The 58,666-nt window shown below is 48.4% G+C and overlaps 4 protein-coding genes and 1 non-coding gene across 7 annotated transcripts; 4 read left to right on the forward strand and 1 right to left on the reverse strand.

Annotated features, from left to right (window-relative positions):
- Window positions 1-4,284: 4,284 nt before the first annotated feature.
- On the forward strand, window positions 4,285-5,622 carry SPN (sialophorin). Its single transcript, XM_068966981.1, has one exon. The coding sequence runs from the start codon at window positions 4,285-4,287 to the stop codon at window positions 5,620-5,622; it is 1,338 nt and encodes a 445-aa protein (XP_068823082.1).
- Window positions 5,623-10,987: 5,365 nt separating this feature from the next.
- Window positions 10,988-26,149, forward strand: QPRT (quinolinate phosphoribosyltransferase). Of its 3 annotated transcripts, none has more exons than XM_068967152.1 (4): window positions 10,988-11,044; window positions 23,659-24,194; window positions 24,926-25,057; window positions 25,885-26,149. In XM_068967152.1, the coding sequence occupies exons 1-4, from the start codon at window positions 11,032-11,034 to the stop codon at window positions 25,897-25,899; spliced, it is 696 nt and encodes a 231-aa protein (XP_068823253.1). In that variant the 5' UTR covers window positions 10,988-11,031; the 3' UTR covers window positions 25,900-26,149. The 3 variants fall into 3 exon arrangements, with proteins under 3 accessions (XP_068823253.1, XP_068823252.1, XP_068823251.1); XM_068967151.1 differs by lacking the exon at window positions 25,885-26,149 and adding an exon at window positions 25,131-25,876; XM_068967150.1 differs by lacking the exon at window positions 25,885-26,149 and having other exon boundaries at window positions 24,926-25,876.
- A 12,290-nt stretch (window positions 26,150-38,439) lies between these two features.
- C3H16orf54 (chromosome 3 C16orf54 homolog) lies at window positions 38,440-39,790 on the reverse strand. Its single transcript, XM_068966953.1, has 2 exons — window positions 39,710-39,790; window positions 38,440-39,096 (listed from the first exon to the last, which is right to left on the reverse strand). The coding sequence occupies exons 1-2, from the start codon at window positions 39,734-39,736 to the stop codon at window positions 38,440-38,442; spliced, it is 684 nt and encodes a 227-aa protein (XP_068823054.1). The 5' UTR covers window positions 39,737-39,790.
- Window positions 39,791-47,902: 8,112 nt separating this feature from the next.
- Window positions 47,903-48,006, forward strand: LOC138077271 (U6 spliceosomal RNA). The gene has a single exon (XR_011144731.1). It is a non-coding gene; the product is annotated as a U6 spliceosomal RNA (small nuclear RNA).
- An 8,415-nt stretch (window positions 48,007-56,421) lies between these two features.
- On the forward strand, window positions 56,422-57,859 carry ZG16 (zymogen granule protein 16). The gene is made up of 3 exons (XM_068969611.1): window positions 56,422-56,476; window positions 56,660-56,792; window positions 57,544-57,859. The coding sequence occupies exons 1-3, from the start codon at window positions 56,422-56,424 to the stop codon at window positions 57,857-57,859; spliced, it is 504 nt and encodes a 167-aa protein (XP_068825712.1).
- Window positions 57,860-58,666: the final 807 nt, after the last annotated feature.

Consider the following 58,666-nt stretch of genomic DNA (forward strand, 5'->3'; position numbering starts at 1 on the left):
GGATCCTTCTCAGTGCATCATATCTGGAGCCTCTTGTTGGGTTTGTACTATCACTGGTGATGTGAACTTTGACTGCTCTGGTAAGATAGTGTCTGTTAGTTTTCTCCACTGTAAAGTTGCCACTTTCCTTTAATGAATACATAGTTGTGGACTATAAATACATAGCTTTAACACTATAAACATACCCTATGTGCATGCCACACCTCCCTGCTCCAATTTCACCCAGTGGTTTTAAACATTCATTCTTATCTGAATCCATTATTATTATGTTGGTTGTAAATTGGTCTTTTTTGTCTTTATTATCAGTATTTTTAATATCTACTTATTTGGCCACACCAGGTCTTGGTTGTGGCAAGCGGAATTTTTTTTAGTTTCAATGTACAAATTCTTAGTTGTGCCCTGTGGTATCTTAGTTCCCTCACCAGGGGTTGAACCCGTGCCCCCTGCAGTGGGAGCTGGGAGGCTTAACCACTGGACTGCCAAGGTCCCTCTTGTCTTTTTGATACTAGTCATTCTGACAGGTGCGAGGTGATCACCTCATTGCTGTTTTGATTTGCATTTTCTTGATGATTAGTGATGTTGAACATTTTTTCATGTGTCTGTTGGCCACCTGTATGTCTTCTTTGAAAAAATGCCTATTTGAGCCCTCTGCCCATTTCTATTCTTTTTGACTTTTCTTTTTCCTCTGCCCATTTTTAAATCAGGCTTTTTTGTTGTTGTTATTGAGTTGCATGAGTTCCTTATGTATTTTGGATATTAACTCCTTATCAGATGCATGATTTGCAAATATTTTCTCCTATTCTGTAGGTTGTCTTTTCATTTTGTTGATGGTTTCCTTTGTGGAGAAGCTTTCTAGTTTGATGTAGTCCCATTTATTTTTGCTTTTAATGTCAAATCTAAAAAGTCATTGTCAACACCAATGTCAAGGAGATTATCATCTATATTTTCTTCTAGGAGTTTTATGGTTTTAAGTCTTACATTCAAGTCTTTAAATTATTTTGAGTTTGCTTTTGCATATGGTGTGAGAAAGTAGTCCAGTTTGTTTCTTTTGTAAGTAGTATAGTTTTCCCAACACCATTTAATGAGGAGGCTGTCTTTTCCCTATAGCATATTCTTGACTCATTTGTCATAGGTTAATTGACAGATTAATTAATCAATTAAGTGTGAGTTTGTTTCTGGGCTCTCTATTCTGTTTCATTGATCTATGTGTCTGTTTTTATGCCAATGCCATACTGTTTTGATTACTGTAGCATGAGATATAGCTTGAAATCAGGGAACAAGATAGTTCTTTGGGTTCATCTTATACTTTCCAGGCTCCAGCCCTGGGATCAGCCATTTTCCAAGGAGCCTGGTGGAAGAGGCAATCCCCTGCAGCCCAGAGCATACTTGCATACTCTTGCTATGTGTGCATACGTCCGTGCATGCTCAGTCTCTAAGTTGTGTCCCCCTCTTTGTGACCCTATGGCCTGTAGCCCACCAGGCTCTTCTGCCCATGGAATTCTCCAGGCAAGAATACTGGAAGGGGTTGCCATTTCCTTCTCCAGGGGATCTTCCTGACCCAGGGATTGAACCCTCATCTGTATTGGCAGGTACATTCTTTTATCACTGAGCCACCTGTTAAGCCCATACTCTTGCTGATATGCCAACAATACATGATCCTGGCCGTTCTACATCCAGGCAGTTTCTCAAGGTTGTGTTGACAGTGAGTAACGCTGAGGGATGAAGTAATGTCTCCCTTCAGGACAAAGGGCAAGTTTGCTTACCACCTACTCAAAAAGAAGGAAATTCTACAAGCTCAGAGTTCCTCAGCTGTGGGGCAAGTCTCTCCGTGTTCACTGCTGTGCGAATCGGAGTGGTGGGGGGGTGAGGGGTGCGGGGGGGGGGGCAGGGGGGGCGGCGCGAGGGGAGGGACGGGGTAAGCGGAACTGAAGCAGACGCAGCGCATCTGCTGTTTGCTGAGTGATGAGTGGTGGGTTTCTGTGTCTCTGACTTAGGAGTCTCATGTCTTTGTCAGACTAATTCGTTAGCTTGTGAGTTAGGTACAGTCCCAGGCCCTGATACTGGCCTGTTTTGGTCACATGTCATGTACATGTATTAGTACTTGTACAACATAAATATCCCTGGAGGAGGAAATGGCAGCCCACTCCAGTATTCTTGCCTGGGAAATCCCATGGATGGAGGAGCCTCGCGGGCTACAGTCCATGTGGTCATAAAGAGTTGGACACGACTGAGTGATTGAGCACAACATAAATACCAGTTTTGATTTTTTAAAAAAAGAAAGGTAAAAAAAAGAAAAAAAATCATATATACATGCCAAAAGTCAAAGCTCTCAAATTAAAGGAAAGTGAAAAAACAGCAACCACCCAAAGAAGAAAATAGAGAACTCTGCTCATTCCTAAGCAACAAAATTTGTTAATCCCCTCTGTAGATATCTTTTCAGTGTCTTCCATGTAGATTCCCACATTTTTATTAGTCTTTTGCAAAAATAAGATCATAGCATAATGGGAGGGGGCTCAAGAGTGAGGGGATATATGTATACTTAATAGCTGATTCATGTTGTTGTACAGCAGAATGCAACGTGACATTGTAAAGCAATTATCCTCCAATTAAAATGAAAAAAAGGAGGGCGCTTTCCTGGTGGCTCAGTGGTAAAGAATCCACTTGCCAGTGCAGGAGGCACAGGTTCGATCCCTGATCTGGGAAGATCCCACATGCTGTGGACCAACTAAAGCCCATACACCACAACTATTCAGCCTGTGCTCTAGAGCCCCAGAGGTGTAGCTACTGAGCCCACGTGTGGCAACAACTAAAGCCCGCGTGCCCTAGAGCCCATGCTCCGCAACAAGAGAAGCCACCGTAGTGAGAAGCTCAAGTACCACCCCCTGGAGAGTAGCCCCCGCTCGCTGCAACGAGAAAAAAGCCTGTGTAGCAACAAAGACCCAGCACAGGTAAAAGTGATTAAATAAATACAAAGTTTCAAAAATTAACAAAATAAGATCATAGCATGCTGCTGCTGCTGCTAAGTCACTTCAGTCGTGTCCAACTCTGTGCGACCCCAGAGCCAGCAGCCCACCAGGCTCCCCTGTCCTTGGGATTCTCCAGGCAAGAACACTGGAATGGGTTGCCATTTCCTTCTCCAATGCAGGAAAGTGAAAAGTGAAAGTGAAGTCGCTCAGTCGTGTCCGACTCCTAGTGACCCCATGGACTGCATATTCAGTGCTCAATAACCACTTTGATTTAGTCAGGCAGTCCATGCCTGGGGCTGTTGTGGTAACCACCCCCAGCTTCTTGAGAAGTCCAGAGCCCACCAGGAATTTCACACAGCCTGCAAAGGCTCTCACTGCCCCCACCTGGAGTCAAGGGCTTCCTCTTGCCCTGGTATTTCCTGGGAGCTCCTGGGGCAGAAGACGTGCTAGCCTTGGGGGCGCACCTAACAGCCTGGGGACCACAAAGGCAAAGGAAACCGCCTTCCCCTCCCATCTCCTCCTCCACACCCCTTTGTTTTCAAGCACCCATCTCCACCAGCTCTGCTGTGACCCCTATACCTGTTCCAGAGTCACCAACTTGCCATCCCATTTTCCAGTGAAGATCTAGGAATCCCCATTCCAGAACCCGCCCACCATCCTCACCTGCTGCAGCTGAGACCCCAGAGCCCCTGTCATCACCTGGGACCCTCAAAAAGTGAGTGATGCCTCTCTCATCACAGGGCAATGTAGGAGCGGGAGGGTGGGGCAGGATGCTGGAGTGGGTGGAGCCAGGGCCACTTCCTTTCCCCTTGGGGCCCCTGACCGCCAGTCTTGCCCCAGCTTCAGGAGGAGTTGGAGCAGCCTGGTCGCAGCCCTGTGCCCTTTTCAAGTGAGCTGGTAAGCAGTGGGACGTGGTGGGGCAGAGGCCTCGGTGGACCTGGGAATGTGCCTCTGGCTTGAGAAGACCTTGCCAGATAATGGGAAAAAAGGACGAGGAGCCATCGGAGCTGCATGCGGTCAGGGCAGGGCAGGATGGGATGGCAATGGCTAGAGCGCGCCGAGGGGTCCTGAGGGATAGAGTTGATGGGGGTGCAGCCAGTATCTTGTTATTTCTGACGCTAGTGAAAGCAAGGGTGGAAAAAGCCGTTGAACCGGCAGTTGGCAGGGAAGTGGGCAGGAGGGGAGGGCCTGGCTCGGTCCTCCCCTACCCGCAGATCCTAATGTGCTCTACTTCTCCAACTTCCCCACCCTCAGGTCCCAACTCCTGCTCATGCCTTTTGCTTTGGAAATGATCCTGCTTCTCCTCCTCTTCGGGAGCATGAGGGCGGAAAACCTGACTGAAGTGTCCCCAAGCAGCTCTCCTTCGTGGATATCTAAACCCACAACAGACTTTCTTTCTTCTTCGGTCTCTGGGAAGCTAACATTCAACTCAGTGGCAACCAGTCTTACAACAAACAAGGCCTCTAAGATGAGTGATAACCTTGAGCACCAGACCTTCCCGCCTTCCTATATACCCAATGTGGTGTCCTCTCTTGAAACTTCCCCTGCTGCAAGCAGGGACAGTCCTGTATCTGAGTCAACAATCTCCCAGGAAGATTCAACCGAGAAGTCAACAATGCCCATGAAAATCTCTGATACCCCCAGCATACCTGGTGTCTCAGTAATGAAACCTACAGGACTCCCTACTATGACTGGTGAAACCATGGCAACTAGCCCTCTGGAGACCTCCAGTGGGACCAGTGGAACCCCTGTCACCATGGCAACTAGCCCTCTGGAGACCTCCAATGGGACCAGTGGAACCCCTGTCACCATGGCAACTAGCCCTCTGGAGACCTCCAGTGAGACCAGCAAAGTCCTATTAACTATGGCAACTAGCTCTCTGGAGATCTCTGGTGGGACCAGCAGACCTCCTGTCACCATGGCAACAAGCTCTCTGGAGACCTCCAGTGGGACCAGGGAACCCCTTGTCACCACGGCAACTAGCTCTCTGAAGACCATCAGTATGACCAGTGGATCCCCTGTCATCATGAAAACTGGTCCTCCTAAGACCTCCAAGGGGTCCAGTGGACTCCTGGTCACCATGCCAGCTACCTCTCTCAAGACTCCCATGGGGACCAGTGGCCCCACTAGCCATGGCGTAACAACATCCAGCTCAAATACCTCCACAAACGTAACCAGGAGGGACACACTAATTCCAGCTCAGGGGACAAACGGCACCCTGCTGGTGGTTGTGCTCGTGGCCCTGCTGGTGGTCGTTGTCCTCGTGGCATCAGTCCTGTTGTGGTTCCGGCGGCAGAAGCGCAAGACGGGAGTCCTGACACTGAGCAGAAGTGGAAAACGCAACGGGGTGGTAGACGCCTGGGCTGGGGTCGCCCGGGTGTCTGATGAGGAGGCCATGACAGCGACAGAGGGAGCGTCTGGGGGGAACAATGACTCTGATGGCCCCCACAGGGAGGGGTCTGGCCAGCGACCCACACTCACCACTTTCTTTGGTAGACGGAAGTCTCGCCAGGGCTCCATGGCGCTGGAGGAGCTAAAGGCAGGGGCAGCCTCCAGCTTAAAGGGGGAAGAGGAGCCGCTGGTGTGCAAAGAGGATGAGGGTGCAGAGGCCCCTACTTCTAATGGGCCAGAAGTGAGAGAGGTGAAGACCCCTTAATGCTCAAGAATCTCAAGGCTAGAGTTTAGAACCATTCCTGCTTTTATCACCTTCCCTCCCATCATCACCAAGAGGTTGATATCCAGCCTCCTCATCCGTCACCCAGCATTTTCACCCAGCGCTCTTTGGATTTTAATACAGCATCTTCACCCTCAATCTTCATTCAGCTTCTTAACCCTGGCTCTTCTAGCCAGCATCCACCCCCAGCATCTACCCCCAGCACCTAGACTGGGGCCTACACCCACTGAACACTTGCAGATGGAACGAATGAAACTTCCTCATCAACCGCTACTTCTCCCCATCACATTTTCTCCACATTTTGGTCCTTGAAACTAGCTGCCGAGTCTCTGGAAATGCCAAACTTCCTGGATTGATGATTTCTCAGCTGATTCCCCACAAATATCAGGGAAGAAGGAATTGGCAACCCAGCAACCTCCCACTTCAGGATTACTCTGGAAAGTACATAATGGCCCCATGGATTGGGACATTTGTAGTGGATTAGCCCATAACTGCCTGTAACTCTGGGTGCCAGTGGTCTGTGCCAGGCTGGCCCAGAGCATGGGCTGGGTGGTGTCACCTCGGGGTGCTTTCAGTGTATCTGTGACAGCCCCAGGCCCCTAGACTGGCCCATGGTCCCAACTGCCACACTCCCCCCAACTCTGGATGGAGGTGGCCAGAGGCTTCGGTTGTTTCTCCTCCCAAGAGCAGAGGTGAGAAGTTTCTGGGCAGGTGTAGTTCTTAGAAGTCTTGGCGTCTGCGTGGGTCCACTCATGCATGCGGTTTGTGTGCAGGAGGCAAGGACTTGGTGATGTTGTGAACGACAGTGGGGAGCAGTATAGACGGTGTGAGGGAGGGGCAGGAAAGGCTGCGGAGGCTGGGGAGATGCCACCCTAAAGAGGTGCTGAGAACATAGGCGCCCTTGTCTTTGCTCAGATGGGTGGGGATGGAAAATTTAGTTCTGTCTGGCCTGGCGTGAGAGAAAGACTGCATGTGTGACTGAGCGTCGTTCTTCAACTCAGCCTCAAAGTACCCCGTAACCTCTACCCCTATCCCCACTTCCCCCCCCACCCCTCCAGCCACACCCTCCCCCACTTGCCACCCCCCACTCTTTCATCCATCATCCCCTCCGCTCCCCCCACCACCCCTCCAGTGGGCACACTGAGGCCCAGGACTCACTGATGTTGTTACCCGTTTAATGTGTTTGTGAGAGAGGGAGCTGTGACAGGTCCCAGAACCAGGAGCATCCCTGTGGCTCTGGGATGGAGAAAAGGGGACCAGACCCAGCTGCACTATCTCTGAGACCAGCCCAGGCCAGTGCCCTGGGCACCACGTGGACCCGGAGGCTGTTGGTATTTCCCCAGAACAAAGAGGACTTGCAAAGAGGAAGTTGTTAAGAGGAGCAGTGACCAAGAGCAGACGTACTGACCTACAAAAGGAGAGGCCAAGGGACACCATGGTAGTGTGACTGCCAGGTGGTTTGGATCGGAGGGGATGTGGGAGACAGGGAAAGAGCTGGGTCAGACAGTTCATGGGAGGGTGGGGGAGAGATGGGGAGAGAAGTGGTGGAAAGTGGCTAGGGACCCACCCAGAATTGTGCCACCCACACCTGGGGAAGCGGGGGTGGAAATCTAGTCTTCCCCACACATGTCTGGGTGCCCTTTTTTTTTTTTTTTTTGGCCATGCTGTGCAAGCAGGAGGGATCTTAGTTCCGCAACCAGGTACGGAACCCGTACCCTTTGTCAAAATAAATAAATAAAAAATAAAATATTTAAAATACTAATTTTGTCCTGATGGTAAAATAACAGTTTTCCTCTTTTGCAAAATTGCCAGCATTTTCTAGTATCTTAAATAACAGAATACTTCACACACCCAACCATATATGGTATTTAATTCTTCATCTTATATTTTAAAACGCATGTTCCTATTTTATTTTCAAAAGTGCACATTATAATCAGTTATAAATACAGCTTTGTCATCCAGTGCAAATTCTAGGTGGAAGAGGATTTTGGTCTTGAAAAATCTAGTCATGTAATTTACTTCTCCAGTCAGGAAAAGGGTCTCAAAACATGGTTCAAAGTATATCTCGTTTCTAAAAGTGGATATTTACACTTCATTTTCCTCTGCATCCATAAGTCTGCTCCTGTTTGGGATGTTTGGGGTCCAGCCATTAGCCATCAGAAAACTCAGACTATTCTGGAGATCATCTGTGTATCCCCAGCAATGAGCTGCCAGTGGGTGTCTTCAGGACAGCTAGCCAGACCATGGCCAGACCTGGGGTGCTTAGCAAACCTGCCTGCCCAGCTCATGTCTTCAGGACAGCTAGCCAGACCATGGCCCAGACCCCCAGTGCTGCCAGCCACGGAGAGGGCCACATACTCACTCCTACATTTGCGCATGCTCCGCCTGAAGCCCGCCCACTCCCCATCTTGCCCACCCCACACGCATCTTGACTTCCCTCCAACCTCCTCTTAACCATCAAGATGTTGCTCAAATGTCACTGCCTTTGCGAAGCCACCCTCGCTGCCTCCATGCCCAGCAGAGGGTTTCTCCTCCACTCCGACAGTGCCTCATGTGACAGTAAGAACAACTGGGCTGTCATCATGCGAAGGTGTCCCCTGTTCCTGTCGTCTTTATGACTCCAGATTCCAGAGCCTGGCATGCTTACCTAATGTGTGTTTACTGAATGGAGGAGTACATGAATGAAAGAATGAGCAAACGATGTTTTTCACGTAAGCCATGGCAGGATCAGATGTCTTTTGACTTTGTTTTTTGCAGGTACAAAGTTAATTATTAGAGATAGCACAACAAGTGGGAGAGCACGTAGAGAAACAGTTTGTTTAGTTAACACAGAAGCAAGGCAGAGATGCTCACGCAGAGAGGAAGGGTGGGGGCATCCCCCCTGTGAGGAGGAGCCAGATCAGTTTTTTGACTGAAACTGGCATCCAGGAGCATGGCTTGAAGGCAGTGCGACCGGAGATGGGAGCATTAGCCTAGTTCAAGTTAGACAGGGTGGGAGTCTGGTCTAAGGCAAAAGAAGAGGTCAGGCTTGAAATATATTTATCCAGAGAATAAGATTTGTGGAACTAATTGACTATTGAGATGATGAGAGGAAGAATGAGGTTAGACTCCAAGGTTTCTGTCTTGGGAGATGAAGATGCTGACATAATTATGTGAAAATGCAGAGAGATGAGCAGTTTGGGGAGAAAACATGAGTATTTCTGTACTTATGTATTTATTTATATTTTGCCTGCTCTGCACAGCTTGCAGGACATCAATTCCCCAACCAGGGGAATTGAACTGCAGGCCACAGCAGTGAAAATGCTGAATCCTAACCAGTAGTGACCAGGGAACTCTCCATGAGTTTGTTTTTAGAACTGTCAGGAGGGATGTTAGAAGTAGAGACCTGAAATTTTGGAGGGATCAGAGCTGGAGAAATAAAGAGTCCTCTGAGTTTGCATAGCAATTTAAATAATGGCACTGATGGATAAATGCATAAACTGTATCATTCATCGTGTAGAATGAGAAAAGGAAGAGCTGTGGAGAGAATCTTCTTGTGTTAGGGCAAGCTAACCGCTATTAATAAGCAACTGCCAAATCTCAGGGGTAGAACTCAAAAGAAGCTTTTTCTCGCTTATCCAACAATTTAGTGTTGGTATTTGGAGGGCAACCTTCCACGAGCTCACTCAGGGACCCAGGCTCCTTCTATCTTACGGCTCTGCCATTCCTAGGGAGGATCATGGGAAGGCTGGAAGTGGCCTGTATCACTTTTGTTCACATTCCACCGGACAGAATTCAGTCACATGGTGGTCTCTTTTCGCGGGGGCTGGGAAATGTAGTTTAGCTGTGTACTCAGGAGGGAAGGGGCTTCCCAGGTGGCGGGAGTGGTAAAGAATCTGCCTGCCATTGCAGGAAGAGACATGGGTTCAATCCCTGGGTCAGGAAGATTCCCCTAGAAGAGGGCACGGCAACCCACTCCAGTATTCTTGCCTGGAGAATCCCATGGACAGAGGAGCCTGGTGGGCTACAGTCCATAGGGTCGCAAAGTTGGACACGACTGAAACGACTTAGCATGTATGCTCACCAGGAGGGAAAGAGGAACAGTCCTCGCCACACTGAGGGGACACTACAATTTGAGGAAGAAGGATCTGCAGGAGGCAGAAGAGAGCCTTGAGGAAAGAAACCAAGAGAAAATGATGTCTAGGGGGAAGAAAGGGAGAAATGGTTCGGAGAAGGGCTGTCAGGAGCTAGCCTGGACTAGAGAGAGGCAAGCAAGGATGGAGGCGCAACAATGGAGCTCGAGCTTGAGCTCTTTCAGTTTTGTGCCGCAGGACCCTTGCTTGCCTCACGTGAGTCCAGTCCCTGCTGGGGTTGAGTGCTGCAGAGGCAGAAATCCGAGAAGGCTGGGAAGAGGCCAGGGTCTAGCAATCAGTCAATGGTCCCAGCAACTTTAGCAGGTGGTTCCGATGAAGAAATGGAATCTCCAGCACTTCTGGAACAGGAACTTGCCTGAAGTCCCAGTACCATAATTGGCAGTTTCCTGGTTTTCTTGTTCAGAAGCCCGGCTCTAATCTGTTCGGGGACCTGAAAGTACTTTGGGAAGAAGGAAGGGAAGGGAAGTGGCTATTTGCTGAGTTTCTACTCTGTGTCACCCGTGGAGTTTTTCACTTGAGTCTCAGCTGAAACCATGAGGATGGTATTGCCCCCATTTTACAGCTAAGGAAATGGAGGAACAGAAAAAGGTAAAGAGGTATCTGAGATCAAAAAGGGTGGACGTAGGATCTCCCCAGTGCACCATCAGAAAGGCTCTCCCGGGGCTTCCCGGGTGGCTCAGTGGTATTAATAAAGAACCCACCTGCCAATGCAGGAGACACGGGTTTGATCCTGGATCTGGGAAGATCCCACACGGGGAGGAGCAACTAAGCCCGTGTACCACAACAACTGAGCCCACGTGCCCTAGAGCCCGAGCTCCGCAACAGGAGAAGCCACCGCAACGAGAAGCCCCTGCAGTGAAGCTAGAGACTAGACCCCGCCCACCGCAACTTGAGCAAAGCCAGTGAGCAACGAAGACCCAGCGCGGCCAAAACTAAATAATAAAATTATTATTATTTTTTTTTATAAAAATGCTCTCCAACCCTCGGAGGGAGCACAGCCCTGGGGCAGGGCTGGGGAGGCTGGTGACTGGCAAGAATAGGAACCTTCCGCTCAAAGAGGAGAGGACTTCTGAGCTATTGTGGCTGAGTGTCCTGGAGGCAGGAGGGAGCCCCAGACAGGGGCAGGGCTCTGGTGGGGTGACAGGGCTGGTCAGACTGGCCCCACCCACCTCCCTCCAGCAGCCCCACCCCCAGCTTCCGGCCTCTCCAAACATTGGATCCAGCAGTGGACACACCAGTCGGCCAGCTCCAAGCTCTCATGGACCCTGAAGGTAAAGAAGCCTCCCAGACCTCTCTCCCCTATGTCCCTGCACCACCTTCTGCCCCTCTTCCACCCATCCCCGCATCCCATCTCGCCTCCATCCCCAGCCTTCCTCCTCCGAGATCGAGTCTCCGCTAGACCAGCTACTCTTTTACCTACCCCTGTCTCCCTCCAGTCTCTCTGACCCCAAGCACTCTTTTCTGCCCTCCAAAGGCCTCATCTCACTCTAGTTTCTCTCTCCACCACGGGTCCTCAGTTGAGCTCTGGGGAAGAAAGGGGCTTGACCTCTGGGAAATTCGGGGATGGCCTAGAAGTGGCCACATCTTTGGGGGTGCTGAAGGTGCAGGGTAGTGGGAGGCTGGAGCAGCTCCGGACTTTGTCCCTCGCTAACAACTCTGGAGGAGTGAGGCAAAGTCCTGTCCCATGCACCGCGAGGGCGGGGGAGGGGGCCTGAGTCCTGTGAGTCCTGGGATTCTAACGCATGTGAGGAGTGATGCCCAGAGGAGGCTGGATGCAGGATGGCACAGGCCAGGCTTTGGAGTCAAAAAGCCTCCTGTTCGAATCCAAGCTCCACTAGGAATGGGCTGTGTGACCTTGAGCCAGTCAGTTGAGGTCTCAGGGCCCCATTTCCTTGTATCTGCAAAATGATAATACTATTAATAGTTTCCTGCTCCTCAGGTTGGGGGTGGGGGCAGGGAGTGACAGGAACATGGAGGGCTCCCTGCAGCTTCACAGTCCTCTCCTCAGGCTTCCCCTTCCCCAGCTCTGGCCTCCCTCTCCTGGTCCAACGCTTCTTCAGGGCCCACACCTGGCCCCTCTGGCTTGGCCGTGGAACCAGCTCTTGGGGGGTCAAGACCAGTTCTTAGTTTAGAAATTATCTCAGAGGACTTCCCTGGTGGTACAGTGGATAGGAATCCGCCTGCCAATGCAGGGAACACGGGATCAATCCCTGATCTGGGAAGATCCCACAGGCCGCGGACTCCTAAACTCTGTGTGCCCGGAGCTACTGAGCCTGCGCGCTGCAACTACTGAAGCCCGTGGGCCTAGAGCCTGTGCTCCCGACAAGAGAAGCTGCCACAATGAGAAGCCTGTGCGCTGTCACCAAGAGTAGCCCCCCCGCTCACTGCAACTATAGAAAGCTGGTGTGCAGCAACAAAGACCCAGCGCAACCAAAATTAAGTAAATAAACAAATTATTATTTTTTTTTTTAAAGAAATGATCTCAGAGTTAGAGCTGGGGTTCAGGTCCCATCCCTGCCACCAGCCAGTTGTGTGACCTTGCACAAGATCCTTAGCCTCGCTGTGCCTCGGTTTCCTCATTGGGTCATGTGAAAACAGTGCCTACCCTCGGGTTGTGGTGAGGATTAAATGAGATAATACACATCAGGCGCCTGGTACAGAGATCACTCAGTGCAGTTACACTGGTGATGGTGTTGGGTCCTCACAGTCGTCTCTCCAGCTCCGAGGCCACCCCAGGTTCCAGTTCCATTTTGGGGAAATGTGCTTGGTGTGTCAACTCAAACTCCTCTGGTGCCACCAGCTCCATTTCTGTTCATGTCTCGCCAGCTTCCCACTCAGACCGGAAACCTCAGGTCACCTTTGACAGCTCCCTCTCCCTTGAACCCCAATATCCAGACAGTTGCTGTGTGCTATGGATCTACTGCCACGTCTTTCTGGTCCCGCCTCCCTCTGGGGGAGCCTTCCTCTGAGTGGCGGCCTTCACGCATGAGGTGACACTGATGTTTAACCCAGCCAGAAGGGTTGGTGCTGGGATCACTGACCGGGAGTTCAGCCAGGAAGGAGTAGTGAGATCAGTGGGGTGAGGCAAAGGCTGGGGACGCAGAGGAGAGGAGGGGCGAGGACAGAGTTGGGCTAAAAGCAGATGGCAGGCTGGGACTTCCCTGGCGGTCCAGGGGCCAAGACTCTGTGCTCCCAATGCAGGGGACCTTGGTTCAATCCCTGGTCAGGGAACAAGATCCTGCATACTGCAACTAAAGATCCTGCACACTGCAGTGACCAAGACCCGGCACAGCCAAATTTTATTTTATCTATTTATTTTTTTAAATATGAATTTATTTATTTTAATTGGAGGTTAATTACTTTACAATATTGTATTGGTTTTGCCATACATCAACATGAATCCGCCACAGGTATACACGTGTTCCCCATCCTGAACCCCGCTCCCTTCTCCCTTCAAATTTTAAAAGAAGAAGGAGAAGCAGGTGGTAGGCTGGTGGCCAAAGTGTGAGCAGGGGGCGGAATCCCAGGTCTGGGGGTGTGGAATGCAGGAGGCAGTCCCTGTAAACAGAGGTTCTCCCTTTACCCTTTATCTTGGTTCGCTGCTTCCTTGCCTTGGAGAAGGAAATGGCAACCCACTCCAGTGTTCTTGCCTGGAGAATCCCAGGGACGGCGGAGCCTGGTGGGCTGCCGTCTATGGGGTCACACAGAGTCGGACATGACTGAAGTGACTTAGCAGTAGCAGCAGCTGCTTCCTTGCCTAGGCTGTTGCAATAGCTTTGCAACTTATATCTTTCAGGGCTTCCCAGGTGGCTCAGACAGTAAAGAATCTGCCTGCAATGTGGGAGACCTGGGTTCAGTCCCTGGGTTGGGAAGATCTCCTGGAGGAGGGCGTGACAACCCTCTCCAGTATTCTTGCCTGGAGAGCTCCATGGACAGAGGAATCTGGCGGGCTACAGTCCATGCAGTTGCAAAGAGTTGGACACAACTGGAGAGACTAAGCACATTACATCTTTCAAGAACCCTAGGCATGAGACTTCCCAGGTGGTCCAGTGGCTAAGACTCTAGGCTCCCAATGTAGGGGGCCTAGTTTGATTCCTGGTCAGGAAACTAGATTCCACACACCACAGCTAAATATCCCACACGCCAAAACTAAAAAGATCTCACTTGTCACAGTGAAGATCAAAGATCCTGGGAGGGGTGGGGCAGGGGGAGGCTGCAACTAAGACCTGGCACAGCATTTATTTAAATAAATAAATAAATATTTTTAAAAATCTTAAAAAAAAAGAATCCTAGGTACAACTTGCACATGAAAACTTAAAAGTGCATTTTTCATCATGTGACTTCAGATCAAAAGTTTGATGAATTTGCCATTGCCTGTTAAGTGAGACCCTAACTGTTTCCTGTTATTCAGGGCCTGCTCAGTCTGGCCCCTTCCTCCCACTCAGCCCTCTCTCTCACCATGTGCACCTTCAGCTCCATAAGCCTCAGGCCTTCCTCTGCCCATCCAGCCCCAGCCTTCTCTTACTGCTCTCTCTTTAACAGCAGGTCTCCTCTCCTTGTCTGAAGCCCTGTAGATTGTTTTACCACTTGTGTGACAGGCAATCCCCTTTGGCTCTCTTTGGAGGTCATTTCGCCTCTCTAGGGAGAGAAAGGGAAAAGAAAACTTTTTATCTGGAAGCCAGGGTGCTAACCAGCCTCTGTCTCCATCTGGTGTTTGCCAAATGGATCAACAAATAAGTAGATGGGAGAACAAAGCTGCCAGAGTCAGACCCCTGGGTTCAAAGACACCAGCTGAGTGGGTGTTGGCTCAGGCCCTTAACATGAGCCGCCCATTTCCTCCTTATTGTTACCCTGTGCTTTTTTTCATGAAATTGACTCTCAGAGAGGTTAGGAAATTGCCTTAGGTCACCCACCATGTAGGTGATGGAGCCGGGATTTGAATCAGGCATTTCCGACCAACCCCTCCCCTGCCCCCCATCCAGGCTATTCCTACTGCACCAGGAGACAGAACGCTGGACCCCTGGATTGGCTTGTAGAATTCTGTGAATAGTGATATAATAAATATATAATAATTAAAAAATAATTGAGTGAATTATATGATAAGGTGGGATAAGTGAGGGGACTCTGGGTCAGCCTGCCTAGACTTATCCTGCCTTCACACACTTCGGACCTGTGTGAACTTTGGGCAAATTACTTTCTTATTCAGTGCCTCAGTTTCCTTATTTGTAAAAGGGGGATAATAATAGTACCTACCTTATGAGTGTTGTTGGGAGGATTAAATGTATTAATATGTAGAAAATGCTTGGGACAGGGCTAGGGAAGGACAATATGTGTTAGCGGTTATTCTTATTATACACGATGTCACTTCAGATTCTATTATAGACAAGTAGTAGCAGGCACCAGAGTTTTAAGAAAAACCTATAAATGCAAAACCTTTAAAACTGACATCTATTTAAATTTTTTTTTCCAGTCAGTTGGGGAAAACCATCATCACTTGCTTTTAGCTGGAACATTTTGTCAGCCTCATATAAGTCACTGTTGTTCCAAGCACAAGCCATATGGTTACACACGGTTACACCCGGTCATACATCAAATTAAGAACAGAAACTTGTGGTATTTGTCTTACATGCATTTGTAGAACCTGCCTTTGTGCCAGTTCATCAAAAGCATGATCAAGTACTTATTACATGATTGGAGGAAAGATGCAGGGATGGGAGCTCTGATTCTAGCCCATTCGCTCTTGGTACCAAGTCACTGGCCAGTTAGGGCAACATAGAAAAATCAGTTAATAGGGATTCTCTGGTGGTCCAGTGGTTAAGAATCCACCTTGGAATGCATGGGTTGCTGGTTTGATCCCTGGTCGGGAAACTAAGATTCCACATCCGTTGGAGCAACTAGGCCCATTTGCCACAACTACTGAGCCAAGCATTCCAGAGTCAAGCATTCCATTCCAAACCATTAGAGAGGTTTGTGTACTACAACAGAAGATGGCAAGTGCTGCCGTAATTAAGACCCGGCGCAATTAAGACCTGATGCAGCCAAATAAAGAACGGGGAACATTTTTTAAAAAATCAGTCAACAATCCAGAATCCAGATGAGAATAGCAAAAGTGCCAGTGGTGGGAGGAGGGAGGAGGAATCTTCAAATATTCTGCCAGAGTCTTCAGTTTACCTGCATCTTTTTACATTATTTGTAAAGAAATAAATGCAGGAAATTTCCCCAGATGCTTTGTGTGTGTGCATGCTCAGTCGGTTCAGTCATGTCTGCCTCTTTGTGACCCCATGGATTGTAGCCTACCAGGCTTCTCTTTCCATGAGATTTCCCAGGCAAGAATACTCAAGTGGGTTGCCATTTCCTCCTCCAGGAGATCTTCCTGACTTAGGGATCGAACCCTCATCTCTTCGTCCAGCAAGAGGCAGGCGGATTCTTTACATCTAGCGCCACCTGGGAAGCCCAACTTCCCCCACCCCACCCCCGTCCAGATGCTTCAGATTCCCTCAAAAACAGAGATGCCAGTTTTTCAAATCCTTTCCCCCTGCAGTGGAAGTACAGAGTCTTAACACTGTACTATTAGGGGAGTCCCAGAGATGCCAATATTTTTAAAAATTCTGGAATAACCAGTGAAGAAAGTATTGCCTTGAGAGATCAAGGTGACACCTCACGGGGTCACACTATAATCTCTGAAGTTCAGGTGTCTTGAGAGACTATTTACATAGAAAAACAGCGAGGATAAAAACGGGACCGACAGGGCTTACAGCTGTTTCCTCAGTGCTGCGACTTCTGCTCAGGCAGCTGCAAAAACAGCCTGCTTCTCTTGTGCAGTTCCTTTCAGCTTCAGCAGCTAATTAGGAGAGCCTTATTTTCAAAGCTCCCCACAGGAATTTCTGTGGTTCGAAATGCACAAGAGAGTTGGGGCTTAAAGAAATCCAGATGTACTTATTTGTTTTTCAGGAACATTCTGCATTTACAATAGCTGATCTTGCCTAAGAGAGCCAGACAGGAAGCCCTGCTGGAGGAGGCAGTGTGGTTCTAAAGCTAAAACTACCTTCTTTGGACAGGGAAGACCAGGGTCCACGCTGGTCATTTCCTTTTCTTATCTTCTAATTTTTTTTTTGTTTGTTTGTTTTGTTTTGCTGTAATGCATGGCCTACGAGATCTTAGTTCCCCAACCAGGGATTGAAACCAGGCCCTCTGCAGTGAAAGCACAGAGTCCTAACCAGTGGGCCACCAGGAAAGTCCTATTTTCTAGCTCTGTTCTTTAGGTAATTTCCCTTTGCATTTCTGAACCTAGGTTCTCTGTCTTAGTAACCTCTATCATGAAGAAGGGCAGTAGGTAGGATTTGTGACTTTGTGTATATATACATATATAGACTTCCCAGGTAGCTTAGCTGGTTAAAGAATCTGCCTGCAATGCAGGAGACCTCGGTTTGATTCTGGGTCGGGAAGTTCCCCTGGAGAAACAATAAGCTACCCACTCCAGTGGCCTGGAGAATCCCCACGGACAGAGGAACCTGGCAAGCTACAGTCCATGGGGTTGCAAAGATCGCGACTAAGCACAGCACACTACACATATATATAGCAAGTGCCAGGCATCTGGCGCTCACCAAGGTATAGTAGTCACACAGGTTCTCGTCCTGTGGTTCGGAAGCTCTCAATTCTGTTATGAATTAGAATTAAGTTACCACATTCCAGACCAGTTACATTAGAATCTCTGGGGGTGGGGCCAAAACATTATATACATTTGGCACAGCTCTCTGGATAATTCCATTGTATAGCCAAGGTTGAGAATCACTGCTCTATTCATCCTCCCCCAAAATTTCTTTGACCTTATCCTAAGCGAAGGTCCTCTCTCTCCTTTCCATTTTTATGTTTTACTTTTTCATTATAGAGAAACTTCAAATGTACACAAGGTAGATAGAAAAGTATGATGAATTCTCACATACTCATCATCCAGCTTCAACAACCACCAACTTTTGGCCAATCCAGTCCCATCCATACTCCCCCACCCTTTTCTTTTGGCAGTGCCACTCCACATGTAGGCTCTTAGTTCCTTGACCAGGGATTGAACCTGTTCCCCTTGCAGGGAAAGGATGGAGTCTTAACCACTGGACTGCCAGGGAAGTCCCCATTCCCTTTAATTTCTAACTTCCAAGACTATCTTAAAGGAAACCCAGGTCTCAAATATTTCCATACATAAATATCTCAATATTTTGTTATTTTTAAACTGTTTTTAAAATATAATTTTTTTTTGTATCACGACCATAACCCACTTCAAAAAATATTTCCTTAATGTTACCAAATACCCAGTCAGTGTTCGAATTTTTAACTGTTTTGTAAATGTTCTAATTTGATTTCCATTTGTTTGGTTGAAGTAGGATCCAAATAAGATCTATTGTGATTGGTTAGTGTGGGTTTAGATTCTTTTAATCTTTGGTTTTCCTTACAATGTATGGGTGGTGCTAGAGGTAAAGAACACTCTGGCCAATGCAGGAGACTGTAAGGGACTCAGGTTGGATCCTGGGGTTGGGAAAATCCTCTGGGGGAGGGTATGGTACCCCACTCCAGTATTCTTGCCTAGAGAATCCCATGGACACAGAAGCCTGGTGAGCTATAGCCCATAGGGCGCCAAAGAGACAGACCCAACTGAAATGACTTAGCACACATGCACAGAGAAGAAACTGGGCTATATTCTAGAGAGTTTCCTATGGTCTGAGTTTGGCTGGCTGTATCCCAGTGGTATGGTTTAACATATTCTCCTGTCTTCCAGTTTTCTTGTGAATTGGTGGTTGCGTTAGAAGTGTGATCTGATTCTGGTTGAGCTGTTTTGCCAAGAATATTCCACAGGTTGGGGAGTGTTCTGTCCGGAGTGCCCAGTATCTGGTTGACTTTCCTCTTGATGTTGGCTTTTGATCCAGTCCTTGGATCCACCAGGTTACTAAGGTTGCAAAATGATTCCTGCCTTTTGGCAGAGTATTGGTGCTTGTTTTTATTTAAGTAAGCAATTCAACGCTTTTTGGTAAATTTACCAAGTTATGCCACCATCACCAGACCATATCACCCCAGTAAGATCCCATGTTTAATTTTTGGCCCCAGACAATCACTCATCTGATGTCTTGTCTCTCTCCATTCACCTTTTCTGGATGTTTCATATAAACCAAGGTATACAACAGGTGGTTTTGTGTGAGCACTTGTTCTTAACCTTTCTGTGCATCTGAATCCCATGGGGAGCATTTCCAAAACTTGGGTTCATGGGAACCGCCCTGGAAAGATTTTGATTCGATTGATCTGGGATGGACCTGAGCAGCAGAGTCCGGAAAGCTCCCAGGGGCTTCCGAAGTGCAGCCCAGGGGGAGGGCCCTCCTTTCTCAACTTCCCTCCCCGGCCCCTTCTTTCCCGTGACCATGTGGCTTCTGCCTCAGAAACGATCTTCCATCTGCCCCAACCCCTACCCCCACCCCGCCCCGGCTCCTCCATTGGTTTCTGCCCAGTTCAGGGCTTCCTCACTTTCTGTCCGGCCAGTTGCCGCAGCCTCCTTTTGCCTCCCAACCCGTCTCCAGTTGATGGCTGAAGTGACCTTTCTAGAACTAAGTCATAATCATACCATTCCCTCTTTTAAAATTCTATGATGACCCCCAGGATTTGTCCAAAGTTCTCCGCTAATTGGTTTAGCCCCCTTTTCACTCTGACCTCAAGCTTGAGACATTTCTCCCATGAATCCTCTACAGCCCTCCCTTACCTCCTTTATCTTCTTGCTTCTGAACCTCGAGCACTTGCTCTTTTGTGTCTTGCCCTCCCTCCTCCCCACCCTCTCACCCCTGCCTGGCAAACATGACTCATCCTTTAAGACCACTAAGACTCCCCGCTTCCTCAGGGACGGTTAGTCATTTCTTCCTTTTCGCTCTGGGTAAATGCTTCATTCATCCCATCAGCAAACACACCTGCTGTATGCCAGCGTTCCTGCTGTTGTTCAGTCACTCAGTCGTGTCTGACTCTGCAACCCCATGGACTACAGCACGCCAGGCTTCCCCGTCCTTCAGCATCTCCCGGAGCTTGCTCAAATTGATGTCCATTGAGTCAGTGATGCCATCCAACCACCTCATCCTCTTGCCCCCTTCTCCCGCCTTCAATCTTTCCCAGCCATCAGAGTCTTTTCCAGTGAGTCAGCTCTTTGCATCCTGTGGCCAAAGTATTAGAGCTTCAGCATCAGTGCTTCCAGTGAATATTCAGGGTTGAATTTCCTTTGTGTTCTTGAGGATGTTAGAAATATAAACTCCCTGAATTTTCATAACAAGTCTATGGGGTTATCAGTGTTATTCCTATTACAGTTGGTACACAGAAGGTCCCCTGAAAGGTAGAGCCACCTGCCCAGGATCACTTAGTTAAATGTAATAGAAGAATATTGGAACCCATACTGAGTGGTCCTGGAGTCTGGGCTCTGATTCCTTCCACTGTGCCACCTCTCTGCTCAGATAAGTATCATCAAACACTTAATTTCAAACTAAACAATATAAGGGGACTTCCCTGGTGGTCCAGTGGTTAAGACTAGGCTCTGCCGATGGGGTGCAAGTTTGATCCCCGGTGGGGGAATTAAGATCCCACATGCCTTTCGCATGACCGAAAGATAAAAATAATGTGAAACTGGACTTCCCTGACGGTCCAGTGGTTAAGAATCTGCCTGCCAATGCAGGAAACACGATGAGTTTGATCTCCAGTCCAGGAAGATTCCACATTCCTTGGGGGCAATGAAGTCCTCGGGCCACAACTATTGAAGCCCACCGCCCTGGAGCTCATACTCCGCACCCAGAGAAGCCACTGCAATGAGAAGCCTCTAGGCACAACTAGAGAAAAGCCTTTGCAGCAACGAAAACCCAGTGCAGCCAAAAGTAAATAATTTTTAAATAATATGAAATTGTCAATATGCAAGCCGCACACTTGTTTGGGTCAGCGTGCCAGGCACTTGGGCTATAGCAGAAAAATCAGTGGACCTCTTGGCCCCGGGGAGAAAACACCAGCAGAAGATGACATTGACGGATGAACAAGGAGCTGCGTGAGCACGTGACCTGGTTTAGGGGGTCTGTGAGAGCCCCCGGCCAAGGAAGTGATGTCTAAGGGAAGATCTGAAGAGGACTGAGAGGTGAAGGAGGCGTCTGGGGTGAGGGTGAGGAAAAGGACTTCAGGGGGCAGGAACAACCTTAGAATACCATAGGCGAAGGCCTGAAAGCTAAGAGAAAGAGCTGCCCATTCTGCCACCCAGCAGTTAGTACCTGGCACAGAGCTAGCGCTCAGCAAGGATTTGTCCAAAGAATAAATGAAAAATGGAAAGAAGTCAAGAGAGCTGGCACTGATACAATGAAAGTGAGGCTTTGAGCGGGAGAGCGATCCACTTAAATTTCCGTTTTTACGGTTTGATTTTGAAAGTCAGGTTTAATGAGATATAACCACAGACAGTAAAATTCACCCTTTCCTGTGTCAACTTCTATGAGTCATGACAAGTGCATCAGTATTGTCGCCACCATCATAGACAAAATCTAGGCTAGTTCAATCACACCCCCCGACTGGGTGCTGCTCCCTTTGTGGCCAGCCCCTCCCCTGCCCTCAGGCAACCCCTGTTCTGTTCTCTGTTGTATCATTTTGCTTTTTCCAGAACATAGCTACATAGATGGACTCAAATAACATGTCACTTTTTGTTTTGGCTGCGCTGGGTTTTCATCACAGCATTCGGGGTCCCCTGCATTGGAAGGCAAATTCTTAACCACTGGGCCACCAGGGAAGTCCCAGCGTGTCGCTTTTTGAATCTGGCTTCTTTACTTAGAATAATGCATTTGAGATGTGTGCCTGTTAGGTGTATCAGTAGTTCATTTCGTTTTTCATTGCCAAGTCGAATTCCATTGTATACATGCATCACAGTTCGTTTATCTGATACTCACCAGTCCAAACATTCAAATTCACTTTAAAAAGTAAACATCACAGCACCTGGGTCTGAATGGAGTGGAGGCCTTTGCATCCACCTCTGCTCTTTGTTCACTGGCCTTTTGCCTGGCTGGATCGTGAATGGTGGAGACAGGACTATGTCTTTTTCATTGACTTTGTTCCCAGCACCTGGCCAGGGCACAGCTGGTTCTGAGGAGGGAATGAGAAGCCACTTGGGTCGTTGCAGAGAAGAACATGGGGAAGGAGGGTCAGGTGAAAGCACAGAGATCTGTGGCTGGGGTGGGGAGGGGCAGGTGCTTGGTTTTGGGAAAGAAAGGCTGAAAAAGAAGGGCTTTGGGCTTCGCAGATGGCTGAGTGGTAAAGAATCCACCTGCCAATGCAAGAGATGGCAACACTCCAGTATTCTTGCCTGGAAAATTCCATGGACAGAGGAATGTGGCAGGCTACAGTCCTCGGGGTCACAAAGAGTCAGACACGACTGAGCGACTGAGCAGGCATGCACCTTCTGAGAGTAGAGCAAGCCAGACTGGCCTTAACTTCAACTTGGAGCAGGACTTCCTGGTGGTCCAGTGGTTAAGATTCCATGCTCCCAATGCAGGGGGTATGGGTTCAATCCTTGCAGCGGCGGGGAGGACTAAGATCCCCACATGTGGCGTGGCCAAAAGACAAAATCTTCAACTTGGAGTGAAAGTAGGGGAAACAAACAACCCCCTTTACAGGCTATCAAATTGTCACCTCCGCCCACTTCAAGCTGAGTCCATCTGCAGCGCCCTCCACAAGGCTGTAGTTCTTCTCTTGACTAACAGATGGCAATGTTGCACCATTGTGTGGTCACCCCACTCATTTCAACAGACACAGGGGCCCTGCAAACCAGCAGTAAGGACCTCAGAGAACACTTTGTCCTTAACGCTTAGAGGGCTCGGCCACACTCCTGAAGCTCTGTCTCGAAAAGCAAAGGCTCAAACACAATCTCCCCATGTTCTTTCCTCCTTATACTACTCCATCTCTAGAGAGAAGGCATGTTTTGGAGGGCAAAGGTGAAGCACAGATGCCCATGACCCTGAGGCCCGGCTAGTCTCACTCTGCTGTCAGTTTGCTTTGTGACCTCAGTTGACTTGCCTTTCCTTTCTGGTCCTCAGTCTCCACGTCTATAAAAAGCTGAACATCCAGCTTTAAAATTCTTGGTGCTATGGAGAAGACAGGGATCGGAAAGACATACAGCTCATGTTCTCCTGGGAGCTTCAGCTAATAAATAACCCATCCTTCTATGATAGGCAGATGGAAAAGCCACAGAATGACATTTTAGGTGGCTGCATGTCTCTTATAGTTGACAAATAGCTGTTGATCCAGCATTAGGTTTACCAGATACAATACAGGGCACTCAGTTGAATCTCAGATAACTGACAGACAATTTTGAAGAGAAAGCATGTCCTAAATATTGCCTAGAATATATTTATACTAAAAAAACTTTGATGTTTGTCAGAAATTTAAATTTAACTAGGAGACTTCCTGGTGGTTCAGTGGTTAAGAATCCGCCTGCCAATGCAAGGGACACAGGTTCGATCCCTGGTCCCGGAAGCTCTCACATGAGCCAGAGCACCCTGCAGTCTACGATCTGCAACAAGAGAAACCACCACAGTGGTGCCTGCGTACTGTAACTCGAGAGTAGCCCCTTGTTGCACAGAGATTGCACACAGCAATGAACAGCCCGTGCAGCCAAAAATAAATAAATACATCAATTTAACTAGGTGTCCTGTATTTTCATTCGGTCAATCTGGCAACATTGTTCAGCTTACAAGGCCTACCCAGTGCCTCAGCCCCTCTCCCAGGACCCCCAGATCTTCACCCTGACTGGCTAGTGCCCAATTCAGCCAGCGGTTAAATATTTTGACCGTCACTCGACTATCAGAAAGGCAGCCAACATGTAATGCCATTCTCTCTCTTTCCCTCCCAGGCCTGGCGCGTCTGCTGCCTCCTGCCACTCTGGCCGCCCTGGCAGACAGCTGGTTCCGAGAGGACTGCCCAGGCCTCAACTACGTGGCCTTGGTCTCGGGGACAGCCCCCTCGCAGGCGGTGCTGTGGGCCAAGTCCCCAGGGGTGCTGGCAGGGAGGCCCTTCTTTGATGCCATCTTTGCCCAAGTCAACTGCCAGGTCTCCTGGTTCCTCCCTGAGGGATCAAAGCTGGTGCCTGTGGCCAAAGTGGCCGAGGTCTGGGGCCCTGCCCACTGCCTGCTGCTGGGGGAGCGGGTGGCCCTTAACACGCTGGCCCGCTGCAGCGGAGTTGCCAGCATGGCTGCTGCTGCGGTAGAGACTGCCAGGGGGACCGGCTGGGCCGGGCATGTGGCAGGCACGAGGAAGACTACCCCAGGCTTCCGGCTGGTGGAGAAATACGGGCTCCTAGTGGGCGGGGCTGCCGCTCACCGCTACGACCTTGGCGGGCTGGTGATGGTGAAGGACAACCATGTCATGGCAGCCGGTGGTGTGAAAAAGGTGTCTGTCTGTCCAGCTGAGTCCCTACCCTGGCCCTGCTCCAACCCCAGCCCCCATCACAGTCCTTCCCCGCTACCAGGGACCCCCAGCCACTCCTTGGTGAAACAGTGATGGCCTGGGGCCGGGTGGGATGTGAGACTCCTCGACCCCTCAGAGGTTCCATCTGTGAAGGGAGGGGTTGGACTTGCTTCTTCTCCAGCCTTCCTCAGCTGGTTGGTATGATGCTCCAGGGCAAAGGACGAATTATTGGAAGCCAGTGTTGATGACTCTACAACCTTAGGCAGGTCACTCAAACTCCCTGGACCTGTTTCCTTTATGTGAAACTGTGCTTGAAGACCTTTTCGAGTCTTAATATTCTGAGTCGATTGAACTCAGGTCCAAATGCCAAAGTGTGCTGAATCTGGCCTTTTTTTGCCTCACAAAAATGGTAATTTCATGTGGTTTCACCTAATGTGTGTGTGCTAATGTGCAAAAAGCCATTTGCACGCCCCGTTTCCTCATGAACCCCAAGTGTTAGTCACTCAGTCGTGTCTGACTCTTTGCCACCCCATGGTCTGTGGCCCGCCAGGCTCCTCTGTCCATGGGATCCTCAAGGCAAGAATACGGGAGTGGGTTGCCGTGAACCCCAAGCTCATTATCTATCTGGAGCCTTTCGCGTGGCAGTCCCAGCTCACTTGCCCTGGGGCGGCCAGGTGCCACCCAGTCTCACTGTCACCCCTGCGGCCTGCCAGGCGGTGCGGGCGGCACGGCGGGCGGCCGACTTCGCCCTGAAGGTGGAGGTGGAGTGCAGCAGCCTGCAGGAGGCTGTGGAGGCGGCCGAGGCAGGAGCGGACCTCGTCTTGCTGGACAACTTCAGGCCTGAGGTGAGGCCGGGGCGGCTTTCTGGGGAGGGGCCGGGTCAGGGGCTCTCACCTCTCCCCGGTTCGTGTCCCACAGGAGCTGCACCCCACGGCCGCCGCGCTGAAGGCCCAGTTCCCCAGTGTGAGTGTGGAGGCCAGCGGGGGCGTCACGCTGGACAACCTCCCGCAGTTCTGTGGGCCCCACATCGATGTCATCTCTTTGGGGATGCTGACTCAGGCGGCCCCGGCCCTCGATTTCTCCCTCAAGCTGTTTGCTGAAGGGGCCACTCCAGTGCCCCACCCCCGCCGCTCCTAAAGCCAAGGAGGCTACCCAGGCAGTGGGATAAGGTGGTTTCATGGGACCCTCAAGGTTTCTTTAAGTCCAGTGGCCAATAGGACACTTTGGCATCAGACTGTGCTGAGGCTGGCTCTGCCACGCGCTGCCTGGGGGTCTGCGAAGGACTGACTTCACCTCTGCTCACTTCAGTTTCCTAATCTGTAAAATGGGTCTAATCAACCTTACAGACTTCTTGGGGGTGGTAATTAGCACAGAGTAAATGCTCAGTAAATGTTAGAAATTGCCATCATTCATCTGTTCTAAGATGCACTTTTTTTTCCCTTCACACACTGAAGTCGCCTTTAACTAACAGCGTCTAATGGTCCCTGTCAGACAGACATGGGTTGTCACGTAGCCCTTGTGGTCTGTGCATGCCGTTATAGGTACAACATGATAACGATCTATGTGGAAATTAGTCTTCCAACAAGCATAAAATAGAAATTGTAAGTACTAAGAAAGGACTGGTTTGACAGTTTTCTTTTTGAGTAAGTGTGTGTGTTTCTGGGCTTCCCAGGTGGTGCAGACATAAAAGAATCTGCCTGCTGATGCAGGAGATGCAAGAGACGTGGGTTTGATCCCTGGGTTGGGAAGTTCCCCAGGAGAAGGAAATGGCAACCCACTCCAGTATTCTTACCTGGAAGATCTCATGGACAGAGGAGCTTGGTGGGCTACAGTCCATGCGGTTGCAGACTTGGACATGACAGAACACAACGCAACGTGATGTGTGTTTTACAATCAATGGTTTCTTATATTTAAGGATATGTGGACCCAGTCTGATGTCCAGCTGGAATATTACACTTGGTTAATGCCCATGTTGTACTGATGACTAAGTATTTCACGTTTCGCCTCTGGCTACTATTACCATCTCTTTGGTTGGACGTGAGAACTTGTTCATTCCTCACTTTTGGGGTCCCCAACAGACTCCACCACCCATTCTTCTCCAGATGAAACCCCCATTGGGTGCTGAAGGCCTTTTAGGATATCATTAGTTGGGAGAGATACGCAGCTGCTGAGCCTCTGAGAGGACCAGAGCCTAGGTCAGTTAGGGAGTAAGGAAGGGATGGGTGGGGGCCCGTGTTCAGATATCAAACCTCATTCTGTGCTAGGTCAGGACTCAGAGGTCTAAGCAGAGGGTCTAAATCCAGCCCCCCAAGCACACATGCACACCCGCACCCCTGAGGTCTTGCCCATTTGTGTGGCCATTCCTACCCTCACCTCGAACCTCTCTCTCTCTGACCCATCTGGGAGCCTCTGGGAGGAACGAGAGCATGAAGGGCCCCAAGGGTCAAGGTCCCCAGGGTGCTTCCTTCTGGAAGGGCTTCAGTCTGGAGTCACCTCTCCCCTCCCAGAATCTACTCTCTTCTCCACCCTTTGCCAGGAGGAGAGAAAAACAGGTCTCAGCCACAGAGGCTCCTTCTTCAGGGGAAGGCTGGGGGTCCCAGTCTGTCTTGAGGGATCAATTCTACCCTTCTGCCCCCTTTTCAACCCTGGAGATCAGCGATGGGAAAGGAGCAGATCAAGAAAACATCAAGCTTACCCCAGATGGGAAAGCTCCAGACAGGCCAATACCTTCATCTTTCAAGCATCAGATGTGTGCTGAGCACCTGCCATGGCCAGGCTCTGAGCACACCATGGAGATTCATCTAGCAAAGATGCCGGGCAGAAGTGGCTGGTGCCTTGGCCGATGTCCTGAACTAAAGGGGCTATTCTCACAGGACATGGACCAGAGATGCCACCTGGGCTACACCTATGCTGCGATACACACTTCCACCCTAGGGTCCTCCTGTCCTGCCTCCAAGGAAACAAAGACACTCTCTGCCAGGCAGCCTTCCCTGCTCCAGGGATCTTAGATCTTCGAGGACCAGCTCCTCCGACCTGCAGGGGGATAGCTGAACCCTCATGGAACTGGGTGTCAGGACAGAAATGGGGACCCAAGATGAGCAGGGAACTGAAAGGCAAAAGCCTTGGGCTCAAGAGGGAGTCAGAGTCTAGTAGAGGCAGAAGGGAGACGTGTACTAGGAGTCTCAAACTCAAATGCCTCTAGGATCCAAGCACGTGAGACAAATGGGGGAGGCTGGAAGAAGACGCAGGGGAGCAAACTGTGGCCAACCGGAGAATGTGGGCGGTAACCACAGCATCCCAATTAAAATAGAAAAAATGCAAGCTGCCAGGCTGAATCTCAAGCTCACACTTGAACAGAAAAATGAACCAGTCCTCCCAGCCTGATCCTAAATGCAAGCACTGGGAGGGGATTCCCCCACCTGCCTAGAAGAAAAGGGAGCGTAGGGAGGCAAAAACAATTCATACTCTCCTTGCAAGGGTGGATTTCCAGGCAGAGGAGACTGTAGGCAAAGGGTCAGAAGTGGGAAATGGCTTGGATTGTTTGGTTAAGATTTGAGGCTGAGATCAGGAGAGGCGAGATGACTAGGAGCTGGGCAGCATCCAGACCACAAAATGGTAGGTCAGAGGACTTGGACTCTGTCCCAAGAACAATCAGATTGAAACTGGAAAATGAGATAAGCATATTTGCAGGAAGATCTATTTGAAGGGGCCAGAGTGGCTGTAGGCAGGCCAAGGGAAGGCTGATACCGCTACTCAGAGGGCTTGAATGTGGGTCATGGCAGGTGGTCAGCAAGAAGGGAGGGCAGGTAGGAGAAATAGTATCTGCAAAGGCTCAGGGGGCAGATGGAACCTGATGGGTTCAGGGCCAGAGGAAGAACTGGGTGTGGCTGTGAGAATGAGGAGACAGGGGTGAATGGCCAAAGTCTCACATTTCACCTGGTATCTACCTGGTATCTTCCTTCTTCCCTGACCAGCCTGAGACTAGGCTCAGATGACTTCCACAGGCTGCCCCCACCCAGCATAAAGCCAATGTCCATTAAAGCAAACATGCCCATCAAATCAGGTGCAAATCAAGGCAGCATATACAGCATCATCACTGCCGGCTGCTGGGGGAGAAGGGAGCGCACGTTTATTTAACTGGGGGCCCTTGCTCAGCACGTGTAGGTCTCGTTCTCAGTTCATGCTTATGGGAGTGGGGATGTTAGTATCTCGCGTTTGCTCAGGAAACTGAGGCTTTATGAAGTTAAGAATGTTGCTCAGGGTCAATAAAGTGGAGGAGCAGATTCAAAAATAAGTATTTGTTGAAAGCCTACTATGTGCCAGGCACTGTCTTAGACGCTGGATATACAACAATGAGCAAACGGTGAAAAAGCCCTAGTCTTATGGAGTTTATATTCTAGTGGGGGGCTCTGTGTGGGGGCGGGGCGGGGTAGGGAAGAGAATAAACAATGGAGTGGCGAGGGGAGAATAGACAATGAAAAAAATACCTAAGAATACCGCCAAATCCCCTTATGGCCACCAGAGGGCACTGCAGTCACAGCACCGTCCATTCTGCTCTGATTCCATCTTCCTTTCCGATTTCAAAGATCCTAGGCTAAGAGGCAAAGGCGATGGCACCCCACTCCAGTGTTCTTGCCTGGAGAATCCCAGGGATGGGGGAGCCTGGTGGGCTGCCGTCTACGGGGTCGCACAGAGTCGGACACGACTGAAGCGACTTAGCAGTAGCAGCAGCAGGCTAAGAGGCTATGAATAATGTGCAGCATCTGCCCAAGAAGGAAAGCTGAGGAGGAGTGTCCACCAGGCGTGTCTTCCACCCACTTTTCCAGCTTAATCCCCTCATCAGTTCCCCCTCCAACTGCTTAAGGTATCTCAGTGACTTCAAGACCCTGTGTACTCCAGAGACCACCAAGACTCATTCAGCTCACCAAACTTTCCATGCTCCACACCGCCCCCACCCCATTCTGCTAACGTTTACTCACCTACCCAGGCCCCTTCCATCCACCCATGCCCCTTCCATGCATCCATTTGTCTTCCCACCCCTCCACCCAACCCAACCACTGGAACACTAAGTGTACAGGGTCAGGGAAGACAAGAGATCAAAGTAGGTTGGCAGAGCCCGTGAACTCAGTGGGCATGAGCTTTTTAGTGAGTCAAGGCCAGAGAAAGCTGAAAGCATTTAAAAACAGCAAGACATTACTAGCAAACCAAATTGTATCTGCAAACAATTCAACTCTGGATCTTTAAAAAATCCCACTGTGCTATTATGTGGTGTGGACATGTATATTAATTTATTGTTAGCCCTTCAGGACAATACAGTAGGTAAAATTCCATAAATGTTTCAACATCTCTGTACATCGTTCCAATCACTTCCTGAGGAATAGAACATTTTGGCAGTTATTCAGTAACTGCTTTTAAAAGCTGCTTTCTGAGGCCCTAAGTAACTCAGCTTGTAAAACCAAACTACAAAGATCTGAAGAGAATCTGACCGTGAGGTTCTGAATAATATCTCCATTGATCTCTGTGCACAGTAGATTTACTCCAGGTAACATGGGCTTTATTTCAGGTAGGTAGTCCTCTTTGGATCCCTGGATCTAGTACAGCACACTCAGGGAATGATCAGAGGCAGAGATCCTCTTATGTACCTCTAGTTCGGTGGGTCACTGGGTAACCTATTTCTTCTTCCAGCTCTTGAGCTAAAATTTTCAAAAGACTTAGCACTAACAAAGATCTATCTCATAAATCACTTGCTTCTTAATATTTGGCTGCTTATTAACAAAAGAAAAGATTCTTTTGAAATATTACATCAGTATATAAAGAACAATGCTGAAACTTCCCTGGTGGTCCAGTGGTTAAGAATCCGCCTGCCAATGCAGGGGACACGGGTTTGATCCCTTGTCCGGGAAGATTCCACATGCTGTGGGGCAGCTAAGCCCGTACTCCACAACCACTGAGCCTGTGCTCTAGAACCCATGCTCTGCAACAAGAGAAACCACTGGAACAAGAAACCTACACACAGCAATTAGAGAAAGCCCTTGCAGTAACGAACACCCATCGTAGCCAAAAATAAATAAGGAAAGAACAATGTTGATTCCTTAAAGGCTGGATAAAAATCATGCTTCCCACATTAAAACAAAACAAAAACAATTTTAAAACCCCCTTAACTGGAAAGTTACGACCAACCTAGATAGCATATTCAAGAGCAGAGACATTACTTTGCCAGCAAAGGTCCGTCTAGTCGAGGCTATGGTTTTTCCTGTGGTCATGTATGGATGTGAGAGTTGGACTATAAAGAAAGCTGAGCACTGAAGAATTGATGCTTTTGAACTGTGGTGTTGGAGAAGACTCTTGAGAGCCCCTTGGACTGCAAAGAGATCCAACCAGTTCATTCTAAAGGAGATCAGTCCTGGGTGTTCTTTGAAAGGAATGATGATAAAGCTGAAACTCCAGTACTTTGGCCACCTCACGCAAAGAGTTGACTCATTGGAAAAGACCCTGATGCTGGGAGGGATTGGGGGCAGGAGGAGAAGGGGATGACAGAGGATGAGATGGCTGGATGGCATCACTGACTCGAAGGACGTGAGTTTGAGTGAAGTCCAGGAGTTGGTGATGGGCAGGGAGGCCTGGCGTGCTGCGATTCATGGGGTCGCAGAGAGTCGGACACGACTGAGCGACTGAACTGAACTGAACTGAACTGTAATCTCACCAAGAACCAGAAATATCTATTTTATTTTTTGCATGATTTGCTTTGTTTTCTCGGAATATTAGGAGCCAGAAGGAGAATTCATTGAGTTTTGGCAGCTTTTTAGGTAAAGGATTGTACTAAAGTTATTTTTGTATTATTGGTATAGTAATTATCAAAATGGATGGAAGATTTCAAGGGCGAGACCAAATCTTGCATTTTTAAATTCCAATCTAATTCCAAAGGATGACAGGCCCATGGGGGGAAAGGTAGAAGATGCAGAGGCACTGTTTGTGGCTTATCTGAGGCAACAGTTCTGTGATGCTCTGGATACAATAATTAAAATAGAACCAAAAAAAATCCATAATCTTTTCTGACAGTTCATTTATCTTCTCCTGTCTTTTTCACTTATTACTGCTTTCGAGATGTGGTGAATTCACCTTGCTGAGCACCAGATAGTTTTGTAATCTGTAATTATACAGATGAATCTGTATAATTCTTCTGTTGTTTATTCAGTCACTAAGTCATGTCCGACTCTTTGCGATTCCGTGAACTGCAATAAACCAGGCTTCCCTGTCCTTTACTACCTCTTTGAATTTGCTCAAACTCATGTCCATCGAGTGATGCCATCTAACCATTTCATCCTCTGTCACCAGCTTCTCCTCTTGCCCTCAGTCTTTCCCAGCATAAGGGTCTTTTCTAATGAGTTAGCTCTTTGCATCAGGTGGCCAAAGTATTGGAGCTTCAGCCTCAGCATCAGTCTTTCCAATGAGTATTTAGAGTTGATTTCCTTTAGGATTGGACTGGTTTGATCTCCTTGCAGTCCAAGGGACTCTCAAGAGTCTTCTCCAGCACCACAGTTCAAAAGCATCAACTCTTTGGCACTCAGCCTTCTTTATGGTCTATGGTCTCACATCGCTACATGACTACTGGAAAAACCATAGCTTTGAACTATACAGACCTGTGTCAGAAAAATGATGTCTCTGCTTTTAAAACGCTGTCTAGGTTTGTCACAGCTTTTCTTCCAAGGAGAAATCGTCTTTTAATTTCGTGCCTGTGGTCACTGTCCATAGTGATTTTGGAGCCCAAGAAAATAAAGTTTGTCATTGTTTCCATTGTTTCCCCATCTATTTGCCATGAAGTGATGGGACCGAATGCCATGATCTTCCATTTTTTGAATGTTTTAGTTTTAAGCCAGCATTTTCACTCTCCTCTTTCACCTTCATCAAGAGGCTCTTTAGTTCCTCTTTGCTTTCTGCCATTAAAGTTGTGTCATCTGCATATCTGAGGTCATTGCTATTTCTCCAGACAATCTTGATTCCAGTTTGTGAATCACCCAGCCTGGCATTTTGCATGATGTACTTTGCATATAAATTAAATAAACAAGGTGACAATGTACAGGCTGGACATACTCCTTTCCCAATTTTGAACCAGTCCATTGTTCCCTGTCTGGCTTTGTTGCTTCTTGTCCTGCATACAGGTTTTTCAGGAGGCAGGTAAGGGGGTCTGGTATTCCCATCTCTTTAAGAATTTTCCACAGTTTCTTGTGACACAGTCAAAGGCTTTAACATAGTCAATGAAGCAAAAGTAGATGATTTTTGGAATTCCTTTGCTTTTTCTAAGATCCAGCCAGGTCTTAGTTGTGGCACACAGAATCTCCCATCTTTGTTGTACCGTGTGGGATCTAGCTCCCCAACCAGGGATCGAACTCGGGCCCTCTGCATTGGGAGCACAGAATCTTAGCCACTGGACCACCAGGGAAGCCCCTAGGTAAATATTAAATGAATTGATCCTTCATCTCTTAATGTTTCTTACATTATTTTTCTCTACATCCTGAGAGATGTTTAAAAACCTTTCCACCCATACATTCTTTTGATTAATTTTTTCATTTGGGCAATCAAATTTGCAGTTTCCAAATTATAATTTATAATTTTCAATCACAAAAGACATTGTGACACGTTGTCTTCCTAGAAGCGTCTGCTGGTTTCATGGTGTATTATCTTATTTGTTTCTGAAACCATTTACATCAGATTGGGACTTGAACCCGGCAAAAACCCAGTTTGGGACTTGAATCCACAATTTTTTAATTAGAATCACTCACCCGATGTCTGGGACTTACTGAGGGTCAAGGTATTTGTGTCTCAGTGCAGAAGGAATTCAGCGAGAGGCAAAGTGATAGCAAGAAGTAGATTTATTAATATAAAACGGTTTTAAGAGATACAAGTGGGCAGGTGAGGGAGCTCTGCCGCTAGGATTGAGTGGGAGACAATTTATAATGAAAAAATGGGGAGGGGAGAAGACCGCCTTCTTCAGGTAGATGGAGATGCGGATGTAAGGCATACATCTTTAGGTCCTCGGTTTTATTAGGCAGGAATGTGTCTGACCCTATGAGGTCAAACTAGGATTACCTTGTTAGTAGAAGAATGGTGACATTTCTTCCATATAGTGGCCTGGGGCATATCTTTCGGGTTTGTTTATGGTTTTATAATTAAGCAAGCTGCAATGGCACCCCACTCCAGTATTCTTGCTTGGAAAATCCCATGGATGGAGGAGCCTGGTGGGCTGCAGTCCATGGGATCGCGAAGTTGGACACGACTGAGCAACTTCACTTTCACTTTTCACTCTCATGCATTGGAGAAGGAAATGGCAACCCACTCCGGTGTTCTTGCCTGGAGAATCCCAGGGACAGAAGAGCCTGGTAGGCTGCCATCTCTGGGGTTGCACAGAGTCGGACACGACTGAAGCGACTTAGCAGCAGTAGCAGCAGCAAGCTTGCTTCACTGAATAATGTTCCAATAGCTTTCTTGCTGCTGCTGCTGCTGAGTTGCTTCAGTCGTGTCCGACTCTGCCACCCCATAGACGTCAGCGCACCGGGCTCCTCTGTCCCTGGGATTCTCCAGGCAAGAATACTGGAGTGGGTTGCCATTTCCTTCCGCCAATAGCTTTCTTGAGCTATCATTAACTTACAATGCCCTCCCAAACTTTCTTAGGTTCCTTCTCTATCTATAGTCCCTATTCGGACTTCTACAGCTACTTGTTTAACTATCCAATTCTATCCCTATCATTTCCTCCAGGGTTGGTTGTTTTATCTCTTCATCTTAATCCTTTCTTGGTGCCCCTGAAAATCAGTAAGAGGAGGCACACATGGTTCTACCTGGCAGCTGAGTGGGTCTAGTTCCCCAGTGGGCCTTTCCCTGGACAGTTTGCAAGCTCTGTGTGCAGGTGTGTTAACTGCATTAAATGTGTCACTTAGATCTGAGAGGTTGGTTCCCCTCCCCTCCCCACCCAGGTGACATTTGGCAATGCCTGCAGACATCTCCTCACAACTAGAGATGCTGCAAAATATTCCACAGTGTACAGGAACATGAAACTTTATCTGACCCAGGGACTTCCCTGGTGGTCCAATGGCTAAGACTCCTCGCTCTCAATGCAGCAGACTCGCCTTCGATCCCTGGTCAGGCAACTAGATCTGCCGTGACATGTGGTGTGGCCAAAAAAAGAGATAGGGAATCAAAATATTTAAGATGCTCACGGGAGACTGAGTAGTGTCCTTTGATTAACATATGCAGGTCTTGGTTTTGGGGAAAGCAGTTTCTGGAGAATGCTGGAAGTGTACAGAAGCCTGCAGCAGGTTGCAGAGTGATGGGGAGAGGAGCAAATGTAGCCTGCTAGGGCAGACGGGTCTTTCCAGAAGTTAGGCTGTGAAGATTTGACCTTGATTATAGAGGAAATCGTCTGTTTTTGGTGATATTGTGAATAGTATTAATCTGACAAGCACATGCCTGCTGTGAAACATCGAGAAATGCTGCATAACATCAAGCAAACATCCTTTACAAAGCACAGCTAAGTTTCAAGAAACTAAGGGGAACCCCCGGAGCCACACACAAAGAGGAAATTGAAAACCAGAGTTGGGGGAACTCATGGACAGTTGCAGATATTGGCAAAAAGAAGGAGTTTGGGGTTTACCTCCACCTATATTTTGGAGAAGATTTACCTGGGGCACTGAAAACTGAGACCTTAATATTCAGCTCAGTCCCTTAAAGGGTGACACTCTCAGTGAAAATGCAGACTAGAAAGAAAAAAAAAAGCAAAACACCTTTCCATCAGCCCAGGGAACACAAAAGAACCTGGTGGGTCACACCCTGAGAACTGGTGGCAATGGAAAGGCTCCCCTGAGAGTTCATAAGCAAAGGTGTGTCTTCATGTAAATCTGGGGTTCAAATTTATACAATTTGTATAGTCTTGGAAGCCCAAATAAAAATGAACAAATAATGTGGTCAGGCTTGGTGATTCCTCTGAAGCATCCTCGGCTGAAGCAAACACAGAAGCTCTCTAAAGAGACACCCTGGAGCTGGTCACATGGATTTCCATACATAAGGCCCTGCTGAAGCTGAGTTCATGGCCCTAGCTTAGAAAACGTAAGAGGAAGCCAGCTGTCATGAATAAGAGTGAGCAGACAACTCTAGAACTTGACTCAAGACTCCAGAGTTATTAGGTAAAGGACCATTCAGGAAGTACGCTTTATTTTTATGGTTTTGTTCATTTGTTTTTAACTCTTAGCCATGTAGCATGTGGGATCTTAGTTCCCTGACTAGGAAGTGAACCTGCGTCCCTTGCACTGGAAGCGCAGAGTCTTAACCACTGATCACCAGGGAAGTCCTGAAGAAGTACATTTTAAATGCTGAAAGGCACAGAAGAAGGACTCAACATGAGGAAGTAACAAGACAGTGTTAAAAATGAAGAGAGGTTCAAAATAAAGAGGAGAAAGGAGGACTTCCTTGGTCGTCCAGTGGTTAAGACTTCAGGTTTCCAACGCAGGGGACATGAGTTTTATCCCTGGTAGGGGAACAAGGATCCCATGTGCCATGGAGAACAGCCAAAAAAAAAAAAGGAAAAAGAGAAAGAGTGAAATGAATGCGTCTATTAATCTATCTATCTATACAGTCATTCCCGTTTCCCTTCTTTGGGCTTCTGCTATATTTTAGATCCTGTTCTGGGTCTGGGGACATAAAGGAGATTTGGGGGACAGCAAGCTGGACTCTGCCTCAGGGAGATGACATTCATCCACACGTGAGTGTATGAGTCCATCTTTCATTTTATTGTATCTTTAGACATCACAGCAAGGAGAGCTCCTAAAGAGCATTGGTTTAACTTTCAACTCTCAGTGTGTCACGAGAAAGAATGTGAGGCCCAGTAATACAAAAATTACTTTTCTCCAACTGAGTGGGTGATAGAGCCAGGTCGGAGCACTGGGGCCTTGTCCCTCCACTGAGCCCTTGGTGCACAGGCATCTAAGCTCTGAGCTTTCGGTTCACACCTCGTGGGCGGAGTCCCCACAACAGGGTCTGGTTAGCTGATGGTGACAAGGAGAAGTGACACTGTTAGCCAATCGTGAGTGACAGAGATGGGACTGATCTTGTATCACTGGTGTCTTCCGGTCTTATCTCACCTCCCTCCACCCCCACGCCTGCCACTAGAGAGACTGAGAGCTCCCTGAGGGCGGGGTCAGTTCTGATTCCTCCACCCGCTGGGCCAGGCTGGGAGGAACACAGACAGGATGAGTGTGAGGTGGGAGAAGAAGGCAGGGTCCCTCAGCCTCCGGTGGGAGGGGAGGAGCGGGTGTTGATTCCCTGACTGCTCCTCCAACTTCTGGCATCCAAGCAGTGAGAAGGGAGGCTCCCCAGCCCTCCAGGCAGGAAGAGCAGAGTGTCGGCCTCTACCCCCCCAGCATTTCCTGGGTGTGGATGAATCTGGGGGAGGGACTCCTGGCCAGCCTCAAGTCGCACAGGATGGCTGCTGCCCAGGCAGGGCTGTCATCTGGGGGCAGGTCTCAGGATGGCGCTAGAGCGTCTGCCACTTTTCTAACACTGCTGACAAGGCTTCCCTGGTAGCTCAGCAGTAAAGAACCCACCTGCCAAAGCAGGATTGATCCCTGGGTCGATCCGTGGGTTGGGAAGATACCCCTGGAGAAGGGAAACGGCAAGAGTTTTCCAATACTCTTACCTGGGAAATCCCACGGGCAGAGGAGCCTGGCGTGCTACAGTCCAAAAAGAGTCAGGAATCGAAAAGAGTCAGGATTTACCAACTCAACAACACTGTTGAGCCTTTTAACGAAGAAAGGGCAAATCTCTAGGTCAATGCCTCCAGCAGGAAGTCAAGTCTATTTAGAACTTGATATCTTTGTTTACATTGTATTTATTTCCATGTTTAACCTTCTATTTCTGGCCAATGGTACTTGGTTGTCCATTTACAGAAATGATATACAACAGAGTTCTTGTAAAATAAATTTATTAAGCAAACAGTAAGCCATGTGTAAAGAAAAATATAAAGTACAGGTGGTCGACTGATATGGCAGAAATCCTAACATTCAGGACTGAGGTTTGAGAAGTCAGATCCCAGGGAGTGGAAATTCCTTAGCCTGCCCCCACCCCACCCCCAACTCCTGGCTCCATGCCCAAAGGGGAAGTCAGCTGATACAGATATGGGGGCTCCATTTTTGTGGGGTGGAGCATTATAAGTAAGCCCGTCTTGGGGCAGCTCTGGCTAGCAAGCTGGGAGGGAAGATGGCCAGGGACGCTGTTTTAGGAGCTGCCTTGTTCCAGGAGAGTGTTCCTTCCGCACTGGATCAAACTCAGATCTCCTTGGATCGGGCCTCCCCACTTGTGGAGGGGTAAGATCCAGAGGGCTAAGATGGGACGCCTTAAGAGGACTTGCTGCCTGCTGGCCTTTTTCAGACTGTAGGTCCCACTGCAGGCAAGAGAGGGCCTCCTGTCACCAGCTGGGGGCCAAAGCCACAGTTTGTATCTAAGATGCTCTGTTGGATGTTGACCTCTCTGTATGTGCTTTCCTGGTGGGATGGGGGGTGGCCTGGGAAGCTGAATTCCTGTCTCTCCTGCTAGTGGCTGACACTCGTCATCACCACAGTCTGTTCTTCAGCATCTATAGGACCCTTCACTCCGGTGTCGGCATCTCAGGCACACGCAGAAGAAGGGAGGAAGCCGCTGTGTTGATGCTATTTCCTTCCTGTCTGGTACCTTGAGTTCTTAATCCGAAGTGTGATCTTGGCAGCTTCTGATGCAGTGTTAGCCACTCAGTTGTGTCAGACCCTTGGCAACCACATGGACTGTAGCCCGCCAGGCTCCTCTGTCCATGGGATTTCCCAGGCCAGAATGCTGGAGTGGGTGGTCATTTCGTTCTGCAGGGGTTCTTTCCGACCCAGGGATCGAACCTGGGTCTCCCACATCACAGGCAGATTCTTTACTGCCTGAGTCACCAGAGACAGCCCCAAATCCAGTTCTCTGTGCCACAGCCCTCGACAGCTAAGCAAAGACACCACTGAGTTCCTGCTCTGTCCACATCCAGGCCTCCCAGGCCCAGATCCAGGGGAACCGAAATCCACAAGTAAAAGGCCTGGGAAGGGCATTCCTCCAAGGGGACCTCAGGTGTCAGCTCGAGTTCTTGGGAGCCTCAGGATCTTAAGATCCCTCTGAGGTTGGGCCTCCCCCCAGGGTCTCTGGAAGGCCAGTCCTCCAGGCAGGCCCTGGGAATTCAGAAACCCACGCTGCTTCGGCCTTCACGCCTCCAGAATGCTGAGATCTGCTCCAGGGTGACCCGAGGCTGCAGGCCCCACTCAAGATCCGGGCTTCCTGGCCGCACCCTCCGAGCCTGGGGGCTCCCGGGATATGCACTGGCCTCTGGCCTCTGTTCAGGCTCAGCCCAGCTCACCAGGCCTGGGGCCTGGGGCCTCTCGTCCCAGACCTGGGGCCCCCAGAAGGTGCTCCGCTTTGGGGCATTGGGTGGGGTCTGGGGGACCAGGCTGCTGGGAGGGGAGCGTGGGGCTGAGGGGGCGGGTGGGGCTGTCGCTCGTGCCTCCAAGGTGCCCCCTTGGGCTGGCAGGTCTGGGGCACGGTCCGTCAGCAGGGGGACCTCCGAGCCATACCAGTCCTCAGAGCGCTCTCGGGGCGTGCCTATGGGCTCGATCCACAGCTCTCCTCCGGGGCGCCACACGAGGGTGGGTGCGCGGATGCTGGGGTCTGGCCGGAGGGAGCGGCGAAACAGGCGTTCGGCCAGCACGGCTGTGGCCAGGAGGAAGACGGCGGCCAGCGTGGCCAGGGCCACCATGATGGGGATGCAGGGTCCACAGGGTAGCGGGGCCCATGAGGAGGCTTCCGTCTGCCCCGAGGGCGGCTCTGGGGTCGGAGGCATCTGAGGAGACAGCGGTCAGGAGAGGAAGCGCCTGAGACGAGGTTGATACCACCAGGAGAGACAGAGGGGGGCCTCAGGTGTGTGAACACGGGGAGGAGAGAGACAGAGGGCAGCCGGGCTCCCGGACATCTGGGCGAGAAACAGACCCATGCAGACAGAGGAGCCCAGAGACCCAGAAAGGGTGGGAAGGAGCCAGACGGCCAGAGAGACAGGCCCCCAGGGTCTGCAGCTAGGCCCTCCTGCTCAGAGTCCCCAGGCCCTTCCTGGAAGCTGTATTTTCCTCCCAGAATCCAGGGTGCCTCAGATCAAACTCAAAGGGCCCTGAGGGCTCCTCTCCTCCCCTCTCAGCCCCCCTCAGGTCTTGCCTGGAAGAGGAAGTGCCGGGTGAGGAAGTGAGACCTATCCCAGCCCTGCCCCTGTGTGTGGGCCCGGCTCCGGCACCCTGGGGGCTCCTTGGCCTTCACAGCCCTCCTTGGAGCTGGTCTTGCTCCTTGCAGGCTCCCCTGGGTTTGCCGTTGTGCCAGGTCTCAGGTGCCACCTCTACCCCCGTCCCTGCCTCTCCGGCTTTGCCCAGTCTTGCCCAACCCCATCTCCCTTGTTTGTATCTGCTCACCTCCTGGCGGGCCCCCTGGTCCCCCATCTTCAGGGGCCTCCTGTGCTCCTCACCTTAGGCGGTGAGTCCCGGGCTCCTGATTCTCCGTCGGAGCCGCTCTTCCTGTGTGAGCAGAGGGTGCTGGACAGTTGCCTCACATGAGGGCGGAAGGGAGGGCACCACCTGTTGCTGGGCAACTGTGCCCTGGATCCCCCAGCCCCTGCGGAGCGTTTCCCAGGCAACCTGCTGGGGGATGTGGTCACTGTGGGCGGGGAGGCGTTTCCTGGCAAGGGGTGGGGCCGGAATGGGCAGTAGCTCTGTGTCACCCTATAGCCAGCCCCCAGACCTCAGAACACGTAAGCGGAAGCCAAGAGAGACAGAGCCCATCCCGGCCACCAAGGTGGCCCCCTCTACTTGCTCCCAGGAGGCTGCTGTGGCCCTGCCCTGCCCACTGGGCCCTCCCCCAACCCCGCTCTTGCTATCTGCCCCCACCCCCTCCTGCTTGCCCCACCTTCTCCGTGTTTTTCATGGACATATATCTCCTTTTCTTCAGACCATGTAGCCCCAATTTCAGTTGGATAATAGCTATGAGGTGAGACTCAGGTAGCAAAAATGGCAGGCTTCTGGGAAGGATCCCGGTTAAAAAATGTGCTTAGGCCTGTCTCCAAGTCACTGTGGATGTGACTGCAGCCTTGAAAATTAAAGATGCTTGCTCCTATGACAAACCTAAACAGTGCATTAAAAAGCAGAGAGGTGATTTTGCTGACAAATGTCTGTATACTCAAAACTACGGTTTTTCCAGTAGTCATGTAGGGATATGAGACCATAGACCATAAAGAAGGCTGAGCAACAAAGAATTGATGCTTTCGAACTGTGCTGCTGGAGAAGACTCCTGAGAGTCCCTTGGACCGCAAGGAGATCAAACCAGTCAAATCCTAAGGGAAATCAGCCCTGAATATTCACTGAAGGACTGATGCTGAAGCTGAAGCTCCAGTACTTTGGCCACCTGACGGGAAGAGCTGACTCATTGGGAAGACCCTGATGCTGGGAAAGATTGAGGGCAGGAGGAGAAGGGGGTGACAGAGGATGAGATGGTTGGGTGGCGTCTCCAATTTAATAGACATGAGTTTGAGCAAATTCCAGGAGAGTGTGAAGGACAAGGAAGCCTGGCGTGCTGCAGTCTATGGGGTCACAAAGAGTCGAACACAACTGAGCAACAACCACCAAGACTGTGCACACTTGCCATCTTGGCTCCCTTCCCTTAGCGCTGGGGGTCAAGGAGAACATCATCAGTTCCTAGACTTTGAGCCTTTCACAGATTGTCTAGTTTGACTCCCTCACTGACAGAGGACAGATAAGCCCTAAACAAGTTACATGTTGTGCCCTAAGTCTTACACCTCATGTCCATCGGAGGACGGGGGGATTATAGATATAAATCCCCTCTCTGGCAAACAACCTGTATACAGCACAACACTTCCTAGGAACACATATTTCATTTTGCAAAATGACAGCCATTTAATGTGAAGGGCTACCAAAAATATGTTGAAACGTTAGTGTATTACAAAAGGTGGTCACAAAGGCAGCCTGACTCAGACTGCTTTGTCCTCGTGGTTTTGAGGGAAGGGCCAGAAGGAGCACAAAATGTGGCAGGGATGAGCGTAGGAGGAAGGAGAGTCCCAAGGCTCTGTGCCTTATGACCTGCGTGCAACGCAATGAGATTAGAATTGGATGAGACTATAAACCTTAAAATAAAACCTGAACTTAATTGGATATGTACAAATAATTAAGATGGTAAATTTTATGTTACACGTATTCATGGCATTAAAAAGGTTTTCTTTTTAAAATAAATTCCAAGTAAATAAAATCTGAAAATTGTTTTATCTGTTTTCTTATAAATTATCTGTCTTTAAAAAAATTAAAGCACTAGGAGTTGTTGTTTAAGTCGATAAGTTGTGTTCGACTCTTTTGTGACTTCATGGACTGTAGCCCACCAGGCTCCTCTGTCCACGGAATTCTCCAGGCAAGAATACTAGAGTGAGTTGCCATTTCCTCCTCCAGGGAATCTTCCCAGACCCAGGGACTGAACCTGCATCTCCTGCATTGGCAGGCGGATTGTTTACCACTGAGCCACCTGGGAAGCCCACTAGGAGAATAAACGGTATTAAAAACCAGAAAAAACAGGTACGTTTTTGTTTGTTTGCTTGTTCTCAGGGTATCAAGCTGGCTGTTTTGATTCTTAACTGTTTTTCGTCACTTACAGAAAGGCTTAACTTTCTTTTAACTGGTTCCTCAAGAAATTAAATATAGAATTACCATATGTCCAGCAATTTTATGTCTACATATGTGCACAAGAACTGAAAGCAGGGGCTTCCTGGTGGCTAAGATTCTTTGTTCCCAATGCAGGGGGCCCAGGTTCAATCCCTGGTTAGGGAACTAGATCTCACATGCCACAACTAAGACCTGGGACAGCCAAATAAATAAATATCTTTAAAAATAATAGTAAATTAAAAGAAAAGAATTAAAAGCAGAAACTCAAACACATTTTCACACTAATGCTCATAGCAGCATTATTCACAATAGCTAAAAGAAATAACTCAAATGAATTCACATGTCTATTGATGGATGAGTGGATAAATATACTACAACGTGGAGGAACCTTGCAAACATTATGCCAAGTGAAATAAGCCAGACACAAAAGGACAAACACTATATGATCCCACTCATGTGAGGCCCTTAGAGTAGTCAAACTTCGATAGATAGAAAGAGCCCTGGTGGTTGCCAGGGGCTGGGAGGAGGGGGAATGAAGAGTTTGTGTTTAATGGGTCTAGAATTTCAGTCTGAGGAGATGAAAAAGTTCTGCAGATTGAGGATGGGGATATGTGCACAGCAATACTGTTGCCCTTGATGCTACTGGACTGTACAGTTAAACGGTGTTAAAAGGGGACTCCCCTGGCAGTCCAGTGGTTAGGAGTTGGTGCTTCCACTGCAAGTGGCACAGGTTTGAGCCCTGGCCAGGAAACTAAGATCCCTTGTAAACTGTGCAATTCGGCAAATAAATACATCAAGTTTCCAGCCATTGATATTAAAACAAAAAAAAGGGGGGGACTTCCCTAGTGGTCCAGTAGCTCAGACTCTGTGCTCCCAATGCAGGAGGCCCCAACTCAATCCCTGGTCAGGGAACCAGCTTCTGCATGCCGCAATGAAGATAAAAGATTATGCATGCTATGACCTGTTTAATAAATATTTAACAAAAACCAAAACCAGTTATCTGCAGCCCTAACCAGAAGCCCCATCTGGAGGTAACTGGACCTGATGAATCTCAAAGGAGCAATCAGTTGAGCTGAGTATGTGTGGGGCTCCTGCCCATGTGGTGGCTTTTGTGGGTCCTATCTTTCTGCCATGGTGCCCCTAAGAAAGTCAATGAGATATATTCCAGTCTGTGGCTTTCAGTGGCCAATACCTGAACCTACATCTTCTGATGCATTGCAGCCCACCAGATGTTTCCAGGAGAAAGGAGGGCTGGAGAGGCTCCCACAACTTTCCCCAACTCCTGTGTGTACTGAGCCTGAGCATACTTAGTGTTATTCTGGTGAAGGTGGACTCTCTTAAGAAAACATCAAACTTCATGTCCTTTACAACATACCTGGCCATCACTGCCCCATTCATCAGAAAGGAATACTAACTCTATGGGTCATTAGTCACCTGAGATCCAACTGGAGAACTCACTTGTATCCTGGTTCTAGAAAACTCCTCCATCCAAGTTCATCCATCCTCCAGCTCACCCATCCTGATCCCAAGGGATAGCAAATGGATCTCGGAAACATCACTTCACTGCTCACAGCTGCACTGTCTCCATAGAGCAGCATGGGGTGGTCAAAGCTTATTTATTTATCATTGTTTCTATTGAGCTATACAATTCACATATGGTAAATTTCACCCTTTTCAAGCATACAATTCAGTGGTGTTTAGGGTATTCACAAAATTGTGCAATCACCGCCATCTAATTTCAGAACATTTCATCACCCAGGAGGAAACCCTCTACCCACTCCCCATAGTCTCCTCCCCCAGTCTCTGGCAATCACTATCTCCTTTCTCTCTGTATGAATTTGTCTGTTGTGAATATTTCATATAAATGCAGTCATACAATTTGTGGCCTTTTGTGTCTTGCCTCTTTCATATCACATATTGTTTTCAAGGTTTGTCCATACTATTGCAAGAATCAATGCTTCCTTCCTTTTTTTATAGCTGAATAAAGAATATTCCAGCATAGAATATTAAAGGTTTTTTTCCTCTATCTGAAAGTAGAGCATTCCTACGAAGCATTTCGTAAACTGAAATGGCATAAAATAAGGAAGTCATTATCTTAGGATGTATCTTGCTAATGGATGCACAAAATAAACAGAGAGAAGCACAGATGCTCACACACAATTGAAGACTACGGTGACTGCACGCTGAGAGGCTGAGTGTAGTTTCCAGGAAGGAGCTTGACTGTGCCACTTCCAGGCGTGGGGTAAGCCCTGCCTCTATAACCATTCGCTACAAAAGAGACACAGTATTACTCTCGCCTTTTACTGTAAAAACGAAAATCCTCTTCAGATTTCTTCAGGCTAGTGAAAACAGGTACTAATGTAGGTCTTTCATAAAAGCGAAGTGGCGTAAAGTGAAGTTTCAAGAAACGTGGAGGATACCTGTACCACTTTTTGTTCATCCTTTCCGGGGCGGGTTGTTTCCACTCTGGCTATTACAAGTAGAGCTGCTAGAAACATTCAGGTCCAGGTTTTTGTGTGGACATATGTTTTCAGTTTCTCTTCTGTATATACCTAGGAGTAGAATTTCTCAGTCATAGGGTAATTCTTTGTGTAACTTTTTGAGGAACAGTGGGTGGCCAAATTTACAGCTGCTGGGTTCAGCCACTTCTCCTCTTCATAACTCGTTCCCCCAGCAATGACAGCTCCACACCTTCCCCGTCCACGTTGCGGAGGACCTCCGTGAACCTGGCTCCTGGGCGATATGTGGAGGCCACCAGCCTCAGGCTAAAAGAGCGTCGAGAGCAGGCATTGGGGAGGGCAACCACGCTCTCGTCCTGTCATGCTTATGCCACCCATTTTGGCTGAATCCCAAAGACTCCTTCTTAACTAATGTGACTGCAATCAGAGTTCTGGGTTTCAGCTTCAAGTGGCCTTCACTAGCATGCGGGTTCTTTACCACCGAACCACCAGGGAAATACCCGAGCTTCCCATCTTAATTGGAGAAGGAAATGGCAAACCCCTCCAGCATTCTTGCCCTGAAAATCCCATGGACAGAGGATAGTCCATGGGATCGCAAGAGTCAGACGCGACTTAGAGACTAAACCACCACCACCCATCTTAATAATCCTGAGGGACTTGGCAATCTTCTTCGTGTCTGAATTTTCATTTTTCACAAATCCTCAACTTGAAGGGCTGTTGCAGTGATAATATTAGATACTTTACATAAAGAGTTGCATTCAACACTTTGGTCCTCTTCCACCTGGATGTAGCATTACTTCTCATCTTATCTTTCAAGACCATGAAGAATCTGCCTCTCACATTAAGTGAAAGTGAAGTCGCTCAGTCGTCTCTGACTCTTTGCGACCCCATGGACTATAGCCCACCAGGCTCCTCCATCCATGGGATTCTCCAGGCAAGAATACTGGAGTGGGTTGCCATTTCCTTCTCCACATTAGGGACCACCTTAAATCTTGTTACCATTAAGGATTGCTCTACATTGACCATCAGATTCCCCAAACTCTGAGCCTCTCCTTTCTCCCATTCCACCCACTGGTCCAGCTTATTGACATTTCTATTTCCTGGTGCCCACACTCAGAAATCCATCACTGACTGCTTGCCCTTCCTGACCTCACTCTGCTTCCTCTATAAACCTGAGATCATTGTGAATTGCTTCAACCCCTCTCCTTCCAGCCCTTGCCAGCCTTTCCCCTTGAACTAATACAACCACCTGTCCTTTGTCCTATTGGAGAAAATCACACAACCCATCACAGTCAGTGCGTCTAGTCACCCTTTAACACGGATCTGGGCAACTCTCTCTCCCCTCTGGACAGTGGCTCTTCCAAACCTTTCACTGCTTCCCTAGGGTCCTGCCCAATGCCACCAACCCTCCATCAGCCAATAATCTCTTCCTCTCTTCCATGAAGAAAGCTGAGGATTTTGGCAGGAGCCCCAGCTCTCTTCGTTGTTGATTCTCAGCTTCCAGAGTGGAGTTGGCCCCCTTTGCCCCTTATCCTCACCCCAGCAAGGATAGGATTAGTCATCATAAATATCATGGTCTGCTCTTGGCTCCATTCATGGCTTGCCTGGGGGGGGATAATCATCGGCTGCCGCCTGATCTGTCCTGATACTGTCCTCTTGTGATGAAGGTTCTCACTTTGTTTGGTGATCAGTTCCCCGCCACTGACCATCCTACCCTGTTCAAATATCTATTCCTCCTATGATACTGCTCCTGGCCATAACTAATCCTGTCTTCTATGTGCCTCATTTTTCTATCTCATTTAATCCTCTAAAATAATACTTTGAGACTTCCCTGCTGGTTCAGTGGCTAAGACTCCGCATTCCCAAAGCAGGGGCCGTGGGTTCCATCCCTGGTCAGGGAACTAGATCCCAAGTGCTGCACCTAAGACCTGGTGCAGCCAAAGTAATAATAATAACCCTTTGAAGTGGGTCTTTTTCTTTAAAACTTTATTTATTTATATTGAAGTACAGCTGATTTATGTTTGAGATGTATGACAAAGTGATTCTTTTCTACTATAGGTTATTGCAGGATAAGTATGAGTACTATAGGTAGAGCCTTGTTGTTGATCTATTTTATAATAATAGGGTATATCTGTTAATCTCAAATTCCTAAGCTATCTCCCATCACCTTTTCCCCTTTGGCAACCCTAAGTTTGCTTTCTATATCTGTGAGTCTGTTTCTGTTTTGTAAATAAGTTCATTTGTATCTTTTTTTTTTTCTTTTGGCCATCCAATTTTGGAATCTTAGTTCCCTGACCAGGAATTGAACCCATGCCCTCTGCAGTGGAAGTGCCATCATTTGTATCATTTTTTTAAATGAAGCAGATCTTATCCTTCTTTTATTAATGATGGTCCAGAGAGACTTTAAATAATTTGCCCAAGATAAGTGGCTGTGCTGGATGGACCTCAGCCAGCTCCTCTCTTTTCTGCTACCCCATCATCGGTGACCACACTTTCCTGGCCACAGGTGAGATCCTTTCCTTCTCTGTCCTCGGCTGAATCCCCATATGCCCGTCCATTGTTCTCATTCACTGCACTCTGACAATTATCCATTCCTTTATGTTTGCCCCTCATAAGGCTGTGAGTCCCTCCAGGTGGGACACTCCAGTTCCATTTTCCAAGTGACCTCAGTAAATGTTTTTGATCACATGAAGTTCAAGCTACTTTAGCCCATGTGTCTGGTTAGTTATGGCTAGTTGACCATTTTGCCTTCACTTACACAAAATGAGTGGACATGAAAAACTGATGCTACTAGAGAAAATGTGGAAGATCTCATGACCTTGGTACAAGAGGGACAAAGTTGAGACATACTAAAGTACTGTGGATGTTAACGGGGCTTCCCCAGTGCCTCAGCGGTAAAGAATCAGCCTGCAACGCAGAAGACGCAGGAGACGCAGGAGACGCAGGAGACTCAGGTTCTATCCCTGGGTTGGGAAGATCCCCTGGGGGAGGGCATGGTAACCCACTGCAGTATTCTTGCCTAGGAAATCTCACAGACAGAGGAGCCTCACGGGCTACAGTCCATAGGGTCGCAGAGTCGGACATGATTGAAGCAACTGAGCACGCGAGCACATGGATGCTAAAATCAATGACTCACAGCCGGATGTGCAGTGAGCAGTTGGTCTGCCCTGTATTCAACTGGGAAGGAAAAGAACAAAATCAAGGCGTGTGTAGAGAATGCTGGAAATGTATGATTTAGGTATATAACTAAAACGTGAGGGATAATTAGGAATCTTAGGATTTTCTCATTTCCACTGGATGGAGCCCCTCCTTAGAACATGAGACATTTGTTTTACTAGCGCACTCTTGATTCATATAGAAACATTTCCTTGGGACTCACCATGCACCAGGCCATGTTCTGGAGTGAACCCTAAGAGGTGAATACAGTTATGACCCTTTTTTTAGGTGAGGAAATAGAAGCATAGAGAAGTAAAATAACTTGCCCCAGGTGCTCACTTCAGCAGCACAGGTACTAACATTGTAGGAAAAAAGAGATTAGCAGGGCCCCTGTGCAAGGATGCCAAGCAAATTTGTAAAGCATTCCATAGTTTTATTATCAACTCTCTGCGAATTCTTGTCTTCGGAGAAGATAATGTTTAAACCTGCATCACAATCACCCTTGTTTACTTGGAGCTTCAGCATCAGTCCTTCCAATGAATATTCAGGGTTGATTTCCTTTAAGATTGACTGGCTTGGGCTCCTTGTTTACCGTGTGTTTTTTTTCTTATCACTTCCCAGAGCTGACTTTCCCCAGCCTTAACATCTTTTGTCTTTAGATGAGGCTGGCAGGGCTGCAGCCACTTTGGTGAGTTACTCAGTTTTTTCTGATTCTCTCCCATATATACGTGTTATTAAACTTTGACTTTCTCTTGTTTAAAAATAAATAAATGAGTAACTTTCCCTGGGCACACACCATCTGAGAAGTGGTGGCTGAATGCCAACACTGTACTCTTCACCAGCACCTCACAGCACCTCACTGTCTTAATGCATTTGCAGAACACGTCACGCATGAGAGCAGATGACTCTTTGAACCTCATGTGATGTGTCAAGGAAAGCAAATCTGCTCCTATTTTTAGATGGATTCTTTCTGACACAAAGCAAGAAGGAGGGCATTGTGGTGGAATGACTCCCACATAGGTAGCAACTTACCCAGCATATATGAGAACTGGCTGATTTACAACTCAGATGGATGGGGATTTCATCCCTTTGAATACTATATTGTTATACGTTCTGGAGAGTGATTATTTTTGTGAAGAGGAGCAAAACAGATTAAAGGAAACAAAAAACTAAACAAAGGGAAAAATAAAAAGTTGCAGTGGATAAAGCAATTCAGTAAGAGAAAGCAAAAACAGAGGTTAAAAAAAGTTACTGTGTAATTATATCTCAATAAAAGGAAATTAAAACCAGTTTCCCAAGTGACTTTAATTTGAGTTGTTCAAGCCAACTTACACAAAATTATTTGGCAGTCTTATGATGCATTTGACAAGATCTCTAGGATCTAAACTCAAGTTAAGCCAAGCTTTAAGATAAAGCTAACTGCAGATGAAAAAGATATGGCCTCCTAAACCATCTTTATTTTGAAGAGATAAAAAAGGAAGGCCATTTTGTGAAATTCTCAAGGGAGAGAATATACGTTTACTTAATACATATCACATGCCAGGTCTATTGCCAAAAGTTGATCTCATTATCTCCAATTTACAGAGGAAGAAACCGAGGCTCAGTAGGTAATGAAAAGAGCAAAAACTGGAATCAGGCTTTAAACCCATGTCTCAAAATAAATAAATAAATAAATAAATAAATAAATAAATAAACCCATGTCTCTTTGTAATACAGCAATCTGTCCACAAATTCTTGGTACATTACTATAGGTTTCTGATTTCAAAAGTGATTAACTCATTTTGTAATATATACACATATTGAATCATAATGTTGTATACCTGAAACTAATATAATGTTATATGTCAATTGTATCTCAATTAAAAAAAATTATTAACATTGTACACTTACCTACCTGAACCTGGGTCTCTAGAGCCACTCTAGTTACTGCCCTGAAGTGAAGTGAAGTTGATCAGTCATGTCCGACCGTTTGCGACCCCATGGACTGTAGCCTACCAGGCTCCTCCATCCATGGGATTTTCCAGGCAAGAGTACTGGAGTGGGTTGCCATTCAGTTCAGTTCACTTCAGTCGCTCAGTCGTGTCCGACTCTCTGTGACCCCATGAATCGCAGCACGCCAGGCCTCCCTGTCCATCACCAACTCCTGGACTTCACTCAAACTCACGTCCTTCGAGTCGGTGATGCCATCCAGCCATCTCATCCTCTGTCGTCCCCTTCTCCTCCTGCCCCCAATCCCTCCCAGCATCAGAGTCTTTTCTAATGAGTCAACTCTTCTCATGAGGTGGCCAAAGTACTGGAGTTTCACCTTTAGCATCATTCCTTCCAAAGAACATCCAGGACTGATCTCCTTTAGAATGGACTGGTTGGATCTCCTTGCAGTCCAAGGGACTCTCAAGAATCTTCTCCAACACCACAGTTCACATTAGAGGGTCCCAATTCTAGACTTCTAGCCTGACAATTTTCAACAAACAGCATTGTTATATGAAGAAACTCTATAGGAACCTTACCCTTTGACAGAGGTAAACATTTTTTTTTCAAGTTTTTTAAGCTACATTTCATAACAGGAAGCAACATTTTATATCATGACCCACTACATATACAGTGTTTAACTGCACTGTTTCAAAAAACAATATAAGGACTTCACTGGTGGTCCAATGGTTAAGATTCCACGCTTTTACTACGGGGGGGCGCAAGTTTGATCCCTGGTTGGGGAAATAAGATTTCACAAGCCGAGGGGCCAAAAATCTCCCCCAAAGCCCATAGTATTTAACTTTGTTACATGCTGTACTCTCTTCATTTCTTTTCTATTCCATTTTTAAAATATGCTGGTCCTGAGCTGTTAAATTGATTTCATGGCCCACCAGTGTCAAGATCTACAGTTTGAGAAACACTGTACTTTAGGATTTGGGTTGATCTGGAGATTTTTTTTTCTCATTTGATAAATGCAGAAATATAGGCTCTCCAGAATGAAGTGAGTTCTTTAAATGTACACAACTAAGAAGTATTGAATGAGGACCTTGACACAGAATTCTGCCTTTACACCCAGTATTCTTCTGAATACAGAATTTCTCCAGAAGAATTGTCAATGAGAAACTGAAGAACACCCACATGCCTGTCCTGCAAGAAGAAAGGCTTAGCTACATGAAGAAACGGGGGTGGGGGGTACACTTTCTAGGAGTCTCGCTGCAGCCGAGGCATTTGACAGTCCTTTCTGGAGGACACCTGCTCTAGACCAGGTAAGATGCAGGAGCGGGGATTCAGAGGTGGATTCATAGTCCCTGCTGTGGGAGGGGCTCCCGTTTCAGTAGAGGAGTCCACGAAAACAGATAAATTACAGTGCAGGCAAATTAGAACCATATTAGTGATGGAGGAAATTAAAAGAAATTAAAAGACGGTTGCTCCTTGGAAGAACTATGACAAACTTAGCGTATTAAAAAGTAGAGATGTCACTTAGTTGACAAAAGTCGGTATAGTCAAAGCTATGCTTTTTCCATGTACGGATGTCAGAGTTGGACCATAAAGAAGGCTGAGCGCCAAAGAATTGATGCTTTCGAACTGTGGTGTTGGAGAAGGCTGTTGAGAGTCCCTTGGACTGCAAGGAGATCCAACCAGTCCATCCTAAAGGGGATCAGTCCTGAATATTCATTGGAAAGACTGATGCTGAAGCTGAAGCTCCAATACTTTGACCACCTGATGTGAAGAGCCAATTCATTGGAAAAGACCCTGATGCTGGGAAAGATTGAAGGCAGGAGGAGAAGGGGACGACAGAGGATGAGCTGTTTCGATGGCATCACCGACTCAGTGGACATGAGTTTAAGGAAACTCAGGGAGATGGTGAAGGACAGAGAAGCCTGGCGTGCTGCAGTCCATGGGGTTGCAGAGTCAGACATGACTGAGCGGCTGAACAATAACAAGTGATGGAGGAAGCACAGCTGGAGGTCAGAGAAAGGAGCTTGATTTCAGTTCAGAGCCTGGAAGAAGGGAGCTGAGGAGAGAAGCTGCGGTGGAGGGCGCACGGAGTGGCTGCAGTTGTGGCGATACGGCAGACTGTCCTAAGGGTAGAAGGTACTGGGTGGGCAGAAAGAGAAGAGCGTGTTAAGTAGCTGGAGCAACATGAGCCAACTGTAGGCCACTGAGGGGCAACGTGTGGGGCATGAAGAACAGTGGGGTAGGGGGTAGAAGCCCCTTTTGCAACTTAGCAAAGTCACCTTTGCCCACTAGACATTTTTTAATATTAAAAAAGTTTGTTTATTTAGTTGCAGGATGTAAGATCTTCAATCTTCAATGAGACATGAGAGATCTTTAGTTGCAACATGCAAACTCTAAGTTGCAGCCTGTAGAAACTAGTTCCCTGATCACGGTTCAAACCTGGGCTCCCTGCATTGAGAGTTCAGAACCTTAGCCACTGGAACACCAGGGAAATCCTGCAAGGAACGCTTTTGAAAGGCAAAACGCTTCAGGGCTCCCCTCACTCTCGGAAGGAATCCAAACCGCTGACCACATCTCCCTCGCCCTGCACCCTCTGCCCACTGGCTGCTGCCCAGACCTTGCCTCCCACCTGCTTCCCTCACTTACCACCAGCCACTCTGCCCTCCCCACCGTTTCTAAATTCATCCCACGTGCTTCCTGCTCAGGACTCTGGTATTCATTTTTCCCTCTGCCTGGCCCACTCTTCACACAAATAGCTGTATTTCTCTTTATGACTTCAGTCAGGTCTCTTCGCAAATGTTACAGACCAGAGGACCCTCCAAGCCAGAGTAGCAGCCTCCCTATCCCTCTTTATGTTCTCATTCTGATTTGACGGTTTCTTCATAGCACACCTCCTACAGTGATGTTGTTGTTCATTTGATGACACCCACTCACCCCCGCTGGAACGATCCCTGGGTCGGGAAGATCCCCTGGAGGAGGGCATGGCAACCCACTCCAGTATTCTTGCCTGGAAAATCCCACAGACAGAGGAGTCTGGTGGTATACGGTCCATAGGGTCCCAAAGAGTCAGACACGACTGAATCGACTTAGCACGCATGCACACGCCCACTGGAGTGGAAGCTCTTAGGGGTGGGATTTGAATCTCTTCCTCCTTGGTATCTCTTCAATATCTGGGGTGGTGCCTCCAACCTATAGATGCTCCATAAACATGTGTTGAGTGAGTTGCTTTGCTAAGGGGGCAAAGAAGATGGTGAGAGAGTTTAAGTTGCCTGGGAGAGCAGAAAGCTTGGGAAGGCTTTGGACTTTCCTGCTCTATAGGACCAGGGCAGGTGTGCCTTTCACTGCTCATAGACCAGGACAGGTAGGCCCCCAGCTGGCACATGGGTTAAATGTGAAAGAGTTCAAAGGGAAGCTAATGAGGTAGAAGCAGAGGGGGACCTGGTGTCCCATGGCCTCCACCTCTTCCTTCTGGCTCCTGAGGCACAGCATCAGAGCAAGCTCTAGAGGAGGTACTTGCATCAGCTACACAGAGGCCTTCCTTGTCTGCAGGAGGACAGAGGATGAACCCTGAGACCCCTCCCACTGGAGGAAGGGCATCTCCATCACGCTGGAGAGGGCACTAAAGACTAAAGTCCCAGAACCCAGGGACCAGTCTCCAGGCAGAGAGGAGACCCTGGATCACAGCGTTGTTGGGGTGGGTGCATGAAAATGAACCTATGATCAGTGTAAGAGATTCTTCTGAGGGTCCCAGAGGAGTTTTCCCAAGGTGTTCCCCTCAGATCTCTCTGAGCTGCCATCTTTGAGTTCTAGTATTTTTTTCACAGACTGCGTGATGTGCCCCTATTAAAAAAGAGAGAGATGGGTGATAGTGAGGGGTGAGGGCAGAGTTAGAGATAGAGTCGGGGAGAGACAAAGAGATAAGGAAGGAAGAGAAAAACAGAAGGAAAAAGGCACTGAGAGAGGGAACATAAAGAGAAAACCTTGGGATAGGAGATGTCAGGGGAAGATCAAGACATTAAAGGAAGGAGAGAGAATCGGGAGAGAAAGGCAAGTGCAAGGAAGCTGCACTTGCTGGGACAGAAACTGGGACTTCCCTGGTGGTCCAGTGGCTAAGCCTCTGGCACTCCCAATGCAGGGGACCTGGGTTCAATCCCTGCTCAGGCAAAGAGATCCCACATGCCACGACTAAGACCTAGCACAACCAAATAAACAATAAATATTGAAAGAAAGACAAAAGCCATAAGAGGACAAAATGGCTGGAATGAGATAAAAGTGGTCACTAGGATGTGCTTGTTTTGGACACGCAGAAGGTTGGAGAAGGGAGATCACACAGCTCATCCTTGACTGCCCACCTAGATCTCGGAATCTCCCCACCAGGAGCCCTGCCCTACTTCCGGCTCCCCAGGGTGGGGCTCCTTTGTTTCCTGGGATGGGTCCTCAGCACCAGATGGTGAGCCTGTCCTCTGAATGCTGGGCTCCTGGTTATTAATAACCGAGGCTAATGGTTCCAGTCCCTCCCTGGCCTTTGTCCTTCTGGCCTGTTGCCTCAGTGGGTGAGAGGGCCAGTCCTAGAGGGGTTCCAGAAGACAAGGGCTGGCAAAGAGAAGAAATCGATGACACCAATTCTGGGAAGTTTCGGACCCACAGGAGGGAGTCATTGCCCTGGGTGGGCTACAGCACCAGGCAGATTCAGCTATGGTGCCAGAAGTCCTGAGGGCCCAGCACGGCCCCCAGGGCAGGTCCTGTCTGTTTTTACTTCCTCAGCTTCCCATCTGCCCACTAAACGGACTGTCTGTTCCGGGGAGGGGTATCTGCAGGTGTTGCCTCAAGTCGCTCTTCTCAGAGAGAGAAAGTTTGTGAAGCGGCTGACAGATTGATGATGGATGGTTGGAAGAAATAGAGAGTACAACAAAATATTAACCATGAGAGGATTTCCCTGGTGGCTTAGTGGTAAAGAATCCACTTGCTAGTGCAGAAGACATGGGTTCGATCCCTGATCCGGAAAGATCCTGCATGTCGCAGGGCAGGTAAGCCCGTGCATTGTCACCACTACTGAGTCTGTGTTCTAGAACCTACGAGCCACGACTAGCAAGCCCTCCTGCAGCAGCTGCTGAAGCTCTCGCACCCTGGAGCCTGGGCCCTGCAAGAGAAGTCGCTGCAGTGAGAAGCCTGCACACTGCGACGAAACATGGCCCTTGCTCCTCGCAACTAGAGAAGAGCCGGTGCAGCAACGAAGACCCAGCACAGCCAAACAAAAATAAATAAAATCATTTTTAATGAAGTAGAGCTTTGTTTCATCTGACTCAATTTAATAAAAAAAAATTAACCATGACAGAATCTACATGGTGAGCATACGGATGTTCACTGTATATTCTTACAACTTTTCTACACTTTGAATTTTTTCATATAAAATATGAGAGGAGAGAAAAAAATTGCCCAGCAAATAGTATAAGGTGTTGGAAGTGTCATTCCTTTCCAAGAGAATCTATATTTCAAATGCCTGGAGAGGGCAATGTTTATCCTGAGAGATGGCAGATTGCAGGTAAGGACACCAGCAGAAACCACATAGGGGAGGGAGAACCCTGGATAACACCAGGTGATGAGCAGTGCTGCCTGCCCACAGCTGCTGGCCTTTCGGTTGGTGATATTTTCCCAAGTTTATTCTGCCTCTCCTGAGATCTAGGCCTTGGCCCAGAGTTGGCCCCACCCTGCCACCTGTAACCCTTGGGGTAGGATAAGTTCCAGACCCTGCCTGACAACTGATCCTAGGAGTCTGATCATGTTTGCTCAGGAGGTGAGGTTCACACGATAAACAGCAGGGGGAGGGCTTGGACTTGGTATAAAAGATCTGGAAGTTTCTAGGGGAGCTATTTTGCACTTGAAACTGCCAGGTGAGGGGTGACACAGGTATGGGCTAAGGGGGTGATGGGGATTCCTGGATCTGGGTTAGGGGAAAATTCAAGCTGAGCTGAAGATGAGACTCCCTATGAGCCGCAGGAAAGACCTGGGTGTCAACTAACCGGGGCATCTGAATCCGAGCTAGTCTTAGGTGTAAAGATGTCTGGATCTCAACTGTAGGGCTGGAGACACCTGGGATACACCCGTGGCCAGATTTGTGTTAGCGGAGAAAGAGGTATGACAAATAGACCAGACACCTGGCATCTAATATCTTGAGCTGATTCCAGCTCCTTCTCAAACTTCTTGGGCTATCCCATCTCTACCAGAACTGCTTGGATGGTGATGCTGGCTGTCTCTTCTATTACCGTATTCACTCTCCAAGTGACAGATAAATGCTCTAAAATGCTCCTTTCTTTCCAATTTGAGACAAGGCCCAACCTAGGAATTTAAACTATGCCCCAGATGCCCCACAAGCTGGGCCAATCTACCCCAGCCCGACTTCCTTTAAGCTTTTCTCAGACTCCTGGTTTGATGAACTCAACCATCTCTATAATTTGGAGATGTCCTCCACCTTTTTTTTTTTGGCTTTGCCATGTGGCTTGTAGGTCTTAGTTCCCTAACCAGGGATGGAACCTGTTCTCTCTGCAGTGAAAGTGCAGAGTACTAACCACTGGACCACCAGGGAAGTCCCTCACTTCTTTAGAAAATTCCTTTCCTGCTTTGTGCTAGGAGGGAACAGGAGTCGACACAGCTTAGTCCAGATAGTCAGGAGGGAAAAGGAGGGTTGGTTGTAGCCAGACAGGGGAGACGGAGAGGGATTAAGGACACGTAAGATAGTATCTGTGATGAACAGGACTAGAGACTATGAGCAGTTCTTTCAAAGCTGAAGACTGAGTGGACGAGGTCTGCACTGAAGGACCAAGAACCCCAAGACTCAGCTGGAGGTCAGGGGAGCCTGGGTAAATGGCCTCCGAGGGGATAAGGGCAACTATTCACTCCCTTTCTTCTCATTCCAGCCCCAGGATGTGGACCACTGCTCTTCTCGCCCTACTTTGTGCCTCAGCCTCTGCCACAGAGAGTAAGTGAGAAGCCCGAAGCCCAGGACTAGATCAGGGGAAGACAGCTGCCTGAGCTGCAGGCAGCCAAGGCTTTCAGAGGCTGACTTGGCGTGGTGGGAACCGAGCTGTGGGAGGAAGAGGGGTGATGAGGAGAAACTGAGCTCTCAGGGGATTTCTCCCCACAACTCCTCCTTTCCCTCCAGTTCAACCCAGGGCCTCCTCCTACAGTGGAGAATACGGAGGTGGAGGAGGAGAACGATTCTCCCAGTCTGGAAACCAGCTGGATGGCCCCATCACCGCCATTCGCATCCGAGTTAGCAGTTACTACATCGTAGGGTAAGCGTCTTCGAGATTCTGTGCTTTGGCGACCTTCTAGGATCTTACTAAGTTAGGAAGGTCTCAGTGACATGGGGTCGCACAGAGTCGGACACTACTAAAGCGACTTAGCAACAGCAGCAGCAGTCACTTTGGGTCACATCAGCAAGTCACAGGGATAACATGATACAGAAAAGTTATTAGATGACTTGGATTTGAGACCTGTGCTGCCGAAACCCCTAAGACTCTCACATGTGTGATCATGAGTAACTCATATACCCTAACCTCTGAGGGACCTAGGCATTGTCTAGTTTACCCCCACCCGAGGTTTAAATCCCGCCTGGCATCTTCCGTCTCTAACTGGATGCCTCTCCCCAAACGTGTGTCTTTCTGACATTGGAGCCTGGCACAGCATGAACAAGTCTCTCCCCTCATGGGGGCCTTTCAGATGTTTGGGGAAAAAAAAAATCCCTTTTCTTCTTTCAAGTAGGGAGTAGGGGCCGAATGGGAATGTAGACTCCAAAGGCAAGCTCTGATTTTTACTGTCTGGGTGATTCCGGGCAAGCTGTTTTCCCTCTGTGAGCCTGTTCATCAGCAAGATGAGGAGCTGAAGTTCCATGTATGACCTTCCAGGGCTCATCCAACCCTCACACTCTTCAGGGCTGTCATCTCCATCACCAGTCTGAAGGTCTCAGCCTGTAGGCCAACAGCTCCTGAATTCTGATCACCTTACTCAGTGTCTCCCTTCTTTCCCTCCTCACTCCACCCCTAGTCTCCAGGTGCGCTACGGCACAGTGTGGAGCGACTATGTGGGTGGCACCTCGGGAGACTTGGACGAGATCTTTCTCTACCCTGGGGAATCCATCGTTCAGGTGTCGGGAAAGTACAAGACCTACCTGAGAAAGCTGGTCTTTGTGACGGACAAGTTCCGCTTCCTGTCTTTCGGGAAAGACAAAGGCACGAGTTTCAACGCTGTTCCTCTGTACCCCAACACTGTGCTACGATTCTTCAGTGGCCGATCTGGCTCCCTTATTGATGCCATCGGCTTCCACTGGGACCTCTACCCCTCTGATTACGAGAGCTGCTAAGTTGCACGGCAACTCTACAATGGGGACTTGGGAACCCACTCACCACTAACCATCATCCACATGTCTCAATTAAAAAAAAAACAACAAACAATAAAAGGGCATGACTACAGCTAGTGGGATGCACCTCTTGACTCTGGGTAGGAATGTGTGAATCTCATTTCTGGCTACTTGTTGTGTGTTAGTCTGGGGAAGAGTGGGAGGAGGAGGGAGAGAGGTGAAAGAATCCTGAGCTTTTCTTCATAATTTATCAAGAGGAGATAAGGTCTTCCTTAGTGGTCCAGTGGTTAAGAGTCTGCCTGCCAATGCAAGAGACACTGGTTCGATGCCTGGTCTGGGAGGATCCCACATGTCGAGGAGCAACTGAACCCATTCGCCACAACCACTGAAGCCTACAAGCCCATGCACCCCAGCAGGAGAGTAGCCAGGGCTTGCCACGACTAGAGAAAGTCAGAGTGCAGCAGCAAAGACCCAGCACAGCCCCAGATAACTAAACTTTACAAAAGTATTTTCAGCTGAGATAACTTTTAGAAATATAGAAGAGATAAGATTCTGGCCTGAACTGATTCTTTTTTTCAAATGTCTACCCAAACTGGAGGCTGAAGCTAAGGCCAAGTCGTGGCTTATCGTCAAGACTCCAGATGCTTCACTCTCCAGCCCTTTCTTCCTTTGTCTTCTTGAGCTAGTGCCTCTCCACCAACAGGCTGTCACCTCACTCTCCTGACCTCAACCCACTCACCGTTTGTGGGTGCCTGGAGGTCACCATCCTTCGTTCTTTCCCAGAACCCACTCGACTCCCAAAGTTTAGCC

This window comes from Capricornis sumatraensis, chromosome 3 (assembly GCF_032405125.1).
Source record: "Capricornis sumatraensis isolate serow.1 chromosome 3, serow.2, whole genome shotgun sequence".
Lineage (NCBI taxonomy): Eukaryota > Metazoa > Chordata > Mammalia > Artiodactyla > Bovidae > Capricornis > Capricornis sumatraensis.

What these genes read in the sequence shown, in the direction of transcription:
- ZG16 (XM_068969611.1), top strand. Translation starts at nt 56,422, where the DNA reads ATGTGGACCACTGCTCTTCTCGCCCTACTTTGTGCCTCAGCCTCTGCC. An exon ending in CTCAGCCTCTGCCACAGAGA is followed by an intron (nt 56,477 to 56,659) that starts GTAAGTGAGAAG and finishes CTTTCCCTCCAG; the next exon opens with TTCAACCCAGGGCCTCCTCC. An exon ending in AGCAGTTACTACATCGTAGG is followed by an intron (nt 56,793 to 57,543) that starts GTAAGCGTCTTC and finishes CTCCACCCCTAG; the next exon opens with TCTCCAGGTGCGCTACGGCA.
- SPN (XM_068966981.1), top strand. Translation starts at nt 4,285, where the DNA reads ATGAGGGCGGAAAACCTGACTGAAGTGTCCCCAAGCAGCTCTCCTTCG.
- C3H16orf54 (XM_068966953.1), bottom strand. Translation starts at nt 39,736, where the DNA reads ATGGGGGACCAGGGGGCCCGCCAGGAG. An exon ending in ACCAGGGGGCCCGCCAGGAG is followed by an intron (nt 39,097 to 39,709) that starts GTGAGCAGATAC and finishes CTGTCTCCTCAG; the next exon opens with ATGCCTCCGACCCCAGAGCC.
- QPRT (XM_068967150.1), top strand. An exon ending in CAGCCGGTGGTGTGAAAAAG is followed by an intron (nt 24,195 to 24,925) that starts GTGTCTGTCTGT and finishes GCGGCCTGCCAG; the next exon opens with GCGGTGCGGGCGGCACGGCG.